The sequence below is a fragment of the Rhinoraja longicauda genome, chromosome 9 (assembly GCF_053455715.1).
Source record: "Rhinoraja longicauda isolate Sanriku21f chromosome 9, sRhiLon1.1, whole genome shotgun sequence".
In the NCBI taxonomy this organism is placed as follows: domain Eukaryota; kingdom Metazoa; phylum Chordata; class Chondrichthyes; order Rajiformes; family Arhynchobatidae; genus Rhinoraja; species Rhinoraja longicauda.
In genome coordinates, this window is record NC_135961.1 from 38,228,969 (window position 1) to 38,301,057 (window position 72,089).

The 72,089-nt window shown below is 46.4% G+C and overlaps 2 protein-coding genes across 2 annotated transcripts; one reads left to right on the forward strand and one right to left on the reverse strand.

The window, feature by feature from the left end:
- Nucleotides 1–15,140: 15,140 nt before the first annotated feature.
- On the forward strand, nt 15,141–39,935 carry LOC144596634 (plasminogen-like). Its single transcript, XM_078405211.1, is given in 14 exon segments — nt 15,141–15,287; nt 15,388–15,523; nt 16,877–16,983; nt 21,031–21,069; nt 21,072–21,144; nt 22,193–22,332; nt 25,644–25,785; nt 25,925–26,046; nt 28,695–28,836; nt 28,976–29,097; nt 31,746–31,887; nt 32,027–32,148; nt 37,516–37,706; nt 39,801–39,935. Coding segments are annotated over 13 exon segments (1,407 nt in total). The 5' UTR covers nt 15,141–15,241; the 3' UTR covers nt 37,590–37,706; nt 39,801–39,935.
- A 7,778-nt stretch (nt 39,936–47,713) lies between these two features.
- LOC144597059 (solute carrier family 22 member 2-like) lies at nt 47,714–57,404 on the reverse strand. Its single transcript, XM_078405972.1, has 8 exons — nt 57,388–57,404; nt 57,166–57,280; nt 56,650–56,756; nt 54,749–54,963; nt 51,264–51,372; nt 50,782–50,894; nt 49,735–49,834; nt 47,714–48,580 (listed from the first exon to the last, which is right to left on the reverse strand). The coding sequence occupies exons 1-8, from the start codon at nt 57,402–57,404 to the stop codon at nt 48,493–48,495; spliced, it is 864 nt and encodes a 287-aa protein (XP_078262098.1). The 3' UTR covers nt 47,714–48,492.
- Nucleotides 57,405–72,089: the final 14,685 nt, after the last annotated feature.

The window sequence follows — 72,089 nt, forward strand, 5'->3', positions numbered from 1 at the left end:
AGCGCAAGATAAAGTCCAGTAAAGTCCGATCAAAGATAGTCCAAGGGTCTCCAATGAGGTAGATAGTAATACATGAAAATGTGACCTTAATGCATGTTCTCCATCTTGTATCCATGGTGTGAAATGGTGACAAGCAGGACACTTCAACCAGAGACTGGTAACCCATGGGCCAATGCCTGTGGTGGGCACCATTTCATGGTGGGCATCGGGGTAAGGACAACTAACCACCAGCTGCTTTTGGGCACCACAACCCGGTGGGGAGCTGGTAGGCACCATCTCCTGGTGAGGATCAGGTGAGAGCAGTAACTAACAGCTCTACAACTCTACTTCCTTAGAAGGTTTGGGAAGGTTGGCATGTCCCCAACTACTCTCACCAACATCAACAGATGCGCCGTAGAAAGCATTTTAGCGAGATCTTCCCAACTGTTATCAGGCAACTGAACCATCCTACTAACAACAAGAAAGCAGTCCTGAGCTACTATCTACCTCATTGGAGACTCTGGACTATCTGTGATCAGACCTTCTGCAGTGAGAATATCTACAAAATGCATTGCAGTTACTTGCCTAACCAGCTCCAACAGCAGCTCTTAAATTCATGACCTCAACAGCCAGGAACAACATGGACAGCAAGGGCATGATCTCGTCCAAGTTGCTCACCATTCTGAATTGGAAACTCATCACCATTCCCTTCATTGTCACTGGGTCCAAATCTTGGAACTCCCTTCCCAACAGCACTGTGGGGGCGGAGTAATACAACCGGCAGCTTATCACTTCTAAAAGCTAATGGAGGGCATGGCTCCACAGTGAGAGGAGCAATGCTTAGAGCAGATGAGAACGGGGCAAGTTTTTTACACAGACGGTGTTGGGTGCCTGGAACACGATGGTGGAAGTAGATATGAAAGTGGCATTTAAGAGGCCATTAGATAGGCACATGGAAATGCAGGGAATAGAGGGATATGATCATGTGCAGGCGGAGGAGATTAGTTTATTTTGGCATCATGTTTGGAACCAACAATGTGAACCGAAGGCCATGTTCCTGCGCTGTACTGTTCTATGTTCCATGCAATTAGGGAAGGGCAGTGAATGGTAGTTTTGCCAGTGAGGTCCAGATCTGGAAACGGAATATGAAAAAACCTAAGGCACAAAGTGCTGCAGTAACTCAGCAGGTCAGGCAGCATCTCTGGATTACACCGAGAGGTGACGTTTTGGATCAGGACTCTTGAGTGTGAAGAAAATCCCGAGCTGAAATGTCACCTATCTATGTTCTGCAGAGATGCTGCCTGACCCGCTGAGTTACTCCACCACTTTGTGTCCTTTTTTTGTAAAGCACTATCTGTAATTCATTGCGTCTATATGTTTGCCAGGAGAATTCTGGTCGTATACGGAGCAGCATTTCCAGAGATGGTTTCTTTCCAATCATCTGCTTCCTTCAGAAGCCTAAGTGCATATGAGAGAGGAAGAATTTAGAATATCATTCGTCTGTGAAAGAACTTTGACTTTTTTAACTGTGGGAGTGAATACTCATTTCAGACTATAGCCGCCATTTCAAGGAAAGCCAGTCGGTAAGCTCCCTCAAGTGATCAGAAGCCCCTAAATAAACAACTAAAGATTTTAAAGGTATAGAAAAGGATTCTTTTCTCCAGAGATGCTGCCTGGCCCGCTGAGTTACTCCAGCATTTTGTGTCTATCTTAAAACTATTTTCCTGTTGAAAAATAAAATTGCTGGTATTCAAAGGATAAAGATAATTCCTTAATAAAACAGAAATTAACAAGCTCTTCCTAAACTGTCTCCCACATCTGGCTCCCACCCCTGCCAGATGTTTTTCCAGTCTGAGAAGCTCCCATGGCTAACGTGAGGAGGCCTAAGGGGAAATTCGATTTGACATGGTATTCTTCAACACTGTGGACTGAAACCTGCATATTCCGAGTTGAAACATCATGACGTGATGTTCAGGGTTGGCTTCGTGTCACCCGAGGGTGTGGGTCACCCTGGTATCCCTGACACAGGGGTTACGGGGTGCAGATAAACAGTTAATTATCTTCTCCTGTGTGATAATAAACTAAACCAAATTAAACAGCCTGACCTCATTCCCTTTGGAGTATTGCACCAAAATTTAGACAAAGATCCCCAGAGCACCTGACACGGGAGAGTCTGACTACAACTACATCCTCCCATTGCATGACAGATTGGGGGAAATTCATTGCTTACCTTCTGCTGGAAGTACCTCAAACCGCATCCCAATATTTCTCCCACTGGACATCATGGGGTTACAAATCAAAATAATCAACTCCCAACTACATCTTGTGCAGATCCCAATCTCCCCCACGATGCCCCGACCCAATGACTTCCCATCCCTGATTGGAAACCTGCCATCCATACTCCCCTCCCCATCCCACATTAATCACTCCATGCACCCTCCATCCCCAATTCAAGCATGAGCCTCCTCAGGGCTTCTTCTCAAGACACACCTTGAACATTGGCCCCTTTCCCTCTTCCTCCCCACCCCACGACATCACTGTCTCAACCTCTGGCCTTCGGTCCTTATTCTCCCTCTCCCTACTCTAACATTGATCCCTCAGCCCCAGGCACCCACACTAACTTGATGAGCAATGCTTATTTGCTTCTGATTGACAGAAGCTGCCCTTTCTAACCCCAGGATCTGAACTTGCAATAGAAGCTGTGTAGGAAGAAACTACAAATGCTGGTTTACATGGAAGATAGACACAAAATGCTGGAGTAACTCAGTGGGTCAAGCAGCATCTCTGAAGAAAAGGAATAGGTGACATTTCTTCAGATTGTTCCGACTGGGTCTGAAGAAGGGTCTCGACCCAAATTTTCACCTATTCCTTTTCTGCAGAGATGCTGCCTGACCCGCTGAGTTACTCCAGCATTTTGTGTCTTGCAATCGAAGCTTTTGACGCTCCTCAAAACAGGCATCATGCACCCAATCGTTGCCAGCCCAGTCGAGCACCTTCTCGTGTTTCAAGGCCAGGCAGTGTTGCCACCTGCCACACAGCTGGAGGATAGGAAGGACATGGGATCCCTGCTTCACCATGGAACAACTACCCCACCGGCCTCAGTCAGCAGTGCAGCAACAGGTAGGCACCACTTATCCACCAAGAAATCCAGGAATCCCTCCTTCCACTCATCAGCTCTGTGGCGCTGACGTTGCCAGCCCAGTCGAGCACCTTCTCGTGTTTCAAGGCCAGGCATTGTTGCCACCTGCCACACAGCTGGAGGATAGGAAGGACATGGGATCCCTCGCAAATTTACGTTCTCTCAACAACAAAGTGGACGCACTGCGACTCCTGTGCCACACTAACAAGGACTTCTCTCGAGCCGCTGCCCTGTGCTTCACTGAGACTGTGCTCACTCCGCTTCGTAAATCCATGCTGACTCGGAACGATCCTGTTACTACTATCCAAATACTCTGCAATTTCGTCTTTTATAATTGACTCCAGCATCTTCCCCACCACTGATGTCAGACTAACTGGTCTATAATTTCCCGTTTTCTATCTCCCTTCTTTCTTAAAAAGTGGGACAACATTAGCAACCCTCCAATCCACAGGAACTGATCCTGAATTTATAGAACATTGGAAAATGATCACCAATGTGTCCACAATTTCTAGCGCCACCTCAAGTACCCTGGGATGCAGACCATCAGGCCCTGGGGATTTATCAGCCTTCAGTCCCAGCAGTCTACCCAACACCATTTCCTGCCTAATGTGGTTTTCCTTCAGTTCCTCCTTCACCCTAGGATCTCTTGCCACTAGAACATCTGGGAGATTACTTGTATCTTCCTTGGTGAAGACAGATCCAAAGTACCGGTTCAACTCGTCTGCCATTTCCATCCCCCCAGGGTTGCGTCCTTAGCCCCCTACTGTACTCCCTGAAAACACATGACTGTGTGGCCAGGTTCAGCTCCAACTCCATCATCAAGTTTGCTGATGACACTGTGGTGGTGGGCCTGATCTCCGATAATGATGAGAAGGCCTACCGGGAGGAGGTGGCTGATCTGGCACTCTGGTGTCAGGACACAGCCTCCTCTTGAATGTCACAAAAACTAAGGAGCTGATTGAAGACCTTAGAAGGGCTCAACATCTGAGGACGTACACGCCACTGGAGTTAAATGGGATTACTGTGGATAGGGTGAGCAGCTTTAACTACCTGGGAGTCCACATCACAGAGGATCTGACATGGACAACACACATTGCCATACTGGTGAGTAAGCCAATGCAGTGCCTTTACCATCTCAGACAGTTAAGGACATTTAGAGTCTCTCTGAGGATCCTTCAGTGCTTCTACTCTGGGGCTGTAGAAAGCATCTTGTCCGGGAACATCACAATCTGGTTTGGGAACAGCTCTGCCCAGGACAGGAAGGCTCTGCGGAGAGTAGTGCGTTTGGCTGAACGCACTATGGGAACTACACTCGCCCCCCTGCAGGACCTATACATCAGGAGGTGCAGATCCAGAGCCAGCAACATTATGGGGGACCCCTACCACCCCAGCAACGGACTGTTCCAGCGGTCAGGCAAACGCCTCCGCTGTCACGCTGTGAAAACAGAGAGGATGAGACGGAGTTTCTTCCCACAGGCCATCAGGACTATTAACTCTCATATCACCAGGGACTAATTTAATTTACTGTATTAATTTATTTTTTGTGTTAATTTTTTTTTTCTATTCTGTTTTGTAGTTTATCACAATCCGCAGGCGTTGCCACTTTCATTTCACTGCACATCTTGTATATGTATGTGACAAATAAACTTGACTTGACTTTATTGTTCAATTCCGCAGCGCTTTCATTTTTTCTCGAATAATGGGCTGCACACTGGTGCAGCTAGTAGAGCCACTACCTCGCTGTTGCTGAGATCTTGGTTCGATCCTGACTGTGTGGAGTTTGTATGTTCTCCCTGTGACCGTCTGAGATTCCTCGCACATCCCAAAGTCATGCAGGTTGTAGGTTAATTGGCCATTGAAAATGTTCCCAAGTGTGTAGCGGGTATACCATAGAACTAGTGTGAATGTCTGGGATCGACAGTCGGCTAGACTGTGGGCCTATTTCCATGCTGTATCTTTCAATCAATCAATTTCCTATTTTCATTATCTCAATGGGACTACCATTTATTTTTGCAGCACTCTTTGCTGCAAGCTGAGAAATGCTCTTACTTCTTTCATATTCATTCCTAGTTCATAGAACAGTACAGCACAGGAACAGGTCCTTCGGCCCACTAGGTCCGTGCTGAATATGACACCATGTTAAACTAATCTCTGCCTGCATGTAATCCATATCCCTCCTTTCTCTGCACATCCATGGAAGCCTCTTGAATGCCGCTATCGTCCATTTTGGCTGTGTATGTGTGGTGGGGTGGGGTGGGGTGGGGTGGGGTGGGGGGTGGTGGGGGAAACCTTTCCTTTTTAGGTCTCTTCCTCACGGCGCGGGGCGCGGCTCGGCCGCGGGGCCTTCCATCGCCCGGTGCGCCTCGGCCGCTGGACTTTACACCGCTGGTGCGGCTCGGCCGCGGGACCTAACATCGCCCGGTGCGGCTAGGCCGCGGGACTTTACATCGCTGGTGCGGCTCGGCCGCGGAACCTAACATCGCCCGGCGCGGCCGCGGGACGGTTCAGCGCCAGGTGCGGCTCGGCCGCGGGGCCTTCCATCGCCCGGCACGGCTCGGCCGCGGGACTTTACATCGCTGGTGCGGCTCGGCCGCGGGACCTAACATCGCCCGGTGCGGCTCGGCCGCGGGACTTAGCAGCGCACGGTACGGCCGCGGGGCCTTCCATCGCCCGGCTCGGCCGCGGGACTTTTCAGCACCCGGTACGGCTCGGCCGCGGGGCCTTCAATCGCCCGGCTCGGCCGCGGGACTTTTCAGCGCCCGGTGCGGCTCGGCCGCGGGGCCTTCCATCGCCCGGCTCGGCCGCGGGACTTTTCAGCACCCGGTATGGCTCGGCCACGGGGCCTTCAATCGCCCGGCTCGGCTGTGGGACTTTTCAGCGCCCGGTGCGGCTCGGCCGCGGGGACTTCCATCCCCTTGCGAGGACTGTGCGGGTCGGTCGGGGACGAGCTGTCTGTCCGTGGGTGTGGGGAAGAGAGTGGAAGTTTTGTTGCCTCCATCACAGTGAGGGGGTGTTTGGAGTCACTGTGATGGATGTTTGTGTTGGGGTCATGTGTCTTGTGTTCTTTTATTTTTTTTGTGTGTGACTGCAATGTAATTTCGTTCGGTACCTCGGTACCGAATGACAAATAAAGCTCTGTATTTTGGAATGTTACGTTAAAGTTGTGCAAGACGTTGGTGAGGCCGCACTTGAAGTACTGTATTCAGTTTTGGTCACCCTGCTATAGGAAAGAAACCATTAAACTGGAACAAATACAGAAAAGATTTACGAGGATATTGCCAGGACTTGTAGGCTCTCAGGGAGAGGTTGGGCAGGCTGGAACTTTATTCCTTAGAGTACAGGAGGCTGAGGGGTGATCTTATGGAGGTGTACAAAATCATGAGGGGTATAAATGGGGTCAATGCACAATGCCTTTTTCCCAGGGTAGCAGAATCAAGAACCAGAAGACATAGGTTTAGGTGATTTATTCACAAAATGCTGGAGTAACTCAGCAGGTCAGGTGAGAGGTTTAGGTTTAGGTTTAGGTGAGAGGGAAATGATTTAATAGGAAGCTGAGGGGCAGCTTTTTCACACAGAGAATCGTGGTTGTATGGGACAAGCTATGAGAAGAGGTTCAGTAGTTGAGGTAGGTGCAATAACAAAATGTAAAAGACAATTGAACAGGTATATGGAGTTGGGCCAAAGGGTCTGTCTCTGTACTGTATGACTCTATGACTAACTGAAGTCCCGTATTCTTGCAAAACTTGCAAAACCTTAACTTGTCAAACTTTAGTGTTTTTGGATTGAAATAAAAATAGTTAACTGGCCTGTTGATGATCTATGAGTATTTGTAATGTTTAATGAAAATAACAGATTGTAAACAGTTGAAAGTGCATCACTGGTCATCACTGAAGTTTAGTAACAACCAAATTGGTAAAAGTGTTAAATGATTACTGACATTCTAGATTGTGCAGAGCACCAAGGCATGGTGGTCTCCACTATTCCAGGCAGCTTCAATGGCTGCTGAGAATGTTATCTCTATTGCACCCTAACCCATTTGCAAATGACAGAAGCAGAATGTGCAGCGGGTAAGCTGCATCCTCACAGTGCCAAAGAACAGAGTTCAGTCCTGACCTCGGGTGCTGTCTGTGTGGAGTTTGCACGTTCTCCCTGTAATCGCATAAGATTCCTCCAGGTGCTCTGGTTTCCTTCCACATTCCAAAGACGTGCAGGTTTGGAGACTAATTGGCCGATGTAAATTGCCCCTAGTGTGCAGAGGGTTGATGCAAAGTGGGAAAATATAGAACTAGTGTGAACGGTTAATCGATGTTTGGCCTGGACTTGGTGGGACAAAGGGCCTGTTTCCATGCTGTGTCAAACAATCAATCAATTAGTCCCTGCCCCGACTTCACTTTCCTGCTCTCTACCCAGACCCAAAACTTCACCTATCCATAATGTCTAGAGATGCTGCCTGACCCGCTGAGTTACTCCAGCACTTTGTGTCTTGTGGACACCATGTGTCTGCTTGTTCTTGTGAATCACCCTGGGAGCAGCCACTGAGCCACTTTGGCAAGCTGGGGGAAAAAGCCCACTCAAACAATCAACAGGAGATCTACAATGGGCAAGAAAGGCCACAGACAGGGAACACACAATGTTATTGTACCAAGGAATCTCTTAAAATGTAAGGTTGAGTTGATTCTGAAAGGAGGAACAGAATGTTTCAAAAACAGCTGGTAAAGCACCAGAGTTCTGGGTTACATACTGACCTTGGATGCTGTCTGTGTGGACTTTGCATTTTCTCCCTATGACCACTTGGCTTACATCCAGATACGCCAGTGTCCTCCCACATTCCAAAGACATCCGGGTTTTGCATGTTAATTGGCCTCTGTAAATTGTTCCGAGTGTGTAAGGAGTGGATGTAAAAATGGGATAACATAGAACGTGTGATTGATGGTCAACGTGGACTTGGTGGGTGGAAGATCCTATTTCCATGCTGTATCACTAAATTAATCCCCCGCCCATGTTTTCTCAACCGTGAAGCCCAACAAACAACTCAGTTTATTGTCCAGTAGTTTCTTAACTCGGATTATCAATGGGTTTACTGATTAAATCTTTCCACACAGGGTGAGCAAACCCAAGTTTGCCTCGGGGGTCAGCAAACGTTTAATTTCAGTTGTCAAAGTCCATCCAGGCCCCAGGGATATCTTTCCCAATTATTTTGTTGCACTGGGGTCTTCCATTTAAATCCGCAATTTTCCGCCCCTGAATCTAATATCAAAAGTCTCACCTTGTCGGGTTGCCCTTAAATATTACTGTGCCAGCCCCAGCAGACACTGGCCCAGTCACGGTTTAGCAGAGACACGGTTTGATCCTGACCTCGAGTGCTGCCTGTGTGGAGCTTGCACATTCTCCCTGTGACCATGTGGGTTTCCTCCGGGTCTCCAACTTTCTACCACACAAAATATAGGTTAATTGGCCCTCCATAAAATGCTCCTAGTGCATAGGGAGTGGATGAAAAAGTGGGATAACATAGAACTGGTGTGAACGGGTGATCGATCGTCTGCATAGATTCAGCTGGCTGAAGGGCCTGTTTCCACTCTACCTCTTTAAACTAAATTAAACATTGGTGGGTTCAATGAGAAATTCCCCTTGGCGCTTCAATAGACAATAGACAATAGACAATAGGTGCAGGAGTAGGCCATTCAGCCCTTCAAGCCAGCACCGCCATTCAATGCGATCATGGCTGATCACTCTCAATCAGTACCCCGTTCCTGCCTTCTCCCCATACCCCCTCACTCCGCTATCCTTAAGAGCTCTATCCAGCTCTCTCTTGAAAGCATCCAACGAACTGGCCTCCACTGCCTTCTGAGGCAGAGAATTCCACACCTTCACCACTCTCTGACTGAAAAAGTTCTTCCTCATCTCCGTTCTAAATGGCCTACCCCTTATTCTTAAACTGTGGCCCCTTGTTCTGGACTCCCCCATCATTGGGAACATGTTTCCTGCCTCTAATGTGTCCAATCCCCTAATTATCTTATATGTTTCAATAAGATCCCCCCTTATTATCCCCCCCACCAATAAGATTCCTTGATGGTGAGGCATGAGGATGTAACATAGGAATATAAGAAACAGAAACTCCAATGAGCTGAAGGAGGTTAGTTTAGGTTTGTTTTATTATTGTCATGTGCACCGAGGTACAGTGAAAAAAATTATTTTGCATGATAACCAATCAGATCAGATAATACTATACATAATAGACTTTGGCCCACCGAGTCGACGCTGACCAGCGATCACCCCGTACACCAACACTATCCTTCATACTAGGGACAATTTTACAACTTACTGAAGCCAATTAGCCTACAGGAAGAATACCAGATCACCTGGAGAAAACCCACGTGGTCATAGAGAGAACGTACAAACTCCATACAGACAGCACCCGTAGTCAGGATCGAACCTGGGTCTCTGGTGCTGTAAGGCAGGAACTCTACCGTTCCGCCACTGTGCCACCCTGTGATACAATCAAGCCAAACTCAAGTGCAATAGGTAGAGCGAAGGGAACAATGCAGAGTGCAGAATATAATTCTCAGCATTGTAGTACAACAGTTCCAGAGACGAAGTCCAATGGGGTAGAGGTGAATCGGACAGTAACTTTGCTTATGGAAGGGTAAATGCTAAATCCACCTCCTTAGTTAGAAGAAACATATTTTCCTGAATCAACACTGTCGAGAGCCCTCTAAGCATAACATGTACGTTTAATGCAACTCAACGTCTCCTCAATAAGGCAGACTTGTCATCTCAGGGAACAGTCTGGTGAAGCTTTGCAGCGCTCTCCCTATGAGCAAGTATATGTTACTGTGGGAATGACAGAACTGTTCCCTATACACCAGGAGTGGTCTTCCTGTGTAAGTCCCACATCACTTCTCTGACTCTCACACCCGCCCCCCCTTTCCAATAAGCTGCGTGTTAGCTCTCGTGATTTGTGCATGAGTTCATCTCGTTCTGTTTGAACAACAGCGTTTCCCAATCTCTCACCATTTACAAAATCTTTTTTTTCCATTGAAGTGGGAGAACCTCATTTGTCCCCACACTGCCCTGTTCACCATGTTTTTGCCCATTCACCCTGCCTGACTCTTTCCCCGTGAAACCTCTTTGTATCCTTGATATTCTCATTTGTTTTTATGTCACCAAATTTGAATCCCTCCACCATGGCAACACTATAAGGGTGGTACAGTGGTACAGTGATAGAGTTGCTGATTTACATCGCCAGAGACCTGGGTTCAATCCTGACTAAGGGTGCTGTCTGTACGCAGTTTGTGCGTTCTCCCTGTGACAACATGGGTTTTCCCTGGGTGCTTCGGTTTCCTCCCACGTGCCAAAAACGTGCAGGTCTGTAGGTTAATTGGCTTCGGTAAAAATTTGTGAGTCATCCCTAGTGTGTAGGATAGTGCTAGTGTATGGCGAGATCGCTGGTTGGCGTGTCCTCGGTGGGCCGAAGGGCCTGTTTCCGCGCTGCATCTTTAAACTAAAAAAATTAAACGAAACTATTGATTGTGAATATCTAGGGCAAAGCACTGATCCTACAGTAACACACAGGTTGGATCCTATCAACCTGTGAAGGACCATTTTATCCTGCACTTTATTTTCTATCTTCAATGATTCAATGTTACTTTATTGTCACAAATACCTATATACAGTAAAATTCTTTTTTTTCAAAGATCATAAGGCATTGGAGCAGAATTAGGCCATTCAGCCCATCGAGTCTTCCATGCATTCAATCATGGCTGAAATATTTTTCCCTCCCAAACCCATTCTCCTGCCTTCTCCCCCTAACCTTTGACACCATTACTAATCAAGAACCTATCATTCTCCGATTTAAAAACACTTAATAACTTAACCTCCACAGCCCAGCTGAAGTCATTTGTGGTCGGCCTTGACTAGTCCGGTCTTTTCTCACCTCCAGTTCTTCAATCCAACTCCCCCCCACCACCATCCCCACTGCCCACCTCCCATCTCCTATCTTCATTCTGAAGAAGGGTCCTGACCAAAACCATCACACATCCTTTCTCTCCAGAGATGCTGCCTGACTCGCTGAGTTACTCCAGCACTTTGTGAGTATCTTTGGCCTCCACTGCCATCTGTGGAAATGTATTCCACAGATTCATCATCTGACTAAAGAAATTTCTCCTCATCTCCATTCTAAAAGTATGTCCTTTTATTCTGAGGCTGTGCCCTCTGGTCCCAGACTCTCCCACTGCTGAAAACATCCATTTTGCATACAGTTCAGTAACAGTCTTACTATACATTAGGCACAATCATACTAAGGTACAAGAGTGTAAGTAGATTCCACTGAGGAAGTACACAAGAGTCACCATGTTTCAGGTGCCAACTTGTCCCTTTCACAATCAGAGTTGTTAAAAATATAGTTAACTTCCTACCTCCTTTACACCTCCACACCTTTCCTATCCATGTCTCGTCCAAATGTCATTTGGACAGGGCATTGATAGGAAAGTTATCTTCTTCAACCACTTCCTCCAGCAGCTCATTCCATATACCCACCACTCATAAATCTTTCCCCTCTCACCTTAAATCTACATCCTCTAGTTCTTGATTCTCCCAGTGTTATGCAGCCTTAAACCTGTAGAACAGAAGGATATGCGTTCTGACTGAGGACACAGCCATGGACAGCTGTGAACAGCTCGAATGATAGTACAGACCCAGGCTGAATGGCCTGTCTCCTGTCTTTATGTAAACATGAGGAACTGCAATTGCCAATTAAAAAAACCCACAACAACAAAGTGCTGGTCATTGTTCTCAATGTGCGAAGTACAAACGCACAGCGAAACTCTTTTCATACAAACAATTTAGTAGAGTATTGCCAAACCTAAGCAGATCCTCGATTAGCAAATGAGCAGCATATAACTCACCAGGTCAGGCAGCAGCTCTGGAGGACATGATATGCAATTTTCGGATCAGGATCATTCTTCAGACCTGAAACTGCAGAGAATTGTGAGCCCTCCCCAAACCATCATTCAAACCAGCCTCCCTTCCATTAACTCCATCTACACCTCATGCTGCCTCGGCAAGGCCACCAGCATAATCAACGACCAATTTCACCCTGAACACCCCCTGTTCTCCCCTCCCATCAGGCAAGAGGTACAGAAGTGTGAAAATGCAAACCTCCAAATTCAGCTGTTATCAGGCAACTGAACCATCCCATCATCAGAGCAGTCCTGAGCTATCATCTACCTCATTGGAGGCCCTTGCACTATCTTTGATCGGTCAAGGCACAAAAAGCTGGAGCAACTCAGTGGGTCAGGCAGCATCTCTGGAGCAAAGGAATAGGTAACGTTTCGGATCGAGACTCTTCTTCAGAATTTACTGGACTTTATCTTGCACTAAACGTTATTCACTTTATTCCCTTTATCATGTATCTGTACATTGTGGATGGCTCGATTTTAATCATTTATTGTCTTTCCGCTGACTGGTTTGCACGTAGCAAAAACTTTTCACTGCGACCATAAACTAAACTCAACATCAAAGATTGACACAAAATGCTGGAGTAACTGAGCGTGACCCTTGTTCAAACTGGTCTCTACCCAAAATGTCACCCATTCCTTCTATCCAGAAATGCTGCCTATCCTGCTGAGTTACTCCTGTATTTTGTGTCTATCTTCAGTGTAAAGCAGCATTTGCAGTTCCTTCCTACACATTCAAGTCAACATCACCTATCTATGTTTATCCAAAGATGCTACCTGACCCATTGGATTACTACAGCACTCTGTTTTTCCCAGTCTTTCTGTATTCACATTTTAGATGTAACAGTGCCCAGCCCCATCACGGGGCTCATCGGATTGACTGTCGCACCCCTTACTTGATTAAAATATACTCCACTGAGAAATTCAGGAGCTACTCCCTAGGCATGTAGAGATGTATTTGTGTTGTATGTTGACAGAAGGGAGTTGATTAAATAATGATTACCCTTCCTTTGATAAGGAGTGACGGTAAACCAACTCCTGCTCCTGTCTGGTTAGTCTAAAGGCTAAGATTTCACAACAGCTAAAGTACATCAGCACAATCTATCGATGTGCCATTTCACTTGAAAGCTGGTGGCAACATTTACTGCTACAATGCACTGTCAATAAGATTCAAGATGAAGGAATTTAAAATGTTTAAATGCCAAATCTGTTAGTCATACACCTTTACAGCATGAATAGACCCCTCGGCCTGCCTTGTCCATGCTGACTAAGCCGCCATACTGTGCTAGCCCCATTTGCCCAACTCTTCCATGCTGACCAGGGTGCCTTCCTGAGCTAGTCTCATCTGCCTCTAGATGCACCTGTCTCTCAACAGCTACTGCCATTATGGTCCATGTCATAAGGTTGTAGATTTTACCACTGTCTTCAGCATTGAAGTGCAGAGGGCCATTATGTGGTTTCTTCTGAAACATCAGGAGATCAAATTGCTCTCAGTTCACCAGGCCTCCAACTGTGAATGCTTTTTCTCAGCCCTCCCCCCTAACCTTTTTAGAGTCATACAGCACGGAAACAGGCCCTTCAGCCCATCGTCCATGACAGCCAAGATGTCCCATCTAAGCTAGTCCCATGTGCCCAAATCTGGCACATATTCCTGTAGTTTAGGTTTAATATTGTCATGTGCACTCAGAGACAGTGAAACACTTTGTTTTGCATGCTATCCAAACAGATCAGATATACCGTACACAAATACAATCATCAAACTCAAGAACAATAGATAGAGCAAATGGGAAGATACAGAGTGCTGAATATAGTTCTCAGCATTGCAGCGCATCAGTTCCACAGATAAAGTCTAATGCCTTCAATGGAGTTGAGGTGAATCAGGCAGTGCCCAATCTAATGGAAGGACCATTCGAAAGCCTGATAACAGAGGGGAAGAAGATGTTCCTGAGTCTGGTGGTGTGCACTTTCAAGCTTCTGTACCTTCTGCCGGATGGGAGCAGGAAGATTGGGGTGAGACCAGTCTTTGATTACGTTCACTGCTTTTCCGTGCCAGCATGGTGGAGATGGAGTCAATGGTAGAAGTCTTGATATAAACCATTCCTATCCATGCCATATAGCCACCACTTTCTGAGTGAAGAAGTTGAAGAAGTCTGAAGAAGGGTCCCTACCCGAAACGTTGCCCATCCTTTTTCTTCAGAGATACTGCCTGACCCGCTGAGTTATTCCAGCACTTTGTGCCTATCTTAGGTATAAACCAGCATTTGCAGTTCCTTGGTTCTACAAAATGTTGCCCCTCAGGTTCCTATTATATCTTTCCCTTCTCACCTTAAATCCGTGTCCTCTGGATCTTGATTCCCCAAGATCCAGGGTAAAAGACTCTGTACATTCACCCTATCTATTCCCCTCATGATTGTACATACCTTTATAAGATCACCCCTCATCCTCCTCCACTCTTAAACACCACTTTAGAAATAAAGCTCGGAAACTTGCCCATCAGCCCACCGAGTCCGCGCCAACTACCGATCGCCCCATATCCTACATGCTAAGGACAATTTACAATTAACAGTGCCAAATAACCTAAAAACCGGTATGTCTTTGGAGTGTGGGAGGAAACCAGAGCACCCAGAGGAAACCCATGCGGTCACAGGGAGAACGTACAAAACTCTGAAACAGACAACACCCGTACTCAGGATCGAACCTGGGTCTCTGGTAATGTAAGGCAGCAACTCTACCACTGCGCAACTGTGCCGCCCCTAACAAAGTATCAGCCTCTACCACCACCCCTGGCAGGTCGTTCCAAGCATCATCACCCTCAGTGTAAGAAACCTGCCCTGCATATCTCCTTTCAACTTTGTCCCTCACACCTTAAAGCTATGCCCTCTGATCGTTGGCATTTCCCATTTCCACAGTGGAACCAGCTCAACTCCTAAGTGATGCCAACATCGAGGTGGGTTTACTGACCAGATTCATCTCACAAAAAAAATGCTCAAGTCTGATAGGTTGGGGAATGTTGGCAAGTTTGTGACCTCTTTGTTTGGAGAAGGATTCACTATCTCCAAATGCGAAGTTGCACTGTCTGCCCACGGCTGTTTGTTCAAGTACCTCTGTCAGCAGTTAAGACCCGTAGGCTTAGCAGAGGCTTCCAAGCTGTTTGAAACCTGGATTAGAAATGCTTGCTTGCATCCAACTCCTTTTCCTGATTTTGCCATGTTTTGGTGAGTAAAATTCACTAATGCGGGGGATGTTGGCGGCTTTTGTGACAAAGGAATTTGTTATAACAAAACATAAAACCGTAATGTCTTCCTTTTTTCACAGTAAGAGCTGATGCATTGAGTGGCTATGTAAAAACAGAAGGGGCTTGGATTCAATCTACCAGAGAACTGTTATACTCCGTGGTCTCTGTTGAAGAATGTGCGGTAAAATGTAACTGGGAGACCCAGTTTATTTGCAGGTAGAGTTTTCTTCCTATGAAATAGAAGACTAATAATGCATGTGTAGGAAGGAACTGCAGATGCTGACTAAACCGAAGATAGACAGAAAAAGCTGGAGTAACTCAGCGGGTCAGGCAGCATCTCTGGAGAAAAAGAATGTGACGTTTTGGGCCGAGACCCTTCTTCAGACTGAGAGCCAGGGGAATGGGAAATGAGAGATATAGACAGTGATATAGAGATATATAAAACAAATGAATAAAAGATGTGCAAAAAGTATCGATAATCAAAGAAAGGTGGTGCCCACAATGATTATACGGACAGTGAAATTGAACAGGACGACAGTGAAACTAGTACGACGACTAGGCTGGGGGAGGGAGAGGGAGGATAATGTATGACCGGTTTGTTTATATCTTTAATAACATCTCTCAGACATTTTGTACTTAGAAGCACTGGCAATTCCAAACCAGGAGTCCATAAACTGTCTGGAGGCGTGTGTGGAGTACTGAGGAGGTGCAGCAAGGGGTTAAACTCAGCCTGAAGAAAGGTCCCAATCCGAAACGTCGCCTATCCATGTCTTCCAGAGTGCTGCCTAACCTGCTGAGTTACTCCAGCACTTTGTATTCTGCGTTAAACTCAGCCCCTTCTGTTCTTTTAAAACCACCTTCTCTAACCTGCCAAAGTCCTGTGAAACAAATTACATTCCTCCCCATCTTGTGTGCAATTGGCAAACTTGAAATGTTCCAGAAGATTCCTCCCTGGAGTTTTGACAGATTTTTTTTACCCTACTGAATGCCCAGTTTTTTATGTCCTTGCTGTTGGTGGGAAGTTTTCCTTCAATTCAAGAATTAAGTAATTGACTAAAACACGAAGTGCTGGAGTGTCAGGCAACATCTGTGGAGGGGGTATACAGGCAACAATTCAATCAGTCTGCAAAAGAATCCCGAATAAAACACTGACTGTCCATTGTGTAGAAACAAAGAACTGCAGATATTGGTTTATACCAAAGATAGACACAAAGAGCTGGAGTAACTCAGCGAGTCAAGCAACATCTCTGGAGAAAAAGGATAGGTGACATTTCAGGTCGGGACTGATCTGAAGAAGGGTCCTGACCCAAAATGTTACATATCCTTTTTCTCCAGAGATGCAGCCCGACCTGCTGAGTTACTCCAGCACTTTGCGTCTTTCATTGATCGTCTTTGGCCCTGATTATTGATTTTTTTTGTTTATTATATATTAGCTGTGTGTTATTGTGTTTACAGGCCTGCAATGTGGCTGCAAGTAAGAATTTTATAGTTCCGTTGTCGGTATATATGACTATTACACACTCTTGACTTTCTTGACTCTTGCTCATCACAGTTTGATCTGTTTGCCAGAGCTTTCCTCTTCAACCTGAAGGAACAGGAATGCATCATTACAGCAGATAACAAGCATTCGCAGATGTTGGTGAGGAAAACAAACAGCATTCTTTATGAGAAAGAAGGTAAAGGAAAGTTTAAATCAGATGTGGAACAAACATATTGCAAACTAAACTCAAAGAAGTGCAAAATAAAATAGAGTCATGCAGCTCAGAAACAGGCCCTTCATTACAAATCGTTCATGCCGACTAAGATTAAGCTAGTCCCATTTGCCCAAGTTTGGCCCATTTCCCTCTTAACCTTTCTTATCCATGTGCGGCCCAAGTCTCTTTTAAATGCTGTAACAGTGCTTCAACTACCTCCCTTGGCAGCTCGTTCTGTATATCTACCACCCTCTGTGTAAAAAAAATGCCCATCAAGTTCCTTTTAAATCTTTCCTTTCTCACCTCAAACTTCTTGATTCCATTATTCTGGGTAAAAGATGCTGTGCATTTACCTGATTTCTCTCAGATTTTACACAGTTCTATACGATCTCCCCTCATCCCCCTGCTCCAATGAATAAGGTCCTGCCCAACCTCTTACTATAGCTCAGCCCCATGAGTTCGGAATGCATCCTCATAAGTCTTCTCTACTTTCTTTCCAGCAAAATGGCATCTTTGCTCTAGCAGGGTGACCAAACCTGAACATAGTACTCCAAATTCAGCCCCACCAAAGTCTGGCACAAGTGTAATGTAAAGTTCCAACTTCTACTCTGAATATCCTGATTGATGAAGGCCAGGGTAACAAAAGCCTTCTTTACCACATCTACTTCATATGCCACTTTCAGCAAACTATGTACTCATATTCCTTGTTCCCTCTGTTCTCCAATACTCCAAGGGTGCTACTGTTCACTGTGAAAGTCCAACCCTGGTTTAACTTCCCAAAATGCAATACCTTACACTTATCTGAGTTACATAAACATAAACATAGAACATAGAACATAGAACAGTATAGCGCAGGTACAGGACTTTCAGCCCACATCGTCAACAACATTTCCTTTGTCTGCACGTGGTCCATATCCCTCTATTCCCTGCATATCCATGTGCCAATGTAAAAGCCTTTTAAATGCCATTAACGTATCTGCCTCAATCACCACCCCAGGCACTCTCCATTCTCTGTGTGAAAAACGTGCCTCACATATATCCTTTAAACTTTGCTCCTCTCACATTAAAGCTATGGCCACTAACATTTGACATTTCCACCCTAGAAAAAAAGTTCCCAATCGATGCCTCTCCTAATTTTATATACTTCTGCCAGGTCTCCCCTCAATTTCCAACTTTCCAGAGAAAACAATTCAAGTCTACAACCTCTCCTTGAAGCATATACCCTCTAATCCAAGCGGCATCCTCGCAACTCTTCTGCACACTCTCTAAAACCTCCACACCCTTCCTATAATGGGGAGACCAGACCTGACCAGAAACTGTCCCTTTTCCTGCCTCATTATTTTTGCCAGCTTTCGGCCTCAGCACTTGTCCCTGAGGCTCTGTGCAGGAATTTTAACAAAGTCAACAATCAGTCAGTGCTCGATGAGTGCTTGCCCTCCCTTCCCCTCCCCTTCACTCCTTACCAGCCCTTCCTCCTCAACCATCTGCTCTCACCCACCTCCACCGCACACTATTAATGTTTAACTGGGAGAAAGTTGCAGTTTGACCAACAATTGATCGGTTGCTCGCAGCCCGGGAGGTCAAACAAACATGAGGCAGGAATTTTGAAACTCACTCTTTGGTTGTTACATTACAGATTTCAGATACAGAGAATTCCTGCTTCTATTTGTGATCGATGGCTGAGCCTGTTGTTGTTTTCCACACTTACCACTAGCCCAACATTTCCTGCATATCTATGTATCTATCAAAGTGTCTCTTAAATGTCATTATGGTACAAGTACAACACGTGCAAGACACTTGGACAGGAATGTGGGTAGGCAAGGTTTGGAGGGATTGGGACAAACGTGGGTAAATTAGATGGGTGACTAGCTTAGATGGGGCATTTTGGGCCAGGTGGATGAGTTGCATCTCCCATTCACGAATGTGAAGGGTGTTGGACTAGGGGTAAGTGTGGGAAACAACAACAAGCTTAGTCATCGATCACAAATAGAAGCTAGAATTCTCCGTATCTGAAATCCGTAATGTAACGACCAAAGAGTGTGTTTGTAAATTCCTGTGATGTGGTTGAGAAAACCGGAAAATGAGTGATTGATTGAAGAGAACAAGCCCTTTGGCCCACAGAGAAACTGACAGAGACCAATTAACCTACCATCCCGCACGTCTTTAGGATGTGTGGGAGAAAACCGGAACTTCAAAGGAAACCCACACCATCACAGGGAGAACGTGCAAACTCAACGCAGACACCCAGGATCCAACCCGGGTCTCTGGTGCTGTGAGACAGCAACTCTACCAGTGCTGTTAACACTGTGCTGTTAGTTGATTGACGTTCATTTTCAATGAAGGATGTTGAGTTATAGGACATGGAGCATGGAACAGTGCAATATAAGAACAGGCCCTTCAGCACACAGTGTCTGTGCCAACTCTGATCCATATCACTCCATTCCCTGCAAACCCACGCACATATCCAAAAGTCTCTTAAATGCCACCATCGTATTTGCCTCCACCTCCATCCCTGGCAGCACTTTCTAAGCACCTAGCACCTTCGGTTGGAGGTACCACCTTTGCCGCTTGCCATACTGAACAGCAGCACAATAGGGACTCCTTTGACAGACCCTCAGAGTTGAGAAAGACTTGCTTCCACCCTGGTCCTGAGGCGTCCGATGAGGCCAATGAGGCTCGTCCACAGATGGGGCAGTTGGCCGGATAGTCAGTGAGGTGGGGCTCTCCTTCCACCACATGGATAGGAAAGGTTTAGAGGGATATTGGCCAAATGCAGGCAGGTGGGATGAGATTAGATGGAGTATCTTGGTCGGCACAGGCTAGTTGTGCGAAGGACCTGTTTCCGTACTGTGACTCTGACTAGCATGCACCCTTTGAGTGCTACTCATGGTTCCCCCTACCGTTCCCCCGTGCTCCTTCTCCACTTTGAGCGGTCGGGGCATTTCTTCAGGGCGGGAGGCGTGGCATTGAGCCCACCCTTGAACCTCTTCCCCTGTCCTCCTGGTAATCTCTTCCCCATACCAAAGCTCAGAATGCAGTATCTGGTTCCAGATTTCATGGTTCAATTATGCTTTAATGTCACATTTATGTAGGCACAGTGAAATCTGGTATTGGGCATTACAAGACACGTAGACAGGTACATGGATAGGAAGGGTTTAGAGGGATATGGGCCAACTGTGAGCATGTGGGAATAGCTTGGATAGGCCATCTTGGTCGGCACGGGTGAGTTGGGTCAAAGGGTCTGTTTCTGTGCTGTATGACTCTATGAACCTATGGCAGCAGTTTGCACTGTCCATTGTAGGAGACTGAAGGTTACCAGGGCCTCCACACTATGGATGGTGGCCTGGGACAACCAAGGACATTAGTTTGGACTTGGTTGTGATACTCCACTAATGAGCTTCCTTCCACCCTCACTGTAATGTGGATGGAGGTTCCTTAGGACAAACATGAGGCATGAGGCCTACAGGAACGGGAGCAAGAACTCATGAGTGAAAAAGAAAGAAGAGGCACAAAACACAAAGTGCTGGAGGAACCCAGCGGATCAGGAGGGAAACGTGTGGAGGGAGATGGACAGAGTACATTTCAGGTCGGAACTTATTCAGACTGATAGGAGTAGGGGATGAGAAAACTGGGTAAGAGACATTGGGGCAGGACAAAGCCTGGCAAGTTTGGAAGGATATGGGCCAAACACAAACAGTGGGGTTAGCGTAGATGGGGCATCTTGGTCTGCATAGGCAAGTTGGGCCGCTGGGCCTGTTTCCGTGCTGTCTGTCACTATGATCTAAGAGATAGTTGGAAGAGCAGGTAAGCAGCAGGAATCACAGAGGGAGACGTGTGAGAAAGGGTCTCACAGAGCACCCTTCGGAGAGAGGACAAGTTCTTCAAAGTCGACATGCTTTGAGGAGAATTTGCATTGAACCAATAAAATGGAGTGTAAAAAGGAAGCGATCACTGAGCAATTATTGCTGCCTACATGCAACGTAATTTGTTCACACGTTTGACTGACAGGTTTATTCTCTTCTACCTCAGCTTTCCTTCTGGAATGCAAGATGAGCAATGGGATAACCTACATGGATCATCAACACAAACGCTCTCGGGAAGAACCTGCCAGCATTGGAGCAGTACGCAGCCTCACAAGCCAAAGTTTGTCATTCATCTTCGCCGCTAAAAGTCTCATAATTCTTCTTGTAAAATGACAGTATCAAAAAACACAAATAACAAATGACCTCATTCAGATTCTGTATTACATTTTGGATACCTGAGGGTTAGAAGGGCGGTGGATGGGGTGGGGGGGGGGGGGGGGGGGGGGGGGGGGAGGGGAGATGTTGAACCACATTTAACTTGCTGGTTCACCTCCTTACGTTTAAGATTTGACCAAATCTCTCACACCAAGGGGCAATGGTTTGAGGAGGAGCAAAGGGTTTCTCCACAATGTTCTGTACAGTATTTATCCCTTTATCCTGTATCTGTACACTGTGGTCAGCTTGAATGTAATCATGTATAGTTTTTTTGCTGAAGATAGACACAAATGGGTCGAGACCCTTCTGCAGACTGAGAGTCAGGGGAGAGAGAAACCTAGACAAACATTGAATTCTCCAATCTTAGGTAACTAACCCTTCTTTCCCCCCCCCCTTCTCCCCTCCCCCCACCACTTTCCCTGTGCCACACTTGGACGTGCACGCATTTCTCCCCTCCCCGTCCTGTCCCCGCTACATTCCCTCTGCTACCTTCATTCTTCACACCTCCACTATCCTTATCTCACACCTTTTGACTTTTCATCTCTACCCTTTGCCCAACCATCAGCCTTCAAACCCCACCCCCTTCACGTTTCCAGCTATCACCCCCCTGCCCCCACCACAATCAATCTGAAGAAGGATCCAAACCAAAAACATTACCTATCCATGTTTTCCAGAGATGCTGCCTGACTCGCTGAGTTACACCAGCACTTTGTGTCTTTTTTTGTAAACCAGTAGAAACATAGAAAATAGGTGTAGGGGAAGACCATTGAGCCCTTCGAGCTGGCACTGTCATTCAATATGATCATGGCTGATCATCCACCAACAGCCCCATTCTGGCTTTTTCCCATATCCCTTGATTCCCTTAGCCTTAAGAGCTAAATCTAACTGCAGTATCTGCAGTTCCTTGTGTCTCCATGGGTCTGATTACAATTTGACATTCCTTTGGCATTTAGTTACACGCCTGAAAATAGTCCATACGCCGACCTGGAAGAAAACTTCTGCCGAAATCCGGACAATGATACAACAGGACCCTGGTGCTACACCAAAGATCCATTCAAGCGATGGGAACACTGCAATATTCTGAACTGTGAAGGTACAGGCATGGGGGTTGCTCGGTATACTGTAGGCAGTGGTGAGAATGGGAGAAGACTGCTTTCCAGCTGAAGACAGAGGGTAAGCAGGTGGCAAAGTGCTCCACAGCCGTTCTCATGAAATGAAGTGGGAGAAGTTGTGGATGACAACAGGCTGCTGGACGTGATATATATGTTTGTGTGTGTTTGTGTGTATATATGTATGTATGTATGTATGTGTGTGTTTTGTGTGTGTGTGTGTGTGTGTGTGTGTGTGTGTGTGTGTGTGTGTGTGCAGAGTGAGTGTTTTTATCATCATATGAATTGAAACGGAACAATGAAAATCTTATTTGCAGCAGCAGTACAACAGATTTGTAAACACAGTACCCAATAGATAATACAATAAACAAAAAGACATAAAAAGTCAATAAGTTAAAAAAGTCCAATATAATGTATAGGAGCAAATGGAAATGCCAGTCAAAGCTGATCTCCTGAGTATGATTTTGGAACAGCTTTTACATTCTCAGCTGACAAGATTACACAGAAACCACAAACAGCAAAACTAGGTCTTGGTTACAGAATGGAGGTTACAGAAAGACTTAATTGGGTAACAAACTAGGTGTTGATTACAGAATAAAATGATTATCCACAAGTCTAACAGTTGACAGTAAATGCAATTTTCTGTTACAATGATGGGTGCATGCTATAACATAATCAATGAAGTCCCTGAAACTTGGGCATTGTCACTATTGATTTCTATATCTCTACTTTTAGGCTTTGTCTGCGGTTCCCTGTCACCACATTAGCACAAACCACATCCCTATTTACCAGTTATTAGCCCTCACTATTCTTTTCCCTACAACACAATGCAAAAACAAAACTAAGCCCAAAGTCCTAATGCAAACAAGGCAGTTTGGTTGGAGTTCGTAGTGTTTGGAGTGGGGGGGATTGCAGAATATTACAGGAGCAGTTTAGTAATACCCATCTGCAAATGGATTTCAAAATAACATTGAGCAAGCAGTTTGCCATTAAGGATTAAGTGCCATATGCTGCTAGGATAAACAGACTGGGTGGGAGACTGGGTGCTAAGAGGTATATTTTAGCAACTCCAACCCCCATTTACAGGAAGTACTACATTTTAAACTTTTTTTCACATTTTTCACTTTTAATTTCAAGTTTTTGTGTACCTTGACTGTTGGCAGATCAGTTGCGAAAAAAACACTTAGGGACCGAAAATGTTGCGAAAAAAGAACTTATTGAACCTACATTTTTAAAGTAGTATTTATTTATTGCAAGTCACTTAACATACACAGATCAGCATGGGGCCCCTAGTAGAGAGATGATGTGTAATTTTTTTCACAAAGATTCTCACAGATCCTGCGGTCAATAACATGGAGGTCATTTTCTCCCCACCCCCACCCCGTTCTGACGATGTTTTGCCAGATTGCAAGATTGGTATCGGGGAGCTGTGCTCGTGGGGCCCCGGGCAAGTGCCCATCAGGCCCATGCGTTAAGACGGCCCTGCTTCCTGTAAATGGGGGTTGGAGTTGCTAAAATATACCTCTAACACCCAGTCTCCCACCCAGTCTGTTTATCCTAGCAGCATATGGCACTTAATCCTTAATGGCAAACCGCTTGCTCAAAGTTATATTGAAATCCATTTGCAGATGGGCATTACCGCTCCTGTAATATTCTGCAATCCCCTGGCAGCCTTGGTGGAACATTCTGGTACTGTTCGACTCCTCATGGAGGCCGTGACTCTGTTAGGCCGGCAAAATGAATAATCCTGAAAGGGTCTGGAACCAAGGGTGCTAGAAAATCGGTGGAGGACCTGTACAAGATATAAAGGAGATGTGCGGGATGTTTTTTTACACAGAGGGTGTCTGGAATGTGTTGCCAGGGATGGTGGTGGAGGAAGATAGGATAGTGGCATTTAAGAGGCTAATGGATTTGCAACCGATGGAGGGATATGGATCATGTACAGGCTGAGAAGATTAGTTTAGCTCGGCATCATGTTCAGCACAGACATTGCGGGCCTAACGGCCTGTTCCTGTGTTTTACTGTTCTCTGTGTAGCCTCAGCATTGCAATGCGTTGCTTCATTAACCATATAACCATATAACAACTACAGCACGGAAACAGGCCCGTTCGGCCCTACCAGTCCACGCCGACCACTCTCGCTGACCTAGTCTCATCTACCTGCTCTCAGACCATAACCCTCTAATCCCCTCTTATCCATATACCTATCCAATTTACTCTTAAATAATAAAATCGAGCCTGCCTCCACCACTTCCACCGGAAGCCCATTCCATACAGCCACCACCCTCTGAGTAAAGAAGTTACCCCTCATGTTACCCCTAAACTTTTGTCCCTCAATTCTGAAGCTATGTCCCCTTGTTGGAATCTTCCCCACTCTCAAAGGGAAAAGCCTACCCACGTCAACTCTGTCCGTCCCTCTTAAAATTTTTAAAACCTCTATCAAGTCCCCCCTCAACCTTCTACGCTCCAAAGAATAAAGACCCAACCTGTTCAACCTCTCTCTGTAGCTTAAGTGCTGAAACCCAGGCAACATTCTAGTAAATCTCCTCTGTACCCTCTCCATTTTGTCGACATCCTTCCTATAATTTGGCGACCAGAACTGCACACCATACTCCAGATTCGGCCTCACCAATGCCCTGTACAATTTCAACATTACATCCCAACTTCTATATTCGATGCTCTGATTTATAAAGGCAAGCATACCAAACGCCTTCTTCACCACCCTATCCACATGAGATTCCACCTTCAGGGAACAATGCACAGTTATTCCCAGATCCCTCTGTTCCACTGCATTCCTCAATTCCCTACCATTTACCCTGTACGTCCTATTTTGATTTGTCCTACCAAAATGCAGCACCTCACACTTATCAGCATTAAACTCCATCTGCCATCTTTCAGCCCACCCTTCCAAAAGGCCCAAATCTCTCTGTAGACTTTGAAACTCTACTTCATTATTAACTACACCACCTATCTTAGTATCATCTGCATATTTACTAATCCAATTTGCCACACCATCATCCAGATCATTAATGTAAATGACAAACAACAGTGGACCCAACACAGATCCTTGGAGTACTCCACTAGACACTGGCCTCCAACCTGACATACAGTTGTCAACCATTACCCTCTGGTATCTCCCATTCAGCCATTGTTGAATCCATCTTGGAACCTCACTATTAATACCCAACGATTTAACCTTCTTAATCAACATTCTCTTTCTCTTTCTCCAAGCCCCCAACATGTGCAATTCCTCAGTAGTGAAGCAGGTGCTTTTGTTTCCTCTTCCGGTACTGTAGAGGTCGAGACGTATTGCTACACAGGCAAGGGCCAAGCCTACCGCGGGATCCTGGCGACCACCATTTCTGGTAAGGTCTGTCAACAATGGAGCTCTTTGGTCCCACACAATCACATGAGGACCCCGGAGAATTATCCCTGCAAGTAAGTGGTCCGGCCATTCCCCTTTCCTAACTTCACCCCTGACCATTTTATTCAGCCAACTGTCGGGTCGAGTGGAATTCACCGGGCAAAGGCAGCGTTGGCAGATTCCTTCTCCTCACTGCTCTCCTGTCCATTACAGAGGTCTCGAGGACAACTATTGCCGCAACCCGGACAACGAGAAGGAGCCTTGGTGCTACACAACCAACCCAGAGGTCCGATGGGAGTATTGTCAAGTGCCAAAGTGTGGCATCTCCCTGGCAGGTGAGATGCCCACTTTCATCCTCCGCATGAAGAAGGGTCCAGCCCAAACCTTCACCTATCTATCTACTCCAGAGATGCTGCTTGACCCTTCTTGAGGCAGCGCCTCCGGTGGGTCCCTTTCATGGTGGTGGATCAGTATATGTAATGGCCTTGTCCACGAGTCTCTGTAGATTCCTTCGTTACTGGGTGTTTGAGTTGCTGAACTAGGCCATGATGCAACTCATCAGAGTGCTCTCCACCATACACCTGTAAAGGTTCAATAGAATGTATGGGACAGGTTTGGAGGGATATGGGACAAACACTGGCAGATGGGACATGTTGGTCGGTGTGGGCAAGTTGGGCCGAAGGACCTTTTTTCACGCTGTATGACTATGACTATGAGTAGGAAAATAACTGCAGATGCTGGTACAAATCGAAGGTATTTATTCACAAAATGCTGGAGTAACTCAGCAGATCAGGCATCTTCTCAGGAGAGAAGGAATGGGTGACGTTTCATGTCGAGACCCTTCTTCAGACTGACTATGACTATGAGTGGTCATTTGATATATTGAATCTCCTCAATCTTCTGAGGAAGTAGAGGCATTCATGCAACCAGTCTGTATTCAGTAGACAGAATAATTTACCTTGTGAAACTGGCAAATAGAAGTAGAGAGTTGATGTGTAATTTTTTTCACAAAGATTCTCACAGATCCTGCGGTCAATAACATGGAGGTCATTTTCTCCCCACCCCCACCCCGTTCTGACGATGTTTTGCCAGATTGCAAGATTGATATCGGGGAGCTGTGCTCGTGGGGCCCCGGGCAAGTGCCCATCAGGCCCATGCGTTAAGACGGCCCTGCTTCCTGTAAATGGGGGTTGGAGTTGCTAAAATATACCTCTAACACCCAGTCTTCCACCCAGTCTGTTTATCCTAGCAGCATATGGCACTTAATCCTTAATGGCAAACCGCTTGCTCAAAGTTATATTGAAATCCATTTGCAGATGGGCATTACCGCTCCTGTAATATTCTGCAATCCCCTGGCAGCCTTGGTGGAACATTCTGGTACGGTTCGACTCCTCATGGAGGCCGTGACTCTGTTAGGCCGGCAAAATGAATAATCCTGAAAGGGTCTGGAACCAAGGGTGCTAGAAAACCGGTGGAGGACCTGTACAAGATATAAAGGAGATGTGCGGGATGTTTTTTTACACAGAGGGTGTCTGGAATGTGTTGCCAGGGATGGTGGTGGAGGAAGATAGGATAGTGGCATTTAAGAGGCTAATGGATTTGCAACCGATGGAGGGATATGGATCATGTACAGGCTGAGAAGATTAGTTTAGCTCGGCATCATGTTCAGCACAGACATTGCGGGCCTAACGGCCTGTTCCTGTGTTTTACTGTTCTCTGTGTAGCCTCAGCATTGCAATGCGTTGCTTCATTAACCATATAACCATATAACAACTACAGCACGGAAACAGGCCCGTTCGGCCCTACCAGTCCACGCCGACCACTCTCGCTGACCTAGTCTCATCTACCTGCTCTCAGACCATAACCCTCTAATCCCCTCTTATCCATATACCTATCCAATTTACTCGTTAATAATAAAATCGAGCCTGCCTCCACCACTTCCACCGGAAGCCCATTCCATACAGCCACCACCCTCTGAGTAAAGAAGTTACCCCTCATGTTACCCCTAAACTTTTGTCCCTCAATTCTGAAGCTATGTCCCCTTGTTGGAATCTTCCCCACTCTCAAAGGGAAAAGCCTACCCACGTCAACTCTGTCCGTCCCTCTTAAAATTTTAAAAACCTCTATCAAGTCCCCCCTCAACCTTCTACGCTCCAAAGAATAAAGACCCAACCTGTTCAACCTCTCTCTGTAGCTTAAGTGCTGAAACCCAGGCAACATTCTAGTAAATCTCCTCTGTACCCTCTCCATTTTGTTGACATCCTTCCTATAATTTGGCGACCAGAACTGCACACCATACTCCAGATTCGGCCTCACCAATGCCCTGTACAATTTCAACATTACATCCCAACTTCTATATTCGATGCTCTGATTTATAAAGGCAAGCATACCAAACGCCTTCTTCACCACCCTATCCACATGAGATTCCACCTTCAGGGAACAATGCACAGTTATTCCCAGATCCCTCTGTTCCACTGCATTCCTCAATTCCCTACCATTTACCCTGTACGTCCTATTTTGATTTGTCCTACCAAAATGCAGCACCTCACACTTATCAGCATTAAACTCCATCTGCCATCTTTCAGCCCACCCTTCCAAAAGGCCCAAATCTCTCTGTTGACTTTGAAACTCTACTTCATTATTAACTACACCACCTATCTTAGTATCATCTGCATATTTACTAATCCAATTTGCCACACCATCATCCAGATCATTAATGTAAATGACAAACAACAGTGGACCCAACACAGATCCTTGGAGTACTCCACTAGACACTGGCCTCCAACCTGACATACAGTTGTCAACCATTACCCTCTGGTATCTCCCATTCAGCCATTGTTGAATCCATCTTGGAACCTCACTATTAATACCCAACGATTTAACCTTCTTAATCAACATTCTCTTTCTCTTTCTCCAAGCCCCCAACATGTGCAATTCCTCAGTAGTGAAGCAGGTGCTTTTGTTTCCTCTTCCGGTACTGTAGAGGTCGAGACGTATTGCTACACAGGCAAGGGCCAAGCCTACCGCGGGATCCTAGCGACCACCATTTCTGGTAAGGTCTGTCAACAATGGAGCTCTTTGGTCCCACACAAACACACGAGGACCCCGGAGAATTATCCCTGCAAGTAAGTGGTCCGGCCATTCCCCTTTCCTAACTTCACCCCTGACCATTTTATTCAGCCAACTGTCGGGTCGAGTGGAATTCACCGGGCAAAGGCAGCGTTGGCAGATTCCTTCTCCTCACTGCTCTCCTGTCCATTACAGAGGTCTCGAGGACAACTATTGCCGCAACCCGGACAACGAGAAGGAGCCTTGGTGCTACACAACCAACCCAGAGGTCCGATGGGAGTATTGTCAAGTGCCAAAGTGTGGCATCTCCCTGGCAGGTGAGATGCCCACTTTCATCCTCCGCATGAAGAAGGGTCCAGCCCAAACCTTCACCTATCTATCTACTCCAGAGATGCTGCTTGACCCTTCTTGAGGCAGCGCCTCCGGTGGGTCCCTTTCATGGTGGTGGATCAGTATATGTAATGGCCTTGTCCACGAGTCTCTGTAGATTCCTTCGTTACTGGGTGTTTGAGTTGCTGAACTAGGCCATGATGCAACTCATCAGAGTGCTCTCCACCATAACCCTGTAAAGGTTCAATAGAATGTATGGGACAGGTTTGGAGGGATATGGGACAAACACTGGCAGATGGGACATGTTGGTCGGTGTGGGCAAGTTGGGCCGAAGGACCTTTTTTCACGCTGTATGACTATGACTATGAGTAGGAAAATAACTGCAGATGCTGGTACAAATCGAAGGTATTTATTCACAAAATGCTGGAGTAACTCAGCAGATCAGGCATCTTCTCAGGAGAGAAGGAATGGGTGACGTTTCATGTCGAGATCCTTCTTCAGACTGACTATGACTATGAGTGGTCATTTGATATATTGAATCTCCTCAATCTTCTGAGGAAGTAGAGGCATTCATGCAACCAGTCTGTATTCAGTAGACAGAATAATTTACCTTGTGAAACTGGCAAATAGAAGTAGAGAGTTGATGTGTAATTTTTTTCACAAAGATTCTCACAGATCCTGCGGTCAATAACATGGAGGTCATTTTCTCCCCTCCCCCACCCCGTTCTGACGATGTTTTGCCAGATTGCAAGATTGGTATCGGGGAGCTGTGCTCGTGGGGCCCCGGGCAAGTGCCCATCAGGCCCATGCGTTAAGACGGCCCTGCTTCCTGTAAATGGGGGTTGGAGTTGCTAAAATATACCTCTAACACCCAGTCTTCCACCCAGTCTGTTTATCCTAGCAGCATATGGCACTTAATCCTTAATGGCAAACCGCTTGCTCAAAGTTATATTGAAATCCATTTGCAGATGGGCATTACCGCTCCTGTAATATTCTGCAATCCCCTGGCAGCCTTGGTGGAACATTCTGGTACTGTTCGACTCCTCATGGAGGCCGTGACTCTGTTAGGCCGGCAAAATGAATAATCCTGAAAGGGTCTGGAACCAAGGGTGCTAGAAAACCGGTGGAGGACCTGTACAAGATATAAAGGAGATGTGCGGGATGTTTTTTTACACAGAGGGTGTCTGGAATGTGTTGCCAGGGATGGTGGTGGAGGAAGATAGGATAGTGGCATTTAAGAGGCTAATGGATTTGCAACCGATGGAGGGATATGGATCATGTACAGGCTGAGAAGATTAGTTTAGCTCGGCATCATGTTCAGCACAGACATTGCGGGCCTAACGGCCTGTTCCTGTGTTTTACTGTTCTCTGTGTAGCCTCAGCATTGCAATGCGTTGCTTCATTAACCATATAACCATATAACAACTACAGCACGGAAACAGGCCCGTTCGGCCCTACCAGTCCACGCCGACCACTCTCGCTGACCTAGTCTCATCTACCTGCTCTCAGACCATAACCCTCTAATCCCCTCTTATCCATATACCTATCCAATTTACTCTTAAATAATAAAATCGAGCCTGCCTCCACCACTTCCACCGGAAGCCCATTCCATACAGCCACCACCCTCTGAGTAAAGAAGTTACCCCTCATGTTACCCCTAAACTTTTGTCCCTCAATTCTGAAGTTATGTCCCCTTGTTGGAATCTTCCCCACTCTCAAAGGGAAAAGCCTACCCACGTCAACTCTGTCCGTCCCTCTTAAAATTTTAAAAACCTCTATCAAGTCCCCCCTCAACCTTCTACGCTCCAAAGAATAAAGACCCAACCTGTTCAACCTCTCTCTGTAGCTTAAGTGCTGAAACCCAGGCAACATTCTAGTAAATCTCCTCTGTACCCTCTCCATTTTGTCGACATCCTTCCTATAATTTGGCGACCAGAACTGCACACCATACTCCAGATTCGGCCTCACCAATGCCCTGTACAATTTCAACATTACATCCCAACTTCTATATTCGATGCTCTGATTTATAAAGGCAAGCATACCAAACGCCTTCTTCACCACCCTATCCACATGAGATTCCACCTTCAGGGAACAATGCACAGTTATTCCCAGATCCCTCTGTTCCACTGCATTCCTCAATTCCCTACCATTTACGCTGTACGTCCTATTTTGATTTGTCCTACCAAAATGCAGCACCTCACACTTATCAGCATTAAACTCCATCTGCCATCTTTCAGCCCACCCTTACAAAAGGCCCAAATCTCTCTGTAGACTTTGAAACTCTACTTCATTATTAACTACACCACCTATCTTAGTATCATCTGCATATTTACTAATCCAATTTGCCACACCATCATCCAGATCATTAATGTAAATGACAAACAACAGTGGACCCAACACAGATCCTTGGAATACTCCACTAGACACTGGCCTCCAACCTGACATACAGTTGTCAACCATTACCCTCTGGTATCTCCCATTCAGCCATTGTTGAATCCATCTTGCAACCTCACTATTAATACCCAACGATTTAACCTTCTTAATCAACATTCTCTTTCTCTTTCTCCAAGCCCCCAACATGTGCAATTCCTCAGTAGTGAAGCAGGTGCTTTTGTTTCCTCTTCCGGTACTGTAGAGGTCGAGACGTATTGCTACACAGGCAAGGGCCAAGCCTACCGCGGGATCCTGGCGACCACCATTTCTGGTAAGGTCTGTCAACAATGGAGCTCTTTGGTCCCACACAAACACACGAGGACCCCGGAGAATTATCCCTGCAAGTAAGTGGTCCGGCCATTCCCCTTTCCTAACTTCACCCCTGACCATTTTATTCAGCCAACTGTCGGGTCGAGTGGAATTCACCGGGCAAAGGCAGCGTTGGCAGATTCCTTCTCCTCACTGCTCTCCTGTCCATTACAGAGGTCTCGAGGACAACTATTGCCGCAACCCGGACAACGAGAAGGAGCCTTGGTGCTACACAACCAACCCAGAGGTCCGATGGGAGTATTGTCAAGTGCCAAAGTGTGGCACCTCCCTGGCAGGTGAGATGCCCACTTTCATCCTCCGCATGAAGAAGGGTCCCAGCCCAAACCTTCACCTATCTATCTACTCCAGAGATGCTGCTTGACCCTTCTTGAGGCAGCGCCTCCGGTGGGTCCCTTTCATGGTGGTGGATCAGTATATGTAATGGCCTTGTCCACGAGTCTCTGTAGATTCCTTCATTACTGGGTGTTTGAGTTGCTGAACTAGGCCATGATGCAACTCATCAGAGTGCTCTCCACCATACCCCTGTAAAGGTTCAATAGAATGTATGGGACAGGTTTGGAGGGATATGGGACAAACACTGGCAGATGGGACATGTTGGTCGGTGTGGGCAAGTTGGGCCGAAGGACCTTTTTTCACGCTGTGTGACTATGACTATGAGTAGGAAAATAACTGCAGATGCTGGTACAAATCGAAGGTATTTATTCACAAAATGCTGGAGTAACTCAGCAGATCAGGCATCTTCTCAGGAGAGAAGGAATGGGTGACGTTTCATGTCGAGACCCTTCTTCAGACTGACTATGACTATGAGTGGTCATTTGATATATTGAATCTCCTCAATCTTCTGAGGAAGCAGAGGCATTCATGCAACCAGTCTGTATTCAGTAGACAGAATAATTTACCTTGTGAAACTGGCAAATAGAAGTAGAGAGTTGATGTGTTGATCAAAATGATGTCAAGATCTTGCCATGTTTACTTTCAAGGCCTGTGGATGAGGGTGGACCCACTGATTGTTACAGGGGCAATGGCATTGCCTACCGTGGAACCACTTCTGTGACTCGGTCAGGGAAAAGATGCCAGGACTGGGATTCCATGGTACCACATAATCACAGCAAGACTCACAGCAAGTTTCCTGACGCGTACGTGCATACAGAAACACCAACCTCTTCTCGGACTCAGCGAAAGAGATAGCAGAACTTAAAAGCATTCCTCACAACCTGAGGGTATCATAGCCCAAAGTTACTGGTTCTGGATGCCCCATTACAGGAAGGATGTGGTATGTAGGTTAATTGGCTGGGTAAATGTAAAAATTGTCCCTAGTGGGTGTAGGATAGTGTTAATGTACGGGGATCGCTGGGCGGCACGGACTTGGAGGGCCGAAAAGGCCTGTTTCCGGCTGAATATATATGATATGATATGATGATGTGGAGACTTTGGAATGGGTACCAAGGAGGTGCCTGGATTAGAGGATATTATCTACAGGAGAGATTGGACAGACTTGGATTGTTTTCTCTGGAATAACAGAGGTGGCAGGTATTCCTGATAGAAGCAGGGCAAGTGTTTCACAGAGAGGGTGGTGAGTGCCTGGAACACGTTGCCAGGCATGGTGGTGGATGTAGATGCAATGATGGCATTGAAGAGATTTTTGGATAGGCACATAGATATGCATTGGGTGGAAGGATATGGATTATGTAGATATAGATTTCCTTATTGATCAGGTAGATGAGATGGTCTTGGCATCAGGTTCAGCACAGGCTTTGTGGGTCAAAGGGCTGTTCTTGTGCTGTACTATTCTCTATGAAATCTGCCAGAGGAAGGTCCTCAAAATGTCTGATGAGAACAGCTCTGGGGTCGTTATAGTAAGAGAGAGAGAGATTTGCTCTGGGGATGTCTTTGGCACTCTGAGAGGGGCAGGTGGAGCTTGCTTTAAGCTCCACTGCAAAACGGCATCCCTGACAGCACAGCATCCTCTCAGTGAGTGCCTGGGCTACGTGCTCAACTCCCAGGACTGGGACTGACTCTCAGAAATGAGGGTGTACATATCGACTTGTGTCTTGAATGGTATTCAGTGAGCTGTTAAAATCAGCAAAGCAGGGTGCTGTATGTACTGGCACCCTCCCTCTGACCACTGTAGGTCCACAGGCAGAGTTGTACTACACTGGACTATCACACAGACAATCTCACATCTCAAAGGGATCTCCCGACCTGCTTTTTCCGCACATCCCACCTCGAGCTCAGTATTTTCTGTCAGCTTCACTCTTCTCACCATCTCTTTAATGGATTATCCTGTCTTGTTCCTGTACCCCACCCTCTTTCATCTACCCCTTTCACCTATCCCCTCCATCCGCCCCTGCCATCCTGTATTTGTCTTCTATGGATCCCCTCCCCTCATCTGTATCCACCAATAACTTGCCAGGATTTGCCCTGTCCCCACCTCTTTCCCAGCATTCTCCCCCCTACTACAATCAGCCTGATGAAAGGCCCGACCCTAAATGGCCGTCTGTGATCTCCAGAGATGCTGCCTGATCTGCTGAGTTACTCCAGCCTTTTGTACCTATCTGTGATCTCCAGAGATGCTGCCTGATCTGCTGAGTTACTCCAGCCTTTTGTACCTATCTGTGATCTCCAGAGATGCTGCCTGATCTGCTGAGTTACTCCAGCCTTTTGTGTCTTTTTGCCTTATCCTGGAGTCCCGTGTTCGTTCTGTCTCACTCCGTGTTATTTCTGCCCTGGCTTCCATTGTTTCATGAAATGTAAACCACCCTTTTTAATAGTTAAACAGGGAATATCATGCAGTTACCAAATAATGAAACACAATAAGTTAACTAAAAAGGCAATACGAGGAGAAAAGATGAGGTACGAGGGTAAACTAGCCAATAATATAAAGGAGGATAGCAAAAGTTTTTTTAGGTACGTGAAGAGGAAAAAAATAGTCAAGGCAAATGTGGGTCCCTTGAAGACAGAAGCAGGGGAATTTATTATGGGGAACAAAGAAATGGCAGACGAGTTAAACCGTTACTTTGGATCTGTCTTCACTGAGGAAGATACACACAATCTCCCAAATGTTCTAGGGGCTGGAGAACCTAGGGTGATGGAGGAACTGAAGGAAATCCACATTAGGCAGGAAATGGTTTTGGGTAGACTGATGGGACTGAAGGCTGATAAATCCCCAGGGCCTGATGGTCTGCATCCCAGAGTACTTAAGGAGGTGGCTCTAGAAATAGTGGAAGCATTGGAGATCATTTTTCAATGTTCTATAGATTCAGGATCAGTTCCTGTGGATTGGAGGATAGCAAATGTTATCCCACTTTTTAAGAAAGGAGGGAGAGAGAAAACGGGTAATTATAGACCAGTTAGTCTGACATCAGTGGTGGGGAAAATGCTGGAGTCAATTATAAAAGACGAAATTGCTGAGCATTTGGATAGCAGTAACGGGATCGTTCCGAGTCAGCATGGATTTACGAAGGGGAAATCATGCTTGACAAATCTACTGGAATTTTTTGAGGATGTAACTAGGAAAATTGACAAGGGAGAGTCAGTGGATGTGGTGTACCTCGACTTTCAGAAAGCCTTCGACAAGGTCCCACATAGGAGATTAGTGGGCAAAATTAGGGCACATGGTATTGGGGGTAGGGTACTGACATGGATAGAAAATTGGTTAACAGACAGAAAGCAAAGAGTGGGGATAAATGGGTCCCTTTCGGAATGGCAGGTAGTGACCAGTGGGGTACCGCAAGGTTCGGTGCTGGGACCCCAGCTATTTACGATATACATTAATGACTTAGACGGAGGGATTAAAAGTACCATTAGCAAATTTGCAGATGATACTAAGTTGGGGGGTAGTGTGAATTGTGAGGAAGATGCAATAAGGCTGCAGGGTGACCTGGACAGGTTGTGTGAGTGGGCGGATACATGGCAGATGCAGTTTAATGTAGATAAGTGTGAGGTTATTCACTTTGGAAGTAAGAATAGAAAGGCAGATTATTATCTGAATGGTGTCAAGTTAGGAGGAGGGGGAGTTCAACGAGATCTGGGTGTCCTAGTGCATCAGTCAATGAAAGGAAGCATGCAGGTTCAGCAGGCAGTGAAGAAAGCCAATGGAATGTTGGCCTTCGTAACAAGAGGAGTTGAGTATAGGAGCAAAGAGGTCCTTCTACAGTTGTACCGGGCCCTGGTGAGACCGCACCTGGAGTACTGTGTGCAGTTTTGGTCTCCAAATTTGAGGAAGGATATTCTTGCTATGGAGGGCGTGCAGCGTAGGTTCACTAGATTAATTCCCGGAATGGCGGGACTGTCGTATGTTGAAAGGCTGGAGCGATTGGGCTTGTATACACTGGAATTTAGAAGGATGAGGGGGGATCTTATTGAAACATATAAGATAATTAGGGGATTGGACACATTAGAGGCAGATAACATGTTCCCAATGTTGGGGGAGTCCAGAACAAGGGGCCACAGTTTGAGAATAAGGGGTAGGCCATTTAGAACGGAGATGAGGAAGAACTTTTTCAGTCAGAGGGTGGTGAAGGTGTGGAATTCTCTGCCTCAGAAGGCAGTGGAGGCCAGTTCGTTGGATGCTTTCAAGAGAGAGCTGGATAGAGCTCTTAAGGATAGCGGAGTGAGGGGGTATGGGGAGAAGGCAGGAACGGGGTACTGATTGATAGTGATCAGCCATGATCGCATTGAATGGCGGTGCTGGCTCGAAGGGCTGAATGGCCTACTCCTGCACCTATTGTCTATTGTCTATTGTCTATTGTCTATTGTCTATTGTCTATTGTCTATTGTCTATGTCCTCCTCAGATATTTAACAACCTATAGGGGTGTACAAAATTATGAGAGGAATAAATCAGGTAAACGCACCAAGCTCTTGGTTCCCAGAGGAAAGGAATCGAGAACCAGGGAACTTAGGTTTAAGGTGAGGGGGGAGAAAGATTTAATGGAAACCTGAGGGGCAACTTTTTACACAGAGGGTGGTGGGTGTATGGAACAAGCTGCCAGGGGAGGTAGTTATGGCAGGTACTATTGCAACTTTTAAGAAACATTTAGATAGGTACATGGACACAGTAGGTTTAGAGGGATACTAGTCCAAGTAGACCCGTTCGGCCCAAACCTCTCCTGCATTGGTGCAGCACCCTCTCCTCCCCCCTCCCCCTCCCCTCTCCCCCTTCCCCCAACCCCCCCCCCTCCCCCCACTCCCCCCTCCCCCCTTCCCTCCTCCCCTCCCTCCTCCCCTCCCCTTTCCCTCCACCCCTCCCCCTCCCCTCCCACACGGTAGAATTACTGCCGTACAGCGTCAGAGACCCAGGTTCGATCCTGACTACGGGTGCTGTCTGTACATTCTCCCTGCAGCTTGCGTGAGTTTTCTCCGGTTGCTCTTCTTTCTTCTCACACTCCAAAGACATTCAGGTTTGTAGTTTAATTGGCTTTTGTAAAATTGTAAATTGACCCTAGGGTGTGTAGGATAGTGGTAGAGTGCGGGGTGAGCTGGTTGGCATGAACTCTGTGGGCTGAAGGGCCTGTTTCCATGCTGTATCTTTATACTAAAGTAAACTAGATCCCCATCATCCATCTTGAATGTGAGGTTGCGATTTTCAGACTCCTGTATGTTCTTCCCAATCTTTGATTCTTTTCTCCCTGTCAATCCACAGGGGACTGGTTAACAACTTTTGTCGAAATCCTGATGCCGATAGGTTTCCTTGGTGCTTCACCACCAACCCGTTAGTCCAATGGGAGTATTGCCGGATCTCAAAATGTGATGCCACACAGAGTCAACCTTCCACTTTAAGACCCACTGTGATACCAAGACCGGAAAGTGGCAACGTTCCCACAACATGACCAGGTAACCAGAGCAACTTTATGTTAGGAAGGAATGGTTTAAACCAAAGATAGACACAAAAAGCAGGAAAAACTCAGCGGCTCAGGCAGCTTCTCTGGAGAAAGACTAGATGATATTTCAGGTCGAGACCCTTCTTCAGACTGAGAGTCAGGAGAAAGGGAAACGAGAGATATAGACGATAATATCGAGGGATATATAGAACAAATTAATGAAAGATATGCAAAAACTAAAGATGATCAAGGAAAGGTGGAGCCCACGCTGGACCATGCGAGGTGATAACAGGTTATGCAGACAGTGAAACTCTACAGAATGACAATGAAACTAATATGACGACCAGGGTGGGGGAGGGACGGAGAGAGAGGGGATGCAAGGGTAATTGAAGTTAGAGAAATCAGAATTCGTACTGCTGGGTTATAAGCTACCCAAGCAAAATATGAGGTGCTGTTCCTCCAATTTGCATTTGGCCTCACTCTGACAATGGAGGAGGCCCAGGACAGAAAGGTCAGAAAGGGCATGGGAATCCAGCATCCAGTATCTGGACAGAATTCATCCTGACATCTCAAAAACGGCGTCCAAATACACAACATTGAAGATGCTGCAAACATGAAATTAAAATGGTTGGGCCCTGGGGTGTGTTGTGGAACAGAGGGATCTTGGAGTACAGGTACATAGCTCCCTAAATGTGACGCCAAAGGGGTGATGAGGACGGCTTTTGGCACATTGGCCTTCATCCATCAGGGTATTGAGTATAGAAAGAGGGACGTTATGTTACAGTTGTACATGACATTAAAATAATATTTGAAAGACATGGACTGGTCTAGAGGGATATGGGCCATATATAAGTCAGGATCAGTCAGGTTTCTGATGCTGTGAGGCAGCAGCTCTACCAGTTATGTCACAGTTCCGCCTTTTTAAACATCTTATCTTAAAGATGACACCTACATTAATGCAACACTCTTTCAGCACAGGCCTTCCTTAGCTTTGAACTGCAGCCTTAACGTAGAATATTTAGTTTTGTGGGACCGAAGATAGACACAAAATTCTGGAGTACCTCAGGGGGTCATGCAGCATTTCTGGAGAAAAGAAATAGATGACATTTTGGATCGAGACCTTTCTTCAAACTGAGACTCAGTCTGTCTCAGTCTGAAGAAGGGTTTCGACCTGAAACCTCATCTATTCCTTTTCTCCAGAGATGCTGCCTGACCCCCTGAGTTACCCCAGCATTTTGTGTCTATCTTCAGTGTATACCAGCCTCTGCAGTTCCTTCCTACACATGAAAGTTGGGATGTTATGCTACAGTTGTGCAAGACATTGGTGAGACTGCACTTGGAGCACAGAATTTAGTTTGGGTCACCCTGCTGTAGGAAAGATGCCATTAAGTTGGAAGGATACAGAGAAGATTGACCAGAATGTTGCCAGAACTCAAGAGCCTAGCTATAGGGAGAGGTTGGGCAGGCTAGGACTTTATTCTTTGGAGCAGGAGGATGAGGGGTGATCTTAGAGAGGTGTATAACATTTTGAGGGGAATAGATAGGGGGAATACACAGTAGGGGAATTAAGAACCATAGTACGTAGGTTTAAGATTAGAGGGGAAAGATTTAATAGGAACTTGAGGGGCAACATTTTCACCCAGAGGGAGGTTGATATATGGAACAAGCTGCCAAAGGAAGTAGTTGAAGCTAACATTTAAAAGATATTGGACGGTACATGGATTGGAAAGGTTTAGACAGAGTGGAAAGGTTTAGTAGAAACCTGATGGGCAACCTTTTCCACACAGAGGGTGATGGGAATATGAAACGAGCTGCCAGAGAATGTAGACACAAAAAGCTGGAGTAACTCAGCGGGACAGACTGCATCTCTGGAGAGAAGGAATAGGTGACGTTTCGGGTTGAGACCCTTCTTCAGACAATGTAGTCGGGGAAGGTACTATAACAACAGTTAAAAGATATTTGGATGGGTACATGGATAGGAAAGGCTTAATAGGAACCTTAATAGGACGGGTAATTTTTTTCACAAAGATTCTCACAGATCCTGCGGTCAATAACATGGAGGTCATTTTCTCCCCACCCCCACCCCGTTCTGACGATGTTTTGCCAGATTGCAAGATTGGTATCGGGGAGCTGTATCGCGGGACCCGATCCACCACATCATCCGGCAGGACCTGCCAAGCATGGTCGGCAATGCACCCCCACAGCCACCGTAGCTACACAGTCCAGACTCACCCCGATGCGGGACTGGAGAGCAACGTAAGTTGCGTGCCACTGCGAGAACGGGTCGGCGCAGCAGTGTAGGAAATGCGCGCCGCTCCAGCTGTTCAGCCCCACCCTTCCACGTGCCTATCTAAAGCCACCCATGCAGGGGGCTTCGCAGAGCTCGGAGCAGGGGTGGGTGGGTGGGGGGCAACCGGGGTCTCCGGGTTGGGAGGTAGAGGCAGTCTACCCAGGTGTGCAGGGCCAGCAGCAGAACGATGGGCCGAAGTCCCACCTTCACTGTTCTCTCATATGCTCTTCCTTCCATTCAGTGTTATATCAAGGGTTCGTCAATGAGCAGCAGTGGTGAAGGAGCCGGTGTCCTGGCAATTCATTCTGGCCTTTAGGTTCACACTGATGCTCTCTTTGCAATCCTGCTTACCCCATGCAACATGCAGACTTAGGCAGCAGTGATTTCTTTGCCTCGTAGTCTAGGCTGCAAAGTGCTGTCTTCCTACCTCACTGGCCACTCACCTTGCTCCTTCTCCTATCAACCTTTTCATCCCTGTTCCTGAAAGACCGGAGGTGTGGCTGTGATTCAGCTTCAGAATGGATGACTGGACGCAGGGTCCATGGGGACCAGAGTTGTGTCATTATACTTCCACAGGGGCATTTCTCTGGGTGTGTACCCTGAGAATATCGAACAGTACAGCCCAGGCCCTCGGCCCACAGTGTCTGTGCCGAAGACGATGCCAAGACCAACTCCTGTCTGCCTGCACAAGATCCATATCTCTCCACCCCCTGCATATCAAAATGCCTTTCCAAAGCATAAACACCACTATCGTATCTGCTTCCACTACTACCCCTGGCAGTGAATTCCAAGAACTCACCACTCTCTATAAAATACATGCCCTGCACATCTTTAAACTTTGTCCCTCACATCTTAATGCTATGCCCTCCCGTCTTTGAGCACCCTAGAGCAAAAGGTTCTGACATGTCTTCCCAATCTATGTCTCTCATAATTTCATGCACTTTTATCAGGTCACCCCTCAGCCTCCAACACACCAGAGAAAACAATCTAGGTTTGGCCAATCCAACACCCGCAGTGAGACGCTCCTTCAATTCCTGCCTCTTTGCACATTTCCTTTGCATCAAACAATGCAGATGCCACTTTACAAACGAAAATACAAAGTATTGGAGTAACTTAGTAGATCAGGTGCATCCCTGGAGAATATGGATAGGCAACACTTTGGGTTGGATCCTTCTCAAGACTGAAGAAGGGTCCTGACCTGAAACATTGCCTATCCATATCCTCCAGAGTTGCTGCCTGACCCGCTGAGTTACTCCAATACTTTGTGTTTTCCTTTGCTTCAGAATTGGGCAGAAACCTTCGGATCCGGACCTCTGTGCCTATATATCTCATCTCTCTCAGTATCATTTAGGACTCTATCTCTTTGACTAAACCTGATCACCTCCCTTAGTACCTCTTCACCTGGTTCCGGTACCTAAGTTCAATACATAATGAGGCAACTTGAAATGTTTTTAACTGCATTGCTTCATTATATATAATGCAAAGTTTTGTCACTGCTTGACTAAAACAGTCATGTTTAAATACAGCATTGCAGAAACCCAGACAGTGATCTCAACGGTCCATGGTGTTACACAACAGATCCAGCTAAAAGATACGACTATTGCGATGATATTCGCCCATGCGGTAAATTCTATTTCTGTACTAACTCTGTGCACCCATCATAATTTATGTTAACCAATAATTCTATGTGCATGAATTATTTATGAAACATAGAACAGTATACCATAGGAACAGGCCTTCTGCTCCACAATGTCTGTGCCGAACATAATGCCAAGATAAACTAATCTCCATTGCTTGCACGTGATCCATACTCCTGCGTACCATGCCTATCTCACTGCCCCCTGAATGCTAGTATCATATCTCCCTCCACCACCACCCCTGGAAGCACATTCCAGGTGTCCACCACGTTCCGTGTAAGAAAATTGCCCAGCATATCTCCTTTAAACTTTGCTCCTCTCACTTTAAAGCTATGTCCTCTCGTCTTCAACATTTCCAACCTGGGGACAGTACCTGTCAATGGTGGGGAAGTCAGTACCCATGATGGACTGGACAGTGTCCACCACGCTTTGTAGTCTCCTTCGTTCCTGGGTATTCAAAATGCCGAACCATGCCACGATGCAACCAGTCAGCATGCGCTCAACCAGGGTTGCAGTGTTGCTGGAGCTCACCGCAGCGCTGCTCCGGCACCTCTGTAAAAAAATAAATAAATAAACAGCGGGGAATTTACCAGCGGCCACTCCGGCCCCAGTGACAGCTCCGGCACCTAAAAGATTAGCATTGCAACACTGCTCTCAACCATACACCCATAGAAGATCCATAAAGTGTTAAGATCCATAAAATGGTCCTCAACATACTAAATCTCTTCAATCTTCTGAGGAAGTCCAGGCATTGATGAGCTTTCTTCATGATTTGTGAGTTTTCTGGGCACCTTCAAACAGCGGAAATGTAGAAAAGAGGAACTTATATGGTTGTGATATTGTTCTTTCTGCATTACCAGAATTTCCATATCCCTCCATTCCCTGTATATCCATGTGCCTATCCAAAAGCATCTTAAACATTGTATCTGCCTCCACCACCACCTCTGGTAATGCATTCAGGGCACCCATCACTCCACGTGTAAATAAAACGTGCCCTGCACATCTGCTTTAAGCTTTGCACCACTCATCTTAAAGCAATGCCATCATTAAGGTAATCTCCTTCACTCAAAAGGAAAAGTCCCAACGTATCCAATCCCTTCTTATAACAAGCCCCCAAGCCCCGGTAACATCCTAGTGAATCTCTTCTGCACTCTTTCCAACTTTCCAACTTAATCCCACCCTCCCTGTAACGAGGAGACCAGAACTACACAGGGTGCACCAAGTGTAGTCTCACCACACACTTGTACAGCTGCATCATGAAATCCCAAACTTTGTGCGTGATATCCTTCCCAATGAGAAAGGATGTGAGGCATTGGAAAGGGTGCAAAGGAGGTTTACCAGAATGATGCCTGCTTCAGAGAGTATTAGCTACAGGGAGAGGTTGGACAGACTTGGCTTATTTTCTTTAGAACGCCGGAGGTTGAGGGGAGACCTGATAGAAATATATATAAAATTATGAGAGGCATAGACAGTCAGAATCTTTTTATCTGGATGGAAATATCAAATACTAGAGGGCGTAATTTTCAGGTGAGAGGGGCAAAGTTTAAAGGAGATTTGTGGGGCAAATATTTTAACACCGTGTGTGGTGAGTGCCTGTAACACGCTGCCTGGGGTGGTGAAACTTTTAGAAAGGCACATAAATGTGTAGACCTTCATCTGAAAGGTGTATTATAGAGTCTTAAACCCATTCAGCACGGAAACAGGCCCTTTGGCCCAACTTGTCCATACCGATCCCATCTAAGCTGGTCCCATTTGCCCATGGCCGTTTGGCTCATATCCCTCTAAACCTTTTCCATCCAATAACCTATCCAAGTGTCTTTTAAATGATGTTATAGTATCTCCCTCAATTACCTCCTGTGGCAGCTCATTCTATATACTCACCACCATCTGTGTGGAAAAAGTTGCCCTGAAGATTCCTATTAAATCTTGCCCCTCTAACCATAAACCTATGTCTTCTTGTATTTGATTGCCCTACCCTAGGCAAAAGAATCTGTGCATTCACCCTATCTATGAGGTTAAGCCATGAGCCCTGTCATCTCATTGCTGGCTTTCGGTGTTTCCTAGGGTGACAGTGGAGGGCCTTTGGTTTGTCCAGATGCCAAAGGGAGTTACATTATCCAAGGAGTGACCTCGTGGGGCCTCGGTTGCGCGAGGGCGATGAAGCCAGGAGTTTACGTGCGGACATCTTTCTTTATTGACTGGATCGCAGATGTCATACGGGATGGTTAGGTTGGATGCAACAGAGGAACGATCAACGTCCAATGCGTATGCTCAATCAGGTGTCAAATTCTTCCCCTGAAACATTAAATTCCTTTGATCTCACCTTCGGCTTTTACTTTACCAGGAGGTTATAGCACCAGGTGGAGAGAGAGAGGGAGGGAGGGATGGGATCGTGCTTTGATCTGGGGAGGTGATGGGATATCATATTATCAGCAAGTGTTTACTGTTTGTATTCTTTTATCAGCCAAACCTCATATAGAGAGAATCATATAAATTTATATTGAGTATGAAGAAACATCCCAACCAAAAGGTCATCAAAGTTAACTAAAAAGGCAATACGGGGAGAAAAGATGAGGTACGAGGGTAAATTAGCCAATAATATAAAGGAGGATAGCAAAAGTTTTTTTAGGTACGTGAAGAGGAAAAAAATAGTCAAGGCAAATGTGGGTCCCTTGAAGACAGAAGCAGGGGAATTTATTATGGGGAACAAAGAAATGGCAGACGAGTTAAACCGTTACTTTGGATCTGTCTTCACTGAGGAAGATACACACAATCTCCCAAATGTTCTAGGGGCCGGAGAACCTAGGGTGATGGAGGAACTGAAGGAAATCCACATTAGGCAGGAAATGGTTTTGGGTAGACTGATGGGACTGAAGGCTGATAAATCCCCAGGGCCTGATGGTCTGCATCCCAGGGTACTTAAGGAGGTGGCTCTAGAAATAGTGGAAGCATTGGAGATCATTTTGCAATGTTCTATAGATTCAGGATCAGTTCCTGTGGATTGGAGGATAACAAATGTTATCCCACTTTTTAAGAAAGGAGGGAGAGAGAAAACGGGTAATTATAGACCAGTTAGTCTGACATCAGTGGTGGGGAAGATGCTGGAGTCAATTATAAAAGACGAAATTGCTGAGCATTTGGATAGCAGTAACAGGATCATTCCGAGTCAGCATGGATTTACGAAGGGGAAATCATGCTTGACAAATCTACTGGAATTTTTTGAGGATGTAACTAGGAAAATTGACAGGGGAGAGTCAGTGGATGTGGTGTACCTCGACTTTCAGAAAGCCTTCGACAAGGTCCCACATAGGAGATTAGTGGGCAAAATTAGGGCACATGGTATTGGGGGTAGGGTACTGACATGGATAGAAAATTGGTTGACAGACAGAAAGCAAAGAGTGGGGATAATGGGTCCCTTTCGGAATGGGAGGCAGTGACCAGTGGGGTACCGCAAGGTTCGGTGCTGGGACCCCAGCTATTTACGATATACATTAATGACGTAGACGAAGGGATTAGAAGTACCATTAGCAAATTTGCAGATGATACTAAGCTGGGGGGTAGTGTGAATTGTGAGGAAGATGCAATAAGGCTGCAGGGTGACTTAGACAGGTTGTGTGAGTGGGCGGATACATGGCAGATGCAGTTTAATGTAGATAAGTGTGAGGTTATTCACTTTGGAAGTAAGAATAGAAAGGCAGATTATTATCTGAATGGCGTCAAGTTAGGAGGGGGGGGGAGTTCAACGAGATCTGGGTGTCCTAGTGCATCAGTCAATGAAAGGAAGCATGCAGGTACAGCAGGCAGTGAAGAAAGCCAATGGAATGTTGGCCTTCATAACAAGAGGAGTTGAGTTTAGGAGCAAAGAGGTCCTTCTACAGTTGTACCGGGCCCTGGTGAGACCGCACCTGGAGTACTGTGTGCAGTTTTGGTCTCCAAATTTGAGGAAGGATATTCTTGCTATGGAGGGCGTGCAGCGTAGGTTCACTAGGTTAATTCCCGGAATGGCGGGACTGTCGTATGTTGAAAGGCTGGAGCGATTGGGCTTGTATACACTGGAATTTAGAAGGATGAGGGGGGATCTTATTGAAACATATAAGATAATTAGGGGATTGGACACATTAGAGGCAGGAAACATGTTCCCAATGTTGGGGGAGTCCTGGAACAAGGGGCCACAGTTTAAGAATAAGGGGTAGGCCATTTAGAACGGAGATGAGGAAGAACTTTTTCAGTCAGAGAGTGGTGAAGGTGTGGAATTCTCTGCCGCAGAAGGCAGTGGAGGCCAGTTCGTTGGATGCTTTCAAGAGAGAGCTGGATAGTGCTCTTAAGGATAGCGGAGTGAGGGGGTATGGGGAGAAGGCAGGAACGGGGTACTGATTGAGAGTGATCAGCCATGATCGCATTGAATGGCGTTGCTGGCTCGAAGGGCTGAATGGCCTACTCCTGCACCTATTGTCTATTGTCTATTGTCTATTGTCTATTGTCTATTGTCTATTGTCACCTACCCATTTTCTCCAGAGTTGCAGCCTGACCCGCTGGGTTACTCCAGCATCTTGTGTCTGTCTCTTACATAGAGGGACATTGGTATCGGAGGGGCCAGGTTAATAGTGACAGCCTCCCTCAGTGCATGGACTGGATGGTCAATTCGATGCTCGATTTCATTGGCAGGAAACCTCCATCCAGGAATCAAACCTGGATCATGGTTTCTGGAGGAAAAAGTGAATACCAACCACTTTGCAAAGTTACCGCAGCTACACAATGGCACGTGTAAGTTGTGCTCTTCCTTTCCTCTCCAGCCTCCTGGAATGGTAAATAAAGGCAAGTACTCGAACAAAACCAGCTTCCAGCCATGTGATTTTGTGCCTGTTTTCGTGGAGCACTGACACCAGGCAACATCCTGGTGAACCTCCTCTGCAACCTCCCCAACACCTTTGCATTCTTTCCATAACACGGTGACCAGAACTGCTCACAATACTCCGTATGTGTCCGAACCAATGTGTAATACAGCTGCCAAACCCTCCCAGCACCATAGCATGTACTCGTCATTTGGCAGCAGTCCTCAGTACTAGAACAGTGCTGGCTGGATTGTGGGTGATCCTATGTGGACTGCTTCCTGAGGTCATGGCTATCACACAGAGGGTGGTGAGTACATGGAATGAGCTGCCAGAGGAGATAATTGCAGCAGATACTCTCACACTTGGCCCCTAATGCTCGCTGCTATTAAATCAAAATGGGGACCACACCAGCTCTGTTCTGCAAAAGCCAACAAACTTCACATTACTGTCAGCCTTTAAAAATAACTTCAGGGGGATTGCTGGTAGTATTGTAACACCAGATACCAATCCAGCTGAATTTCCAGACCCTGTACTGCTCTGGTTGTTTGCTGAGTAACCCACAAACCACTCTCTCCCCTTTAACACGATGCACTAACATCTTCACAACACTATTTTTGCATTATACAGTAGAGTAGGGTCATAAAGTCATACAGCTTGGAAACAGGCCTTTGGCCTAACTTGCCCATGCTGACCAACATGCCCCATCTACACTAGTTCCACCTGCCTAGGTTTGGCCCTTATCCCTCCAAACCTTCCCTATCTATCTACCTGTTCAAATGTTTCTTAAATGTTGCAATAGTACCTGCCTCAATTACCCCCTCTGGTAACTTGTTCCATATACCCACCACCCTTTGTGTGAAAATGTTGTCCCTCAGGTTCCTATTAAATCTTTCCCTCTTCACCTTAAACCTGTGTCCTCTGGTGCAGTAATAACATCAAACACTTGGATATATTTGCATCAAACTTTAATAAAGTCTGACGTATAAATAAAAGGATAATCCATTCCCTCTATCTAGTTTACATATCAGCAGTGAATCGCAAACTCGGGCAATGTTGAATGAAAATTTGGGGTCAGAGTCATGGGTTGTTTACCCATTGACAGGCATTGCTCTCTCCCATACTTCTCAAGGCAAGAACCCTTGCTTCAAGCTTTTAATCACAGAAGCATAATATTGACAATGCAGGAGAGCCATGGAGCTGTATAGTACCCCCCCCCCCTCCCCCCCCACACCCTCCCCTGTCCATGCCAACCAAGTTGGCAATTTCTGCTGGTCCCATTTACCTGCATTTGGCCCTAGAACCCTCTAAACCCTCCCTATCCATGCATCTGTCCAAATGATTTTTAAAAGTCATATTTGTATCCATTTCCATAGCTCCCCCTGGCAGCTTACTGCAGATGTGGACTAACCTCTGAATGAAAAAGTTGCTCCTGATGTCACTCTTAAATCTCTCTCCTTAAGCCTATGCTCTCTAGTTTGGAATCCTCTAGAGTCATAAAGCATGGAAACAGGACCTTGGCCTAACTTGCCCAGGGCAACCAAGATGCCCCATCTAGACTAGTCCCACCTGCCTGCATTTGGCTCATATCCTTCTAAACCTTTCCCATTCATGTACCTGTCCAAATAAACATCACATATAATGTGGGTTTGAGTTGGTATAACTCTGGTTCTCAATTCACCTACTCTGGGCACGAGGCTTGGTGTGACTACTCGGTCTATTCCTCTCATGAGCTTCTACAGTTCTATAGGACTAAAATGTACAGAGGGTCTGAAGAAGTGTCCCGACCCAAAACATCACCCATCCAAGTTCTTCAGAGATGCTGCCAGACCTGCTGAGTTACTGCAGCACTTTGTGTCTTTTAAGGGTTTAGAGTGATATGGGCCAAATGCAGGCAAATGGGACTATCTCAGAATTGCAACTTGGTTGGCACAGATAAGGTGGGCCGAAGGGCCTGTTTCTGTGCTGTACAAGTCTATGATTGTAATATAGCGGGAAAATGTGAAGCTGACATTGGTGCTGAAGAACAATAGTGCGATCTATTCACGCGTTGTCCCTGGCACTGTGTGTTGGTGTCATTGAGTGAAGAACCACCTTCTGGTAGGTTGTCCTCGAAGAGTTTCTCTTCCACCTGGTGGAACAAGCGGATATTCATTACAAAAACATCAAACCTCGCAGCGCAAGGGAAGGTCAATTGGGAACGGACTTTGCTTTCCAATCCCATCCTCAGCTCAGAGTTCGTGTTGTGGGCAACGTGTGGGGGGTTTCCGCCACCACCATTCTCCCACGCAGTGAGTTCCAACCCCCGCCCCCCCCCCCCCCCCCCCCCTCCCGCCCTCACTGGCTTAGAAACGTTCCTAGTCCTCCATCCACTGTGTTAAATGTTTTCACTGCGCACAATGTTCATTCGTTCACTCGCTCGCTCGGTACAAAACGCCACCCAGCGGCAACTCCTTTAGTCCCTTCAGTATTCTGTCAGTGAGGGAGGTGAAATGTTGAGGCAGAGTCCTCCCTGTTCACTTCCACCCAGCACATTGAATATACCCCCCCCACACCATAGCGTGGACAGGTGGTGGGGACAGGTGCAAGGTGAGGGGTCACGGATGTGGGGTCACAGGTGGTGGGGCAGGTATAAAGTGAGAGGTCACAGGTATGGGGCAAGCATAGGATGTGGGGGTCACAGGTTTGGTTTAGTTTAGTTTAGAGATATTGCGTGGATAAAGGCTCTTCGTCCCACTGAGTCTGCACCGACCATCGATCACCCATACTCTAGTTCTATCCTACAACTAGCAACTACTTACAAAAGCAAATTAACCTACAAGCCTGCACGTCTTTGGTGTTTCCTCCCACCAACCTCTTGTTGGTGGGAGGAAACAAGAGCACCCGGAGTAAACCCACGCAGTCACAGGGAGAACGTATAAACTCCATACAGATAGCACCCATAATCAGTATTGATCTTGGGTCTCTGGCACTGTAAGCAGCAACTCTACTGCTGCATCACTGTGCCACCAGGTGGTAAGGCAGGTGCAAAGTGAGGGGTCACAAGGTGAGGGATCATGAGTGGTGGGGTGGGAGGTGCAGGTCACAAGATGTGGGGTCACCACAAAATACACAGGGTGGTGGTCATCTAGAACGTACTGCCAGGGGTGATGGTGGAGGCAGATACAAAAGGGACATGAATCAAATGCAGGCAGATAAGAGTTGGACTTGGCATGAAGGGCCTGTTCCTGTGCTGTACTGTCCTATGTTCTAGGGTGGGCGAGGGGACATCACTTGGGCACTCACCGGCTGATGTCCTCGATCTCCTCAATGGTGTCGGGCAAAGTCAACCCCTTTGTCTCGGGCAGAAACAGCACCAGGACCCCGGAAACCAGCCCGATCATCCCTGAGAACGGACACAAACAGGGGAAGAGAGAAGACTGCTGATTCAACTCAGTACAACGGGGAATTTGGTGAATCTAGCTGGCGTTTAAAGCTGCAAATCCAAGAAAACTCTCTCGCCACTGGGGAGGCGTGAGGGGTGAGGCGGTGAACCAGGCAGGTAAAGGAGCAGGCAGTGAGGATTACAACCCCTTGGGAAAGGTAGGGCTGAGAGGGAAAGAGAGAGACGTCCGTGCAACAACGCAGACTGCGTACATGGGTACAATAAGCACACACACACTGTTACACACATGCATACACACATACAGTGGTACAGGAACTCACACATAGTCATGTACACTCACACAAACACACACACACACACACACACACACACACACACACAGACAGTAGTACACACAGGCACAGATTCACACAAAGACACATTCACACACAGTCACACGCGGATGGACACATATCTACACACAGACTCATACATGCACGCAAACATGTATATAGATACGTGCAGACACACAAACAAGCTCAGACACACTTCTTCCAAAACATACATATAGACATTCACAGACACACACAGAGGTACAAAGATACACAGCTATTCAATTGCACAGACATATACACATAGAGAAAGATAGATACACATGCACAGAGACATACACAGTCTCACATACATATACTCTCTCACAGACAGACACACATACAAACACTCCCACACACACATACAGGCACATGCATACACACAGTCACACACAGACTCACTCACAGACACACACATAGAGATCCACACACACAACATGGAAGACACCAACAGAGCAACAAAAAAGCCCCTTCAGTTTCCAGCTCCATTGACGGGTTGTCAGTTTTGGGGAACGGCAGTGAATGGGATCGGTCTGACACCCTCACCCCGCACCCTGTACAAGGAGAGCCATTTGCTTCCCACCGCAGGCAACTCACCAAAAACCACGAGCGGCATCTGCACCGAGAGGGCAGCCAGCCTGAACACGAGGAACGGGCAGAGGATGCCACCGAGGTCCAACAACGAGGCGCACACCGACACACCGAAGCTCCTGCTGTGACAACCACCTCTGGTTAGTTTAGAGATGCATCATAGAAACAGGCCCATCGGCCCACTGAATCCACACTGACCATCGATCACCCATTCACACTAGTTCTATGCTATCCCACTTTCTCATCAATTCCCAACACACTAGGGGCAATTTACAGAGGCCATTTAAACTACAAACCTGCACATCTTTGGGATGTGTGGAATATCCACTCTTTAATTAACCTCAAATCCAAGTTAGGATGAAAGGTCTTCATCCTGAAACGTTGACCCTGTTTCTCCCGCCACATATGCTGCCCGACCTGCTGAGCATTTTCGGTGCTTTCTTATTTTGTTGCAGATTCCCAGCATCTGCGATATTTGTAGTTCTTACCGCAAGTAAGTGGGGTACAGCTCTGTGTTTACGAAGCACACCATCTCCATGGTAATAGTTATGCCCAGCCTGCCCAAGGACGTGACCACAGTCTTCAGCCAGCGGAGATCTACAATGGAAGAAATATCACCAATTCACAAAATGTCCTGCCTCCCAATAAACCTCAGAATATCGCAAGCTACCTTTTGACCATAAGATATAGGAGCAGAATTAGGCCATTCGGCCTATCGTGTCTTCTCCGTCATTTGATCGTAGCTGATCTATTTTTCCCTCTCAACCCCATTCTCTTGCCCTCTCCCCGTAACCTTTGATGATTATCAAGAATTTATCAATCCCTGCTTTAAAATACCCAATGTCAGCCTCCACCACCATCTGTGGCAATGAATTCCGCAGATTGACCATCATCTGGCGAAAGAAATTCTCCTTCATCTCCATTTCATTCCAAGATTACGGCTCATTTCATGAGATAAATCATAACCTCTCTTCCTTGTCAGAAATTGAGGGGAGACATGACAAAAGTATATAAAGTTGTGAGAGGCGTAGATAGGGTAAGCATCAAAACCTTTCTCAGGGTGGAAATGTCAAATACTGGAGGGCATAACTTTAAGGTAAGAGAGGAAAAGTTTAAAGGAGATGTGCAGGGCAAATTTACACACAGAGAGCGGTGAGTGTCTGGAACACGCTGCTGGCAGTGGTGGAGGCAGATATGATAGATTGAGAGACTTTTGGAAAAGCACATGTATATGCAAGGAATGGAGGGATATGGATTATGTGCAGGCAGATAAGAGTTTGGATGAACATGGCATCATGTTCGGCATGGTGATTGTGGGCCGAAGGGCCTGTTCCTGTGCTGTACTGTTCTATGTTCTATGTTCTCTTGCTTATCAAGAATCCCTCTGACTTAAAAATATTCAAGGGGTCTGCTTCCACCGGCTTTTCAGGAACGGAGTTTCAAAGACTTGCGACCCTCTGACTCACGGTAATTATCGTATTTGCCTCCACCACCATCTCTGGCAGCGCGCTCCAGGCGCACACACCCTCTTTATGTATAACAATCTTGCCCCGCACATATATCCTTTAAATTTGGCTCCTCCCACCTTAAAGCTATGCCCTCTAGTATTTGATGTTTCCATCCTGATTCTCTGCACTTGTCTACGCCTCACATAATTCTATAAACTTCTATCAGGTCTCCCCTCAACTTTGTGAGAAAGAAAAGTTGTGATTTGTCTCTTCAGTGGGCAACTCCTTTGAAACAGGAAGGTCCTGTCCCGAGATGTCACCCATCCTTTTTCTCCAAAGATGCTGCCTGACCCGTTGAGTTACTCTAGCACTTTGTGTCTATCTCCTGTGATGTCTAAAACTAGATACTCCCACAAGAGGAAAGTCCTCTCCACATCCACCCTGTCAAGACCCTTCAGGAATTTTATGTTTAAAATCAAGTTTCCTATTAAACTTCCAGGAATACAAGGCTATCCTGTTCAACCTTTCCCCATCCAAGTGTTACGCTGGTGAACCTTCTCTGAATTACTTCTAATTCATCAACATCCTTCCTGAAATAAGACGACTGATTCCCTCCACAGTAATGTGATGTCACCTATGCCCTGTACATCTGTACAATTTGCAAAAAATTGATAAATGAATAGATTTACCATAGGTATAAGGTTCCAAGATTCCTTAGATTCCAAGATTAAGGAATACTGATCAAAGGAATGCGACAAGTTAGATAAAAACATAGAAAAATGGGTGCAGGAGTAGGCTATTCGACCCTTTGAGCCAGCACTGCCATTCAATATGATCACGGCTGATCATCTAAAATTAGTATCCCGTTCCTGCTTTTCCTCCATATCCCTTGATTCCTTTAGCCCTAAGAGCTCAATCTAATTCTCTCTTGAAAATATCCAGTGAATTAGTCTCCACTGCCTTCTGTGGCAGAGAATTCCACAGATTCACAACTCTCTGGGTGAAACAGTTTTCCTCATCACAGTGCTAAATGGCCCACCACTTATTCTTAAACGGTGACCCCTAGTTCTGGACTCCATCAACATCGGGAACATTTTTTGCTGCATCTAGCCAGTCCAATCCTTTAAGAATTTTATATGTTTCTATAAGATCTTCTCTCATCCTTCTAAATTCCAGTGAATACAAGCCCAGTCAACACATTCTTTCATCATATGTCAGTCTCGCCATCCCGGGAATTAACCGGGTGAACCTACGCTGGTTATTGAGGTTAACCTCAAAAGCAAGAATGTCCTTCCTCAAATTAGGAGACCAAAATTGCTCCAGGTGCAGTCTCACCTGGGCCCTGTACAACTGCAGTAGAAGGGTCTCGACCCAAAACGTCACCCATTCCTTCTCTCCAGAGATGCTGCCTGACCCATTGAGTTACTCCAGTATTTTGTGTTTACCTGCAGTAGGACCTCCTTCCTCCTAAACTCAAATCCCCTTGCAATGAAGGCCAACATGCCATTAGCTTTCTTCACGGCCTGCTGTACCTGCATGCTTACTTTCAATGACTGATGTACGAGCACACTCAGATCTTATTGCACCTCCCCTTTTCCTAATCTGACACCATTCAGATAATAATCTGCCTTCCTATTCTTGCCACCAAAGTGGATAACCTCACATTTATCCACATTATACTGAAACTGCCATGCATCTGCCCACTCACCCAACCTATCCAAGTCACCCTGCAGCCTCATAGCATCCTCTTCGCAGCTCACACTGCCACTCAGCTTTGTGTCATCCGCAAACTTGGAGATGTCACGTTTAATTCCCTCATCTAAATTATTAATATATATTGTAAATAACTGGGGTCCCAACACCGAACTTTGCGGCACCGCACTAGTCACAGATGTAAAGGAACGAAGGTGGGGAAGAGGAATAGGACCAGGTGTTGCAGGGGAAAGTGACCGGGAGACGATGGGTTGGGTGGGAAGGGATGAGCGAACCAAGGAGTTGCAGGGAGACGTAACAAGGTCCAGTTCTCTCCAGTTCAGGATTTGTGGTTTACAAAGATGGACACGAGAGCTACAGGCCACATATTTTCAAACATCTGGATATGCAGGGATTGGAGGGCATGGATCATGTGCAGGCAGAAGCGATTAGTTGAACCAGCATCAGTTTCTGCACACACATAGAGGGCCAAAGGGACTGTTCCTGTGCTGTGCAGTTCCATGCTCTACGCTCTATTCTCTACGCTCCATGTTCTATGCTCTACAGAAGATGTTCTATGCTCTACGCTTTGTTCTTCATTTTACACTCTACGTTCTCCACTCCATGTTTTCTGTTCTATGCTTTATGCTGTAGGTTTTACGCTCTACACTATGTTCTATGCTCTACACTCTATGCTCTATGCTCTACGCTCTACGCTCTACGCTCTACACTCTATGCTCTATGCTCTGCTCTATCACACGTATCCCCTTCATTGACTGGTGCCTCCTGATCCTCATCAGCCTGAACGGTCCCACAGTCCCAGGGGTACTTGCTCTCGGGTATGAAGGCTGCGATCAGGCAGGATGCCCCCGACAGGAGCCCTCCGGCAGCGAAGGGGAGGCGGCGCCCAATCCTCTCGATGACCAGAAATACAATGATCGAGGCCGGGATTTCCGCGGCTCCGGAGATGAAGAAGTCAAGGTAGATGTTTCCACCCAGCGTCCCCAAGCGCATGACCAGCCCTTGGTAGACCAGGGCGCCGGCAAACCTGCAGGGCAGAGCAGACCTTTGGTAAGTCACATCCGCTGACGACACTCTGCTACTTTACACTGGTTGTTGATTTGAAAATTATGTCACGTTAGACTAACCAAGGTAGAACACAGAGGGATACATTTTACTATAGTTTTCTAGGCTCCGTTTTTTTGCTCTTCAGGTATGTTACCATGATATTGGTTTCTAGAGTAATTAGAGTCATACGGTATGGAAACAGGCCCTTCGGTCCAACTTGCCTACCCCAACCAACATGTCCCATCTACACCAGTGCCACCTGCCTGTGTTTGGCCCATATCTCTCTAAACCTGTTCTATCCATGTACTTGTCTAAATGTTTCTTAAACAATGTGATAGTACGTGCCACAACTACCTCCTTTGGCAGCTCCATCCATACACCCTTTGTGTAAAAAAGTTACCTCTCATGTTCCTATTAAACATGGTTTATTAGGTTGAAACAATGCTGATGCTGCTTTACCAAGGAAAGACACACAGCTGGAGGAACTCAACGGGTCAGGCAGCATCCCTGGTGTTGGGACCCTTCTTCAGATGGATGTTCTCCAGGGATCCTGTTCGACTTGCTGTTACTCTGGCACTTTGTGCCCTTCACACAAAGGGTAGTTGGTATCAGGAAGGAGCTGGTTTCCACCCGTCTGAAGAATGATCCATCAGGTTCAAGAACAGCTTCGTCCCAGCAACCATCTCTTGAACAGTGCACAACACTAACCTCAGCAGCTATGATCTTCCATACACTGTCTTTGGTTGCACTACAGACTTACATTTTGCACTATTGTAGTTACTTAGTATTTCAGTCATTAATTTATTGTATTATTGTTATATTTATCTGTATGTTATTATATTTACCGACCTGTTAAACTGCAGCAAGTAAGAATTTCATTCTTCCATTGTCAGTACATATGACAATTACACACTCTTGGCTTGACTCGTGATTGAAATTGAAATTGAGTGAAAGATACAGCAGGGAAACAGGTCCTTCGGTCCATAGAGTCTAGGCCGACCATCGATCACCCGTACACACCAGTTCTTTGTTATCTGACTTTCGCATCCACTCCCTACACACTAGAGACAATTTTACAGAGGCCAATGTGACCTACAAACCCGGACGTCTCTGGGATGTGCTAGTTAAACTGAGCATCCAAGGGAAACTGCGAGGTCACAGGAAGAAGGTGCAAACTCCACACATAGATAGCATTCCAGATTTGGATTGAACACGTGCTTTAATTTTAAATTTTATAGTTTTAGAGATACAGCGTGGAAAGAGGCCCTTCAACTCACCGAGTCTGCGCAAATCAGCAATCACCCATTTACTAGTTCTATCCTACAAACTAGGGACAATGTCCCCAAGCCAATTAACCTACAAACCTGCACGCCTTTGGAGTGTGGGAGGAAACCAGAGCACCCGAAGAAAACCCACATGGTCACAGGGAGAATGTACAAACTCTATTCAGACAGCATCCGTGGTTGGGATTGAACCCGGGTCTCTGGCACTGTGAGGCAGCAGCCTCTGTGCAGCCTGTGCCACTGTGCCTGTGCCTGTGCCACTGTGCAGCCCTATGATCTTATAGATGTGCCACTGTGCTGCCCATGTGGCCGAGTGGCCTCCTCCTGCTCCAAATCCCGCCCGCCGTGTGGGGACAGACGGTGTGAACCATAGTCAGCCTCACCAGTTTATCATCAGAATCAGAGTGTGTTTCCTCATCCTTGGAGTCCTAACCAGGTCCAGCAGGGTCGGACGGGTCACCTCTCCATCCCTCTCCTCCATGGTAACAGTCTGCAGAGACACAGAAGCTCAGGTAACACTGGAGCGGCCGGGCAAGGGTAGACCTCCCCGGAGCACTGACTTGTCCCACCACCCAGCGACAGGTTTGACCTTGCAGGACGGTTTGACTCCACATGAAGCTGGCACCCTCTGGCTCGCTACCCACCAGCCCCAACAACAGCCTCGCCATGCATGGCGGAGCCCAGGCCATCCCTGGAAGGTGGAGCTGGATGTCTCGTCACCCCTGGACATAGAGGGATACAGCATGGAAACAGGCCCTTCTGCCCAACTTGCCCAAGATGCCCCATCTACACTAGACTAGATGGGCTTGCGTTGATGATGATGGGTGCAGGGCTGGGAGCCACCAATCGCGGGGAAGGTCCCTGGGGTAGGATGGGCATTGCCCCAGCATCCCAGTCACCTGGGCCGTGGGCGACCAACGAGCACCGTTCCTCGCCGCCACCTGCCGGAGAATCCGAAACGCCTCCGCTTCCTTCCGTCGGGACATCATCCACCGGGGAGACTCGGGGATCAGCCTGGCAATGGGAACGTGGGCAGTTATCCGGGGCGGGAGCATGGCACCAAGTGACCAATCACTACAGCAGAGATTACCAGCTGCAACCTGTCACACACCAAGCATTACCAGTGGTAACCAGTCATTGCTAACCATAACCAGTCATCCTCACCAATCATTCAACAGATATTATCAGCGGTAACTACCTACCCAAACCACACATTCACCCAGCACTATAATTAGTAACAATATAGCCCTCCTCCTATGCTACCAGTAGTAACGCCCCTGGCCTGGTTACTAGTAGAAATGCCCCTCCCCTGGTTACCACTAGTAATGCCCTTTGCTCGGTTACCAGTAGTAATGTCCCTCTTCCCGGTTACCAATAGTAATGCCTCTCCCCCTGGTCATCACCTCTCCTCCCAGTTATCAGTAGCTCAGCTGACCCCACCCCCCATGAACAGGAACATCATCCCCAAACTGAAGCACATCTGGTTGAGGATTCCCGCTCGCTTCCTCTGCTCCGAAACCACCAGCTCCGTCACTGTAACATAAGCCAAGAATGGGTGAGGAAGAGGCCTTGGTGAGGCCATGCCTGGGACACTATAGACACAAGGAACTACAGATGCTGGCTTATAAAAAAAGACATTATGTGCCGGATATTCTGCACTCTATCTTCCCATTTGCTCTACCTATTGTACTTGAGTTTGAACTGATTTTAACTATGTATGGTATACAGTATCTGATCTGTTTGGATAGCATGTACAACAAGCTTTTCACTGTACCTTGGAACATGTGACAATGATAACAATAAACCTACACCTTCCTGCATATTCATTATTGAAATACAAGCCTACCATTCTCCATGACTTCTCATGAAGTCCAACCTTTGACCAAAGCGGAAACCTACCTCGGTTACAATGCTGGAGATCGAACCATTTTCAAAAACCCATCCGTCCCGGCACCTTGTCAGAGGAAGATCTTGAGAACGATTCCAGGAGAAGGGAAGTGGATTTTCACAGCTGACGGAGGAATTCCAGACCACGTCGAACCTCTCGCACTGACTGTACGGGGAGCTCCCGGCGCGGCTCGCGGGCAGCGTGAAGTTCTTCTCCTGCTCCAGGGACCAGTTGCATTTGTCCTTGAGTGCGGACACCCCGGGACTCCTGCACCAATGGTCGGGAGTGACGGCCAGGAACACAAAGCCAAGGTACAGCCAGGAGAAGATGGCCGAGGTCAGGTATATCAGGAGGAACACTCTTCTCTGGTATGGGCCAAAGCCTCCCACTTCTACCAGGATATCGTCGAACGTGGCTATGACAAAGGGGAGTCGAACGCCCAGCCAGGGTAGCGTTGTCCACCCACAGACCTCCTCACCGACACGCCACAAGTGGCCTGTTTTCACACAAATATCGGGAGAGCAAAGGTCTACAAATTAACGGTGTAAATCGCTGGGTTATTCTAGTTAATAAGTGAATGGGGCAGCTACTTGCTGTGTTAAGGAAGGGCAGGTTAGGTCAGACATCCAAACAAACAAGTTACAATCACTTTTCAATAGCCTCAGAATAAAAGGACGTACCTTTAGAAAGGAGATGAGGAGGAATTTATTTTGTCAGAGGGTGGTGAATCTGTGGAATTTATTGCCACAGACAGTTGTGGAGGCCAAGTCAATGGATATTTTAAGGCAGATATTGATAGATTCTTGATTAGTACGGGTGTCAGGGGTTATGGGGAGAAGGCAGGGGAATGGGGTTGAGTGGGAAAGATAAATCAGCCATGATTGAATGGCAGAGTAGACTTGATGAGCCAAATGGCCTAATTCTGCTCCTATGACAATTAACTAAACTAAACTAAAAAGCCTCTGCAAATGCTTCTGTATCCGTGAGCAATGTATTGGGGGATGTCAGCAATGGAGGTTATAGACAATGAGAGGGTGGCCAAATTATCTTTCAACAACAGCACTGACCTATAAATGCACCCCTTGGAAAAATGCATTGAACGAATTCAGGTAATTAGTTCTGGAGAGCTGCACTGTAGAGCAACAGCAAGATTTGATTATAAGATGACTTAATAAAACCCAAAGGTTATTTTTCTTGTCGGCTCCAACTTACCACCCAAAGGTTCCAAACTTTGCAAAGAATTTGACACGAAAGTTAATATTCATGCTCCTTTAAAAAAAAATTCCACCGATGAATCATTCTGATAAAATCTGGAAGTGCTGGTCAGCTGATACAATGGCACAGCTGGTAGAGCTGCTGCCTCACAACTCCAGGGTCCCAGGTTCAATCCTGACCTCCGATGCTGGGTTTGAGGAGTTTGCAGAGACAACGGGTGCTGTCTATATGGAGTTTGTACGTTCTCCCCATGACTGAGGTTTTCTCCGGGAGCTCCGGTTTCCTCCCACATTCCAAAGATGTACAGGTTTGAAGGTTAATTGGCTTCAGTAAGAATTGTAAATTGTCCTTAGTTTGTAGGATAGTGTATGATGATCGCTGGTCGGCGTGGACTCAGTGGGCCGAAAGGTCTGTTTCTGCACTGTATTTCTGCACTGTAAACTAAACTATTGACTCCCCTAAAACATATATTCCTTCCTCTGGCTTCACATTTCACACTTCATTTCTCACAGCTTTTACTCTTCTCTTCATCTCTAGCCTTTGTCCACCCATCTAATAATCACCCCCCTTTCCACCCCTTCACCTGTATCCACCTATCACTCACCAGGCACCTGTCTTTTCCAGTTTTCACCCCCTACTATGATCAGTCTGAAGAAGGGTCTGGACCCAAAATGTCACATGTCCATGTTCTCAGGAGATGCTGCCAGACCTGCTTAGTTAAGGGCCTGTCCCACTTAGGCGATTTTAAGGCGACTGGGCTGTCGCCGAACGTTTGCCGGGGTGTTACGGGCATGATCGTGAGGAGTCTAAGTGCCCTGTGAGAAAAGTGCGAGTCTTTGGCTGCAAGTCTTAGGTGAGGAGGCTGAGGTGAGGAGGTTACACTTGTTTTTGAGCCTGATTTGTTTTTAGCCAATAAAGTAATGGCAGATAAGTTGGTGCAGTGTGTTTCCTGCAGGATGTGGGAAGGTAGGGACACCGCTGGAGCTTCTGGGAGTTACACCTGCAAGAACTGTGTCCAGGTGCAGCTCCTGAATGGACATGTGGTTGAGTTGGAAAAGCAGCTGGATGACCTCTGGGCCATCCGGAAATGCGAGAGTTTCCTGGACAGGACCTACTGTGAGGCTGTCACGCCAAGGGTCCAGGTCGAGCGAAGGTGGGAGACCGTTTCAGGGGGGAGTGGACGTGGACTACAGGAGACCCTGGTGGCTGTGCCTATTGCAAACAGGTACACCCTCTTGGGAGCTGTCGGGGCAGAAGACTCTTCCAGTCCAAGCGGCGGACAAGTTGGCGGCTCTAATCCAGGCAAGGAGACTCGACCGGGGAGACCGACGTCAGGAAGAGCCATAGTAGTGGGTGACTCCATTGTCCAAGGTACGGACAGTAGATTCTGTGGCGGCAGGCGGGACTTGAGGATGGTCTGTTGCTTCCCTGGTGCCAGGGTTCAAGACATCACGGACCGGCTTCAGAACATCCTAGCGAGGGAAGGCGATCAACCGGAAGTAGTTGTGCACGTGGGCACGAATGACGTCGGGAGGAAGAAGAAGGAGATACTGCAACGTGTTTAGAGAGTTAGGAAGAAGACTGAGAAGTAGGACGTTGAGGGTGATTATCTCTGGACTGCTACCTGTACCTCGTGCTAGTGAGGGCAAGAACACAGAGATCGGGGACATGAATGTATGGCTGAGGGGCTGGTGCAGGGAGAAGGGATTTAGATTTCTGGACCACTGGGATCTCTTCTGGGGTAGGAGTGACCTGTACAAAAGGGACTGGTTGCACCTTAACAGCAGGGGGACCAACATTCTGGCAGGCAGGTTTGCTAGTGCTACACGTGTGGCTTTAAACTAAGTAGTGGGGGGGGGAAAGGGTTGACAAATTGGGAATATGAAGATGGAGTTAAAGGGGAAGCGAATACAGGATAAATTGTAAAGGACTCTCGAATAAATGGGAAGGGAAGTTCTAGATGGGATAAGAGAGTAAGGTCAGGGCCAATTGTGACCGGTGTGAGAGGGGAGGTGAATTCTGAATTTAAAGTGTTGTATTTAAATGCGCAAAATATAAAAAATAAAGTGGATGAGCTTGAGGCTCAGTTAGACATTGGCAAGTATGATGTTGTGGGAATCACAGAGACATGGCTACAAGAGGACTAGGGCTGGGATCTGAATATTCAGGGGTACACAACGTATAGAAAAGACAGACAGGTGGGCAGAGGGGGTGGGGTCGCTCTGCTGGTAAGGAATGATATTCACTCCCTTGCAAGGGGTGACATAGAATCAGAAGATGTAGAATCAGTATGCATAGAAATTAGGAATAGTAAGGGTAAAAAGACCCTAATGGGAGTTATCTACAGGCCCCCAAACAGTAGCCTCGGCATAGGGTGAAAGTTAAATCTAGAGCTAAAATTTGCATGTCGCAAATGTAATGCTACGGTGGTTATGGGAGATTTCAACATGCAGGTAGACTGGGAAAATCAGGTTGGTAATGGAGCCCAGGAAAGAGAGTTTGTGGAGTGCCTCTGAGATGGATTCTTAGAACAGCTTGTACTGGAGCCTACCAGGGAGAAGGCAATTCTGGATTTAGTGTTGTGTAATGAACCTGATCTGATAAGGGGACTCGAGGTAAACGAGCCATTAGGAGGCAGTGATCACAATATGATGAATATTCAGGGGGGGAGAGGGGGGGTGGAGAGGGGGGGAGAGGGGGGAGAGGGGTGGGAGGGGGGAGAGGGGGGGGAGAGAGGGGGGGAAGGGGGGGAAGGGGGGGGGAAGGGGGGGAGGGGGGGGGAGGGGGGGGAAGGGGGGGGAAGGGGGGGGGAGGGGGGGGGGAGGGGGGGGGGAGGGGGGGGGAGAGGGGGGGGGGAGAGGGGGGGGAGAGATTGATTTTGTAAGAAGGCAGCAAGCTACAGTTTTGATTTAACTACCTGTTTTGGTTTTGTGTACCTGTCTGCAAACAATTAAGTTTACCTGTTTTTGGAAAAGACTAAATATATGGAATTTAAGTTTGAAAACAAGAACTTTTCTGTCTTCATTTCCGGCACCCACACCTCCCAACCTTCAAGAGAAAAGCTCCCGACCTCTCAAGACATCACAATACAAAGTACTGGAGTAACTCAGCGGGTCAGGCAGCATCACTGGAGAACATGGATAAATTACGCTTTGGGTCGGTACCCTGTGATGTTTTGTGTCGAGACTCTTTTTCTGAAGAAGGGTCTTGACCCGAAACGTCACCTGTCTATGTTCTTCCGAGATGCTCCCTAACCTGCTGAGTTATTCCAGCACTTTGTGTCTTGTTTTGTAAACCAGCATCTCCAGTTCTTAGTATGCACTGTCAAAATCATGCCACCCCAACTCACTGCTTAGAACATTGAAAAGTACAGCACCGGAACAGGTCCTTCATCCCACAAAGCTATGCTGAACATGATAAACTAATCTCATCTCCCTGTATGTGATCCATATCTCTCCATTCCCTGCTTATATGATTCTTTGGGAAAAATACTAAGCACATTCTTCAATCAAAATAATGACAATGTGAATGTAACTCCCATTGCAAAACGTGTTCCTCTGCTAAGCATGACCCACATTACTCGTTCAATGAATTATATAGGTGCATCGCAAAGTTTGTCATAAGTTCAACCATTGTTTTTAATCTACCTGACAGTGTAGGCGTTTTGAAAATTGGGACTGAGAGATAACTTTGCAATGTTGGATTTGTTGACGTTCAGACCATGAGATCTGCATTCTCTGTGAGGCCTGGACTATGAGATGTATTCCATTTAGTAGTTTGCAACAAGGAGCATAGATAAGTGTTCACCTGTGCATGGTATTCCAGGCAACTCGTGGTAGCAGCTGTGTAATTGGTTGTTGTGGCTCAACTCATAGCTCTTAACGGGGAGACTAACTGCGGCTATAAATATATATACAATCATACAGCATTGAAATATGCTCTTCAGCCTCACTTGTCCATGCCACTTAAAATGCTCCATCTACGCTAACTGGATCAAGGCATGGGTGGAATGGGCCTCTGGAGGTCCTGCAGTAGCCTGGGGCTCGATTGGATCAGACGCAACTCCAAGAGGCCGAGCAAGCAGATCGGACGCAGTCCCAGGCAAAAAATCATGATGTATGACTCTTTAGCTACCTATATCCCCTTCAGATCGTTCACCTTGTTGTGGTGAAGAGGCTTGCATACCCCCATGATTCCGAGAGCGATGCTGTCGGAAGCACTAGCTTCTGGTAGGGCCACCCAAGATGAGGATGAGGGTCCAGACTAAGAATGATCCAACTTACAAGACCTCAACAGCAGACCAGGTGGACAAAGTTATCTTGAAATCAACGGCTGTGAAGGCGGATGAAGGCTGCAACAGATCTATCAGCTCCAATCATCTTGGTTCCCTTGCCATTGGAATTAGTTGCTTGGTTTGTGAAGGATCGTGTGCTTCTTGGCGTGCAACATCAAGTATACATTAAACAAACACATGCACAGGCGTCTTCATTCTTCGGAACGTAGACCATCATCCTCATCGAGGGATAGCCACGACGACCTATATATACAGTATATACCCACAGTATCCAACAACTCTCACCAACTTCTACAGATGCGCCATAGAAAACATTTTATTGGGGTGCATCACGGCATGGTTTGGGAACAGCTCCATCTAAGACTGCAAGAAATTGCAGATAATTGTAGATGGAGCCCAGACCAACACATAAAACAACCTTTCATTGACTTCATTTACACTTTACGTTGTCTCGGCAAGGTCACCAGCATAAGGAAGGATGCGTCGCACCTTGGCCACTCTCTCCTCCCCTCTCCCATCAGGCAAGAGGTATAGAAGTGTGAAAATAAACATGTCTAGATTCATGGACAGTTTCTTCCCAGCTGTTATCAGACAACTGAACCATCCTATCCACAACTAGAGAACAGTCCTGAATCTACTATCTACGTCATTGGAGACCCTCGGACTATCTTTGATCAGACTTTACTGGACTTTATCTTGCACTAAATGTTATTCACATTATTCCCTTTATCATGTATCCGTACACTGTGGACGACTTGATTGTAATCATGTATTGTCTTTCCACTGACTGGTTAACACGCAACAAAAGCTTTTCACTGTACCTTGGTACATGTGATAATAAACTAAACTCAAACTGCAGTGGCATGGAACAGTGGAGCAGTGGTGGAGGGCACCAACTACTTCACTTCAACAGGCCAACTCTGCAACACCGCCAGGACAATGGCCTTTATGGCCAAGTTCAGAACTCTACGTTTATAACAACTTTAGATCTAAATCATGAAAAATGGCTAGGGATGTTGCTCCAAGAATATGCATGCAAAACAAAGCTTTTCACTGTAGCCCTGTACACGTGACAATAATAAAACTAGACCAAAAAAATATTTAAAAGTTATATTTACAAGCACATATATGATGGAAATTGTCTAGGAACAATTGTCTTGAAATCAACGGCTGTGAAGGCGGATGAAGGCTGCAACAGATCTATCAGCTCCAATCATCTTGGTTCCCTTGCCATTGGAATTAGTTGATTAGTTTGTGAAGGACCGTGTGCTTCTTGGCGTGCAACATCAAGTATACATTAAACAAACACATGCACAGGCGTCTTCATTCTTCGTAAATATACCTTTTGTAAATATAACTTTGAAATATTTAAACTTTTAAACACACTAGAAGCAGTGTTCCCCAGCAGAGCATAATGAAAGACAGATGTATAGTGACAAATTCAAAACAATGTCACTGTGACTTTGAACCTTGGTTTGTGTTTCTCATTTTGTTTACATGTTGTCACCCCTGATGATTCGGATTTCTGAGCAAAGATAAAATACATCATGGGAGCACACAGCCCGAGAAGTTTATTGTTTCAGTCATCGTGTACCCATCCGGTCTGCCAATACCAAAATCCTTTTCGTTCAGTTACCCTTCGAACACATTCATGAATGTTGTTTCCAATCACAACTCCAATAACATTCCATTTTATCGCCAACCACTGCGCTCAAAAACAAAAAGTTCCGTCGTCTGTCCTAACTTTCTTTAATTTAATCTTACATCTGTGTTTTCTTCTTGTAGTTCATAAGGTCCTTTAACCAAATCACGGGTGTGTGATGGTTTAGGAATTAATCTTCTGGACAGTGATTGGTAGTATAAGGCAACATTCTTTTCAGTTTCTGCATCTTGGACAGTAGTTTAGGAACAGGTTTTCAAGTGTTAATTGATGGCACGGCCAAACATCAAAATAAACAGCTTGCCTTATTTTGTAGTGAAATGAATTGCTTGCCTTATTTTATATTTTTTGTGATGTATTTAACATAGCAATTTGCTTTGTGATTTAGCACTCACCTGCTACAGTTCAAGTATTTAAGAATAAACCTAAAAATGCCTAAGATCGAGCAAAACACAAAGTGATGGAGGGCCAGGCAGCGTCTGTGGAGGGAATGGACAGGTGATGTTTTAGGTTGGAACATTTCCTAAGACAGATTGGAATGAGCGGGGAATTAATCTTGGAAAGAGAAGAGGGGGTGGGAAAAGTCTGGCAAGTGATGTGGATATAGGTGATGGGAGGGGGTGGTGATTGGCAGATAGGTGGGGTGTAGCAAATGCTGGAGATGAAAAAGAATGACGGGGATGAGTGAAATGTAAAACCAGAGGGATATGGGTGGAAGGAGATGGGGGTAAAGGGGATGAAAGTGAAACAGGGGTCTTGAGGAGATGGGGAAGAGAGCAAGGTGACTGGGTGGGAGGAGAAATGGTGGGCGAAATATGTGTGTACCACAGTGGGTGGGGGACAGGGGAAAGAGAGGGGGGAGGAGGGAGGGGAGTGATTATACTTGAAATTGGAGCATCCAATGTTCATACCTTTGGGTTGTAAGATTCCAGATTCTGGTTGTAAGACTGTTGATGTATTATGAGGTTGAGTTTGATTTCAATAAGTGGATGCTGTAATAATTTTAACAATATTTTAATTTTAATAAGGCAATTTTACAGTGGAAGGAGACTGGCAGAAAGTGTGTGATTCTAAGTTGCAAGCATTCATAAAATACCAACAAACTTTGGTTGAAGGCGTCACATTATGATAACATCACTCAGCTATTTATCTTTGCTGTATTTAGTCAATGTTGATTACACGCCTCATAGAAATATTCAACGTCAGAAATTTTTTGTTGCCAAGTCAAACTAAATGAAGGAATTTAATATTTTTGTTAGATGCCTGTCAATGGCATGAACAATGCATGCTGATAAGTTGAACTCTAAAATAGGAATTGGAACACATTAATCCTCCTGGCTACAACCGTTTGCATTTGATGTTATTGGCACTGTGATGATAGTAAAACACAAGCATTATCTTCATTTCCATACTGTTATTAGGGCTGAAATATAATGCAGTGCAATAAACCCTCGTTATAACAGACCATTGAAGGGGCGGGGGGGGGGGGGGAAGATGTCCATTATTGCTGATTGTCCACTATAACCAAGCAAGGGGTTTCCTCCATTGACAACACTGCCCAGACGCCGTGTCAGAATCTTGGTCCCGTCAGTGAACCCAGTGGGGCCTTCCTCACAACACGGAGAGCAGGGGCTCAAGAAGGCCATATCTTTCCGACAATTTAATTCAATCGTCTGAAGAAGGGTCTCAACCCGAAACGACACCCATTCCTTCTCTCCCGAGATGCTGCCTGACCTGCTGCGTTACTCCAGCATTTTGTGAATAATTTAATTCAATCATTCACTTCAAATATTTTCATGGTGCTGCTTAACCTCACATATAAAAGGGATGTAGGATAAGCATCAAATCTGTATGTGCATCTGGGTCAGGATAGATTGAAACATACAACTGTTGCTTTTCTTAAATTTTACAAGTATATTTTGTATACTTAAAATATCTGTGTATACATTGTTTGTAAGTGATTTAAAATTGATAAAAGAACAGGCACAGAACAACTATTTCCTTCAGTTGTGATAAAACAAATGTCTTTCAGATACATGGAACAGCACAGCATAGGAACAGGCTCTTCGGCCCGTGTAGTCTATGCCGACCATGGTGCTAAATTAAACTAATCCCTTCTGTTTGTATATAATCCATAACCTGCAGCATCCTGATCATGCTCTCATCTCACTGCTACTATTGGGGAGGGTTCAGGAGCCTGAAAACCATGATCGCCAGGTTCAAGAATAGCTTCTTCCCAGCAACCATCAGGTTCCTGAACATGGCACAACACTAACCTCAGCAACTATGACCTTCTATTGACTATGTCTTTGATTGCAATACAGACTTTGTTTTTTGCATTATTATAATTACCTAGTACTACAGGTGTTAATAATTGCATTTGTGATTATTATATCTATATTTTATATATTATAATATATTATCTGCATTTATTATCTGCCAAAGCTCTGCCTACAGCTGTGATAAATAGTGGTCAGACTTAGTAGACGTTGGCTGAAGGGATGAATTCTGTCCAAGAACTCCATTGCTCTTCTGTGCTTCGATTCATGGGCCACTGGGGGCTCCCTGTTTTTGAAGGAGGAAAAGTCTGAAGAAGGGTCTCGACTTGAAACGTCACCTATCCATGTTCTCCAGGGATGCTGCTTGATTTTCTGAGTTACCCCAGCACTTTGTATCCTTGTGTTATGTCCTGGCCAAAAACTGGCACTTCAGCTAGCACAGACCGTCCAAATTTGGCAAAGTTGAGATGTGACTAAAAGGGGCCATTGCAATGCTAGCTTGTCGAACAAAGTTATAAACCTTGCAATTATTCTGACTAAAGTAACTGTAAGCTTGATGAATAATTGAAACGGCAGTGACACAGGAACTGCAGGTGCTGGAATCTTGAGCTAAACATAAGTCCTCAGAGGGCGGTGGGAATATGGAATGAGCTGCCAGAGAAGGTAGTGGAGGCAGGTACTATAACACTATTTGAAACACACTTGGACAGATACATAGATGCAAAAAGTTTAGAGGGATATGGGCCAAACGTGGGGAAATGGGACCGGCTTAGATGGGGCATCTTGCCGGGCATGGATGAGTTGGGCCGAATGACCTGTTCCCGTGCTGTATAACTATAATTTGCTCCGTGAGATAGCTATGGTCTTTGTTCTTGAATAATACTTGGTATTTCATCCTCAGCTCAATGGAACGGTTGAGACTGATACATTCATGGCAATGGAATGGAAAATTTAGCACGTTCGGCAAAGTAGGGTGGAGTTCTAAGTTTATACCTCAATCTCTACTCTTCTGAAGGCAATGTAGATCTGATGTACACTGGATTTTACTTTCTAAATTTTTGCAATGAGTAAAATTGGCAGAGGGACGTGTGTTTTTCTTGGCTCTTGAGCAAGAGGAAAGGGCGGAAATAAAATGAATGTAATAGACAAGTATGATTCACGGCCAGTCACTGCCTGCTGGGGTGGATCAGGCATTTATTTGAGAGCGTCATTAATAATACAGGGGTCATCAGGAGTGAACCACTAACTTGGAGGCACAGTAGTGCTTTTGAGATGAATTTGAAATATTCAAAGCAGGAATTAGCCAAAACCATATTCTGCTATTCATGGCTGATTCGATGCCGACCTTACTCCACATTCCTATTTGATCTTCATAACTCGTGATTTTCATAGAGTATAGAACAGTACAGTACAAGAACAGGCCATTTGGCTCACAACAGGCCATTGGCCTGGAGACAGAGTAGTGCTTGTGAAATTAGTTTAATTTTTTGCGCTGAAAAATTCTTTCCCCGCCTTCCATGGATCTCTGACGTAGCAGTCTCCATAAATCTGGTTCTACTGCAAACAAATCAGGGAACCGCTGGCCCTGTGAACTTTAACATCGTGAGGCCCGCGGTCTCAGGTAAGAGGCCGACTCGGGAGCTCCATGCCACGGAAAGAGTTTCAACCGCCCTGAAGTGGGAGTTTCGATCACCCCGACGGGGGCTTCAATCGATGGCTGCGGATGCTTTGATGGTCCCGACCGCAGGAGAACAAAGAGGAAGAGGATTGAATTTTATTGCCTTCCATCACAGAGGAATGTGGAATCCACTGGAGTGGATGCTTACGTTAACCTTTATGTGGTAGTGTGACTTGTTGCTTTTCACTTAGTATGGTTGTAAAAGAAAAAAACGGCAGATGCTGGTTTAAATCGAAGGTCGACACAATTGCTGGAATAACAGTCGGTCAGGCAGCATCTCTGGAGAGAAGGAATGGGTGACGTTTCGGGTTGAGACCCTTCTTCAGACTGATGTCAGGGGAGGGGGGCGGGACAAAGATAGGATGTAGTCAGAGACAGGAAGAGTAGTGGGAGAACTGGGAAGGTGGAGGGGATAGAGAGGGAAAGCAGGGACTATCTGAAGTTAGAGAAGTGTCAATGTTCTGTGGTGTAAACTACCCAAGCAAAATATGAGGTGCTGTTCCTCCAATTTGCATTGGGCTTCACTCTGACAATGGAGGAGGCCCAGGACAGAAAGGTCAGATTGGGAATGGTAGAGTGAGTTGAAGTGCTGAGTTACCGGGAGATCAGGTTGGTTAAGACGGACTGAGCGGAGGTGTTGAGCAAAACGATCGCCGAGCCTGCGCTTGGTCTCGTCGAAGTAGAGGTTGACATATATGGTAACTCTGATTTCACTGTACCTTAATTGGTATATGTGACAATAAACTGACCTTGAACCCCGCCCCCCCCCCCCCCCCCACCTCCTCCTTTCACTCTTGAGCACCCAGCCCCTGTGCTCCAATCTGTCTTTCTCCACAGACCAGGTGAGAAATGCGCTCAGGAAGATCAATGCGAGGAAGGTGGCTGGTCCGGACGGCATCAGCTCGAAGCTTCTCAAGTCCTGTGCAGACCAGCTGTGCGGAATAGTGGAGCATGTCTTCAATCTGAGCCTGAAACTGGGGAGAGTTCCACAGTTGTGGAAAACATCCTGCGTGGTACCGGTACCAAAGACGCAGCACCCGAAGGAACTCAACAGCTACAGGCCGGTGGCACTGACATCACACCTGATGAAGACACTGGAGCGTCTGGTCCTCGCCCATCTCCGCCCCCTGGTGAGACCATCAATGGATCCACTGCAGTTCGCCTACCAGACTCGCATCGGGATGGAGGACGCCATCATCACACCTGGAGAAGCCGGATAGCACTGTGAGAATCATGTTCTTTGATTTCTCCAGTGCATTCAACACCATCCAGCTAGGGCTTCTGGGGGGCAAGCTGGGGCGCACAGGAGTGGATCATCACTTCACATCCTGGATTCTGGACTACCTCACCAACCGACCACAGTATGTGAGGACAAAGGACCTGGTCTCAGACAGGGTGATCTACAGCACTGGGGTTCTGCAGGGTTACCTTCTACAACAGAAGTTCTCTGACGACTATGCCATCGTCGGCGACGAGGGCAGGGCATACAGAGAACTGATCAAGGAGTTTGTGGACTGGTGCCAGGGGAACTACCTCCGGATCAACGCGAGGAAAACCAGGGAGATGGTGGTAGATTTCCACAGGCGCAGCCCCCTCGACTCAGTGCAGGTGGTGGGAGAGAGGAGGATGATGGCAAAGCTAACATCGCTGCTAGACAACGACTCCCAACCCCCGCAGGACACTGACAGTGCACTGAGTAGCTCCTTCAGTGACAGACTCCTTCACCCCAAATGCGTGAAGGAGAGATATAGAAGGTCCTTCCTTCCCGCTGCTGTGAGACTGCACAACCAGCACTGCTCCCAGCAGATGAGTCAACAATAACAGCTAAGAACACACGGAAAACAGATGACAATTTATCTTTTATTTATAATGAATGATTTCTTGCTATCCACTTTGCTGCTGTAACACTGTAATTTGGGATGAATAAAGGAATATATTATTATTATTATTATAAACCTTGAACCCAACAAGTACTGAAATCTGAAGAGAAGCTGCTGAATACTGTGGGAAACTGATCCAGTAGATAGATTTCTCAGGTGGCTGAAACAGGAAGAAGCCTGTCGATTGTCCTCACCTTTGTTTTCAGGACCCAAAGGTCAGTTCATTGTTTCAAGTATGGCGAGGTACAGTGCAATGAAAAACCTTGCTTGCAGCAGCATCACAGGCACGTACGTACTCAGACAAAAATGCAAAAAGGAAATTATACGTTTTATACAAAAATTATATATAAAATTCAAAAATAAGGTGCAAAAAAACAACACATTAGTGCAAACATGTAATTAGAAAAATAACATGTTCACAAATGTGCAAGAAGTGGGCTGTGCCCCCTATGGTGTTCCGTTGTTACGGTCGAGTTAGGTTTGGGTAGCTTGTTTCAGGAACCTGATAATGTGGGGACTCCAGGCTTTCTGTACCTCCTGCCCGATGTTGGCAGTGAGAAGTCTTCTAGAAGTGGTAGAGGTGCTAGAGTAGTGCCCGGTGAGCCGGGACATTCCCGGTGATTAGCGGGCAGGGACACTCCCAGTGATTAGCGGGCAGGGACACTCCCAGTGATTAGCGGGCAGGGACACACCCGGTGATTATCGGGCAGGGACACTCTCGGTGATTAGCGGGCTGGGACACGTCCGGTGAGTAGGACTGACTCGCCTGCCATGGTTGGACGATGGGGTAGGAGGGATCGCCCCACGGGCGCCGCGGCCGTGGAGTGAGTGGTCGATGCAAGGTGTTCAGATCAGGTCGAAGACAAGTCTGACCCCCGTGGACGAGGTCAGGTCAGAGCCTTGAGGTCGGGCCGCGTCGCCGAGAACGA

Coding starts and splice junctions, on each gene's coding strand:
- LOC144597059 (XM_078405972.1), bottom strand. Junction 56,757..57,165: donor GTTGGTCGCCCACGGCCCAG/GTGACTGGGATG, acceptor GTGTCTCTGCAG/ACTGTTACCATGGAGGAGAG. Junction 48,581..49,734: donor GAGATCGAGGACATCAGCCG/GTGAGTGCCCAA, acceptor TTGTTCCACCAG/GTGGAAGAGAAACTCTTCGA.